The following is a 71,608-nucleotide window of genomic DNA, read 5'->3' as shown; positions in this document are numbered from 1 at the left end:
CGGCCTAGGAACAGTGGGTTAACTGCCTTGTTCAGGGGTAGAATAACAGATTTTGACCTTGTCAGCTCAGGGATTCGATCTAGCAACCTTTCCGTTACTAGTCCAATGCGCTAACCACTAGGCTACCTGCCAACATGGCATCCATATGCCATCCACATGGCATCCATATGCCATCCACATGGCATCCATATGCCATCCACATGGCATCCATATGCCATCCACATGGCATCCATATGCCATCCACATGGCATCCATTTACCCTTCTAAAACTGACTATCCTACTGATCCTCGACTTCGGCGATGTTATTTACAAAATAGCCTCCAATACCCTACTCAGCAAACTGGATGCAGTCTATCACAGTGCCATCCGTTTTGTCACCAAAGCCCCATATACCACCCACCACTGCGACTTGTATGCTCTAGTCGGCTGGCCCTCGCTACATATTCGTCGCCATACCCACTGGCTCCTGGTCATCTATAAGTCTATGCTAGGTAAAGCGCCGCCTTATCTCAGCTCACTGGTCTTGATAACAACACCCACCCATAGCACGCGCTCCAGCAGATATATCTCACTGGTCATCCCCAAAGCCAACACCTCCTTTGGCCGCCTTTCCTTCCAGTTCTCTGCTGCCAATGACTGGAACGAATTGCAAAAATCGCTGAAGCTGGAGGCTTATATTTCCCTCACTAATTTTAAACATCACATATCTGAGCAGCTAACTGTTCGCTGCAGCTGTACATAGCCCATCTAAATAGCCCACCCAATCTACCTACCTCATCCCCATATTGTTTTTATTTACTTTTCTGCTCATTTGCACACCAGTATTTATACTTGCACATCCTCATCTGCTCATCATCTGTCACTCCAGTGTTAATTTGTTAAATTGTAATTACTTTGCTACTATGGCCTATTTATTGCCTTAACTCCTCACGCCATTTGCACACATTGTATAATAGACTTTCTTTTTTCTATTGTGTTATTGGCTGTACACTTCTTTAGTCCATGTGTAACTCTGTTGTGGTTGTTGTGTCGCACTGCTTTGCTTTATCTTGGCCAGGTCCATATGCATCTATATGCCATCTATATACCATCCATATGCCATCTATATACCATTGTAAATGAGAACTTGTTCTCAACTAGCCTACCTGGTTAAATAAAGGTGAAATAAAAATATACCATCCATAAAAAATCCATATCCACATATACCATCTATATGCCATCCATATGCCATCTATATACCATCCATATGCCATCCATATACCATCCATATGCCATCTATATACCATCCATATGCCATCCATATGCCATCTATATGCCATCTATATGCCATCTATATGCCATCCATATACCATCCATATGCCATCTATATACCATCCATATGCCATCCATATGCCATCTATATACCATCCATATGCCATCCATATACCATCCATATACCATCTATATCTATATACCATCCATATGCCATCTATATGCCATCTATATGCCATCTATATGCCATCTATATGCCATCTATATACCATCTATATGCCATCTATATGCCATCCATATGCCATCTATATGCCATCCATATGCCATCTATATACCATCCATATACCATCTATATGCCATCTATATGCCATCTATATGCCATCTATATGCCATCCATATGCCATCTATATGCCATCCATATGCCATCTATATACCATCCATATACCATCTACAGTTGAAGTCGGAAGTTTACATACAGTCGTGGCCAAAAGTTTTGAGAATGACACAAATATTAATTTTCACAAAGTCTGCTTCCTCAGTTTGTATGATGGCAATTTGCATATACTACAGAATGTTATGAAGAGTAATCAGATGAATTTCAATTAATTGCAAAGTCCCTCTTTGTCATGCAAATGAACTGAATCCCCAAAAAACATTTCCACTGCATTTCAGCCCTGCCACAATAGGACAGGCTGACATGTCAGTGATTCTCTCGTTAACACAGGTGTGAGTATTGACGAGGACAAGGCTTGAGATCACTCTGTCATGCTGATTGAGTTCGAATAACAGACTGGAAGCTTCAAAAGGAGGGTGGTGCTTGGAATCATTGTTATTCCTCTGTCAACCATGTACCTGCAAGGAAACATGTGCCATCATCATTGCTTTGCACAAAAAGGGCTTCACAGGCAAGGATATTGCTGCCAGTAAAATTTTGGATCATCAAGAACTTCAAGGAGAGCGGTTCATTGTTGTGAAGAAGGCTTCAGGGCGCCCAAGAAAGTCCAGCAAGCGCCAGGACCGTCTCCTATAGTTGATTCAGCTGCGGGATCGGGGCACCACCAGTATAGAGCTTGCTCAGGAATGGCAGCAGGCAGGTGTGAGTGCATCTGCACGCACAGTGAGGCAAAGACTTTTGGAGGATGGCCTGGTGTCAAGAAGGGCAGCAAAGAAGCCACTTCTCTCCAGGAAAAACATCAGGGACAGACTGATATTCTGCAAAAGGTACAGGGATTGGACTGCTGAGGACTGGGGTAAAGTCATTTTCTCTGATGAATCCCCTTTCCGATTGTTTGGGGCATCCGGAAAAAAGCTTGTCCGGAGAAGACAAGACGAGCGCGACCATCAGTCCTGTGTCATGCCAACAGTAAAGCATACTGAGACCATTCATGTGTGGGGTTGCTTCTCAGCCAAGGGAGTGGGCTCACTCACAATGTTGATTAAGAACACAGCCATGAGAGAGCAACTTCTCCCAACCATCCAGGAACAGTTTGGTGACGAACAATGCCTTTTCCAGCATGATGGAGCAACTTGCCATAAGGCAAAGGTGATAACTAAGTGGCTTGGGGAACAAAACATTGATATTTTGGGTCCATGGCCAGGAAACTCCCCAGACCATAATACCATTGAGAACTTGTGGTCAATCCTCAAGAGGCGGGTGGACAAACAAACCCCACAAATTCTGACAAACTCCAAGCATTGATTATGCAAGAATGGGCTGCCATCAGTCAGGATGTGGCCCAGACGTTAATTGACAGCATGACAGGGCGGATTGTAAAGGTCTTGAAAAAGAAGGGTCAATACTGCAAATATATATATATGTATAATATTGACTCTTTACATCAACGTCATGTAATTGTCAATAAAAGCCTTTGACACTTATGAAATGCTTGTAATTATACTTCAGTATTCCATAGTAACATCTGACAAAAATATCTAAAAACACTGTAGCAGCAAATTTTGTGGAAATTAATATTTGTCATTCTCAAAACTTTTGGCCGCGACTGTACACTTAGGCTGTCATTAACTTGTTTTTCAACCACTCCACAAATTTCTTGTTAACCAACTATAGTTTTGGCAAGTCGGTTAGGACATTTACTTTGTGCATGACGCAAGTAATTTTTCCATCAAATCAAATTTTATTTGTCACATACACATGGTTAGCAGATGTTAATGCGAGTGTAGCGAAATGCTTGTGCTTCTAGTTCCGACAATGAAGTAATAACCAACGAGTAATCTAACCTAACAATTCCACAACTACCTTATACACACAAGTGTAAAGGGATAAAGAATATGTACATAAAGATATATGAATGAGTGATGGTACAGAACGGCATAGGCAAGATGCTGTAGATGGTATCGAGTACAGTATATACATATGAGATGAGTAATGTATGGTATGTAAATATTATATAAAGTGGCATTGTTTAAAGTGGCAAGTGATACATTTTTTACATCAATTTCCATTATTAAAGTGGCTGGAGTTGAGTCAGTATGTTGGCAGCAGCCACTCAATGTTAGTGGTGGCTCAGTCTTTTGGCCTTGAGATGGAAGCAAGCTGTTTTTCAGTCTCTCGGTCCCTGCTTTGATGCACCTGTACTGACCTCGCCTTCTGGATGATAGCAGGGTGAACAGGCAATGGCTCGGGTGGTTGTTGTCCTTGATGATCTTTATGGCCTTCCTGTGACATCGGGTGGTGTAGGTGTCCTGGAGGGCAGGTAGTTTGCCCCCGGTGATGCGTTGTGCAGACATCACTACCCTCTGGAGAGCCTTACGGTTGTGGGCGGAGCAGTTGCCGTACCAGGCGGTGATACAGCCTGACAGGATGCTGTCGATTGTACATCTGTAAAAGTTTGTGTGCTTTTGGTGACAAGACAAATTTCTTCAGCCTCCTGAGGTTGAAGAGGCGCTGCTGCACCTTCTTTTCAACACTGTCTGTGTGAGTGGACCAATTCAGTTTGTTCGTGATGTGTACGCCAAGGAACTTAAAACTTACTACCCTCTCCACTACTGTCCCGTCGATGTGGATAGGGGGCTGCTCCCTCTGCTGTTTCCTGAAGTCCACGATCATCTCCTTTGTTTTGTTGAGTTTGAGGTTATTTTCCTGACACCACACTCCGAGGGCCCTCACCTCTTCCCTTTAGGCCGTCTCGTCGTTGTTGGTAATCAAGCCTACCACTAGTGTCGTCCGCCATGCAGTCGTGGTTGAACAGGGAGTACAGGAGAGGGCTCAGAACACACCCGTGTGGGACCCCAGTGTTGAGGATCAGCGGGGTGGAGGTGTTGTTACCTACCCTCACCACCTGGGGGTGGCCCGTCAAGAAGTCCAGTACCCATTTGCACAGGGCGGGGTCGAGACCCAGGGTCCCGAGCTTGATGACGAGTTTGGAGGGTACTATGGTGTTAAATGCTGAGCTGTAGTCGATGAACAGCATTCTCACATAGGTATTCCTCTTGTCCAGATGGGTTAGGGCAGTGTGCAGTGTGGTTGCGATTGCGTCGTCTGTGGACCTATTGGTGCGGTAAGCAAATTGGAGTCGGTCTCGGGTGTCAGGTAGGGTGGAGGTGATATGGTCCTTGACTAGTCTCTCAAAGCACTTCATGATGACGGAAGTGAGTGTAGTCATTTAGCTCATTTACCTTAGCTTTCTTGGGAACAGGAACAATGGTGACCCTCTTGAAGCATGTGGGGACAGCAGACTGGGATAAGGATTGATTGAATATGTCCGTAAACTCACCAGCCAGCTGGTCTGCGCATGCTCTGAGGACACGGCTGGGAATGCCGTCTGGGCCTGCAGCCTTGCGAGGGTTAACATGTTTAAATGTTTTACTCACGTCGGCTGCAGTGAAGGAAAGTCTGCAGGTTTTGTTTACAGACAGATTATTTCACTTTTAATTCACTGTATCACAATTCCAGTTGGTCAGAAGTTTACATACACTAAGCTGAATGTGCCTTTAAACAGCTAGGAAAATTCCAGAAATTGTGTCATGGCTATTGAAGCTTCTGATAGGCTAATTGACATAATTTGAGTAAATTGGAGGTGTACCTGTGGATGTATTTCAAGTCCTACCTTCAAACTCAGTGCATCTTTGCTTGACATCATGGGAAAATCAAAAGAAAACGAGCAATTTCCAAACGCCTGAAGGTACCACGTTCATCTGTACAAACAATAATACGCAAGTATAAACACCATTGACCACGCAACTGTCATACCGCTCTGGAAGGAGACGAGTTCTGTCTCCTAGAGATCAACGTACTTTGATATAAAAAGTGTAAGTCAATCCCAGTACAACAGCAAAGGACCTTGTGAAGATGCTGGAGGAAACGGGTACAAAAGTATCTATATCCACAGTAAAACGAGTCCTATATCGACATAACCTGAAAGGCCGCTCAGCAAGGAAGAAGCCACTGCTCCAAAACCACCATAAAAAAGCCAGACTACAGTTTGCAACTGCACATGGGGACAAAGATCACACTTTTTGGAGAAATGTTCTCTGGTCTGATGAAACAAAAATAGAACTGTTTGGCCATAATGACCATCGTTATGTTTGGAGGAAAAAGGGGGATGCTTGCAAGCCGATGAATACCATCCCAACCGTGAAGCACGGGTGTGGCAGCATCATGTTGTGGGGGTGCTTTGCTGCAGGAGTGACTGGTGCACTTCACAAAATAGATGGCATCATGAGGAAGGAGAATTATGTGGATATATTGAAGCAACATCTCAAGACATGAGTCAGAAAGTTAAAGCTTGGTTGCAAATGGGTCTTCCAAATGGACAATGACCTCCAGCATACTTCCAAAGTTGAGGCAAAATGGCTTAAGGACAACAAAGTCAAGGTATTGGAGTGGCCATCACAAAGCCCTGACCTCAATCCCATAGAAAATGTGTGGGCAGAACTGAAAAAGGTTTTGTGTGCAAGGAGGCCTACAAACCTGACTCAGTTACACCAGCTCAGTCAGGAGGAATGGGTCAAATTCACCCAACTTATTGTGGAAGGCTACCTGAAACGTTTGACCCAAGTTAAACAATTTAAAGGCATTGCTACCAAATACTAATTGAGTGTATGTGAACTTCTGACCCCCTGGGAATAAATATGAAAGAAATAAAAGCTGAAATAAATCATTCTCTCTACTATTATTTTGACATTTCACATTCTTAAAATTAAGTGGTGATCCTAACTGACCTAAGACAGGGAATATTTACTCGGATTAAATGTCAGGAATTGTGGATAACTGAGTTTAAATGTATTTGGCTCAAGTGTATGTAAACTTCCGACTTCAACTGTATACACCATCCATATGCCATCAATATGCCATCTATACACCATCCATATACCATCAATATACCATGTCTGACTCAGAGAGACATTCTGAGTAGAACCTTTCTAACATGATGGTCAAGTAATGGTCCTTCAACGATATAGTCTATCGATTCAACGATATAGTCTATTGATTCAATGATATAGTCTATTGATTCAAGGATACAGTCTATTGATTTGTATGCAATTGCTGTTCCTTGTGATTTTCATGATCTCTCTTTGTCTTATCAAGTCACCTTGACCAAGGCCATGTACTGGAGATCCCCTTCAGCTTTGTCTTTAACCAAGGGATCATTTTATTTTTCCGTCACTTCAGAGACTGATTGCCTCATCTCTGAGCCTGACCTCTGAACCTGTGTACTTACAGATCATGGAGGGAAGAGACACTAATCTAAATCATCTGAAGATAGAAATATGAGACAGATCACACATGCAGAAAATAGACCTGTGGCCCTTGTCTATCCGGAACATATAGGATGCATTCTAATAGAAGGACTTGCCAAATAGAAGGGAGTATTTGAGGGTCATGGTCATATAAATGTATGTCCATTGTCTATTATGACTAGTGTGTTCAGTAGTCTGGTGTGAGAAACAATTATGGGTGTGTGTTTACTTTCAATGTAATACTTATTTCTATGTTACGTTGAGGAATAAAGGTTTTCATCCATCCATCCATTCATCCATCCATTCATCCATCCATCCATCCATACTGGATCAGAAAGCTAACTTGTGCTTTTTGAAACCAGGACATGAACTGATTACTGAACCTGGTAAGTCTGATATGAGTCATTTCTGGTATACTGAAGTGTGTGTTGTGGTTCTTCTCTCCACAGGCTCACATTGCATCAGTCACGTGGATGAAGTTGAGGGGTGGTTTTGAGAGGAATTAATACACAGTTCTATTGCTGTGCCTTTCAGCTTCCCCACAATGCCTGTGGATTTGACCAAAAACAGCACCAGACAAACAGTGACACGCTTCATGTTAGTGGGCCTCCCGAGTGGCGCAGCAGTCCAAGACACTGCATCGCCGTGCTTGAGGCATCACTACAGAACCTGGTTCAATCCCAGGCAGTGCCACAACCGGGAATCCCATAGAGCGGCGCACAATTCCCATAGGGCGGCGCCCAAGATCGTAATTGGATCGCAATTGAATATCACCAAATTGTGGAGAAAATGGAGGTAAAATACAAAACATTTTTTTTTTTACAAATTATAAACATTTCGGTTTAGTATTTTAATTGCTTGACAATTAAAGGTATACTCTTTCTATAACTCTCTCCTTCTCACAGTCACTCTCTCTTCTCTCTATAACTCTCTCCTCATAGTCACTCTCCCTTTTGAAAGGAGCCGTTATAAAAACAAATGGCCTCTTAGCTCTAATTCATACTATTAGTGTTATTACTGAAACAACCATGTCTAAGATGGACTTTTAGGAAGAGTCCTTAGGAATGTATTTGACTGTAAACTTCAAAAACACACTTACCAACCATAGACCTGTCAGTGTGGAGGAAGTGATGAAAGATAAACACGTAGTTTCCTTTTTCCCCCTCCTCCCCCCACACTCTCTAGTTTGCTTCCCCACTTACTCACTCTCCTCACAGTCACTCTCTCCCTCTCTCTATAACGCTCTCCTTCTCAGTGACTCTCTCCCTCTCTCTATAACGCTCTCCTTCTCAGTCACTCTCTCCCTCTCTATAACACTCTCCTTCTCAGTGACTCTCTCTCTCTCTATAACACTCTCCTTCTCAGTGACTCTCTCCCTCTCTATAACACTCAGTCCTCTCTCTCTCTATAACGCTCTCCTTCTCAGTGACTCTCTCCCTCTCTCTATAACGCTCTCCTTCTCAGTCACTCTCTCCCTCTCTCTATAACGCTCTCCTTCTCAGTCACTCTCTCCCTCTCTCTATAACACTCTCCACAGTCACACTCTCCCTCTCTCTATAACTCTCTCCTTCTCAGTCACTCTCTCCCTCTCTATATAACACTCTCCTTCTCACAGTCACTCTCTCCCTCTCTCTATAACACTCTTCTTCTCACAGTCACTCTCTCCCTCTCTCTATAACGCTCTCCTTCTCACAGTCACTCTCTCCCTCTCTCTATAACGCTCTCCTTCTCAGTCACTCTCTCCCTCTCTCTATAACGCTCTCCTTCTCTCTCCCTCTCTCTATAACACTCTCCTTCTCAGTCACTCTCTCCCTCTCTCTATAACGCTCTCCTTCTCAGTCACTCTCTCCCTCTCTCTATAACGCTCTCCTTCTCAGTCAGTCACTCTCTCTCAGTCACTCTCTCCCTCTCTCTATAACGCTCTCCTTCTCACAGTCACTCTCTCCCTCTCTCTATAACGCTCTCCTTCTCAGTCACTCTCTCCCTCTCTCTATAACACTCTCCTTCTCACAGTCACTCTCTCCCTCTCTCTATAACACTCTCCTCACAGTCACTCTCTCCCTCTCTCTATAACGCTCTCCCTCCTTCTCACAGTCACTCTCTCCCTCTGTCTATAACACTCTCCCCTCTCTCTATAACACTCTCCTTCTCAGTCACTCTCTCCCTATAACACTCTCTCTCATAACGCTCTCCTTCTCAGTCACTCTCTCCCTCTCTCTATAACACTCTCCTTCTCACAGTCACTCTCTCCCTCTCTCTCCTCACAGTCACTCTCTCCCTCTCTCTATAACGCTCTCCTTCTCACAGTCACTCTCTCCCTCTGTCTATAACACTCTCCTTCTCTCTATAACGCTCTCCTTCTCAGTCACTCTCTCCCTCTCTCACTATAACGCTCTCCTTCTCAGTCACTCTCTCCTCTCTCTATAACTCTCTCCTTCTCCTTCTCAGTCACTCTCTCCCTCTCTCTATAACACTCTCTCCCTCTGTCTATAACGCTCTCCTTCTCAGTCACTCTCTCCCTCTCTCTATAACGCTCTCCTTCTGTCACTCTCTCCCTCTCTCTATAACGCTCTCCTTCTGTCACTCTCCCTCTCTCTATAACGCTCTCCTTCTGTCACTCTCCCTCTCTCTATAACGCTCTCCTTCTGTCACTCTCTCCCTCTCTCTATAACGCTCTCCTTCTCAGTCACTCTCTCCCTCTCTCTATAACGCTCTCCTTCTCAGTCACTCTCTCCCTCTCTATAACGCTCTCCTTCTCACAGTCACTCTCTCCCTCTTTAAATAACGCTCTCCTCACAGTCACTATTGCCTCTCTCTATAACGCTCTCCTTTTCAGTCACTCTCTCCCTCTCTCTAACTCTCTCCCTCTCTTTAACTCTCTCCCTCTCTTTAACTCTCTCCCTCTCTTTAACTCTCTCCCTCTCTTTAACTCTCTCCCTCTCTTTAACTCTCTCCCTCTCTTTAACTCTCTCCCTCTCAGTCACTCTCTCCCTCTCTCTAAATCAAATCAAATTTATTTATATAGCCCTTTGTACATCAGCTGATATCTCAAAGTGCTGTACAGAAACCCAGCCTAAAACCCCAAACAGCAAGCAATGCAGGTGTAGAAGCACGGTGGCTAGGAAAAACTCCTGAGAAAGGCCAAAACCTAGGAAGAAACCTAGAGAGGAACCAGGCTATGTGGGGTGGCCAGTCCTCTTCTGGCTGTGCCGGGTGGAGATTATAACAGAACATGGCCAAGATGTTCAAATGTTCATAAATGACCAGCATGGTCGAATAATAATAAGGCAGAACAGTTGAAACTGGAGCAGCAGCACGGCCAGGTGGACTGGGGACAGCAAGGAGTCATCATGTCGGGTAGTCCTGGGGCATGGTCCTAGGGCTCAGGTCCTCCGAGAGAGAGAAAGAAAGAGAGAAGGAGAGAATTAGAGAACGCACACTTAGATTCACACAGGACACCGAATAGGACAGGAGAAGTACTCCAGATATAACAAACTGACCCTAGCCCCCGACACATAAACTACTGCAGCATAAATACTGGAGGCTGAGACAGGAGGGGTCAGGAGACACTGTGGCCCCATCCGAGGACACCCCCGGACAGGGCCAAACAGGAAGGATATAACCCCATCCACTTTGCCAAAGCACAGCCCCCACACCACTAGAGGGATATCTTCAACCACCAACTTACCATCCTGAGACAAGGCTGAGTATAGCCCACAAAGATCTCCGCCATGGCACAACCCAAGGGGGGGCGCCAACCCAGACAGGATGACCACATCAGTGAATCAACCCACTCAGGTGACGCACCCCTTCCAGGGACGGTATGAAAGAGCCCTAGTAAGCCAGTGACTCAGCCCCTGTAATAGGGTTAGAGGCAGAGAATCCCAGTGGAAAGAGGGGAACCGGCCAGGCAGAGACAGCAAGGGCGGTTCGTTGCTCCAGAGCCTTTCCGTTCACCTTCCCACTCCTGGGCCAGACTACACTCAATCATATGAACCACTGAAGAGATGAGTCTTCAGTAAAGACTTAAAGGTTGAGACCGAGTTTGCGTCTCTGACATGGGTAGGCAGACTGTTCCATAAAAATGGAGCTCTATAGGAGAAAGCCCTGCCTCCAGCTGTTTGCTTAGAAATTCTAGGAACAATTAGGAGGCCTGCGTCTTGTGACCGTAGCGTACGTGTAGGCATGTACGGCAGGACCAAATCAGAGAGCTAGGTAGGAGCAAGCCCATGTAATGCTTTGTAGGTTAGCAGTAAAACCTTGAAATCAGCCCTTGCTTTGACAGGAAGCCAGTGTAGAGAGGCTAGCACTGGAGTAATATGATCAATTTTTGGTTCTAGTCAGGATTCTAGCAGCTGTATTTAGCACTAACTGAAGTTTATTTAGTGCTTTATCCGGATAGCCTGAAAGTAGAGCATTGCAGTAGTCTAACCTAGAAGTGACAAAAGCATGGATTCATTTTTCTGCATCATTTTTGGACAGAAAGTCTCTCTCTCTCCCTCTAACTCTCTCCTTGTCTCTAACTTTCTCCTCATAGTCACTCTCCTTCTCAGTCACTCTCTCCCTCTCTATATAACGCTCTCCTTCTCAGTCACTCTCTCCCTCTCTCTATAGCTCTCTCCCTCTACAGCTCTCTCCTTCTCACAGTCACTCTCTCCTTCTCTGTCACTCTCCTTCTCAGCCACTCTCTCTCTTCCCCTCTCTCCTGTACAAAGTACAAGTGCGAAGATCCGTGCGATTGAGGCCAAGCCTCAGATGATGGAGAACCCAGATGGAGAGGAGTACCAGGGCCACTCAACCTACATGTACAACAAGCCCCCAGAGAAGAAACACCTACAGCCCTACAGTAGACCCTTCCGCAAGTTCTGGAGATGACACAAATGAGATGGAGACAGACCATCCAACACCTAGGCTCGAACAATTCCGGTAACTTTCCCAAAATGTCCAGGTTTTGCAGAAATCCCAGTTTGAAGATTTCCAGTATCAGAAGGGAATAAGCAGGAAATCCAGAATCCTTCAACCAGAATTTGTGGAAAATTTGGTAATTTTGGTCAAGTTACTGGAATTTTAGTAAAGTTACTGGAATTGTGAATATTGTCTAACTGTTAAGTTATTATTCCACTTTGGCACTCAGGCTACTTCCACTAGTCTGTTTGGACTATCATGTTTGGCTTGGTAATGACTGCAGTTGGCAAGAGCACAAACAGACCTAGGACCAGGCCACAGTGGGAGAGGTCAGGCCACCAAACCAAAACCTCTGTACTGTATGGCTTCAGATTTGGACAGACAGCACGACAAGCCATTTGACAGGTGAAATCCTCACACTGTCTGCTTTATTTTGAGCTAGTGTGTATTCTGACTTGGGAGAGGAGGGATTTTTTTATTTGAGTTTTTCTAATCTTATTTTCAATAACTTTTAACGGCTATATATTATATGATGTGTACAATATCACACCTTCAATTTATCTTACTGTTGTTTATTTTTGTCATTGTAATGTTTAATTTCTCTCTTTGCTGTTTAGTGTTGGGAGTTTGACATTATTAGCCTTAATAATTACCAATTTTCCAGGGCACGTCATCACAAAGCGTCTCAGAGAAGGAGTGCTGATCTAGGATCAGGTCCCTTCTCTTATTCATTATGATTATGATGAAGAAGGGAAGCCTAGATCAGCACTCCTACTCTGAGATGCTTTGTGAATATGGGCCCTGATTTAGTGGATCATATAATGTTTCCTATACATGCTCAGTCTGAGTCCCTTATTCAGCATGTTATGTTGGTCTGTAGTCACAAAAGGGAAGACATGGCATAAAATTGTGTCTTTTGAAAACTGAGTAGTTGTCACCTTTCTGTGTTTCTTGTGATCAAAAGTCATGAAAATGTATTTAATTCATGTTTGTTTGAGTGTGATTTGATGGCAACTTTGTACAATTGGAACTATTTTTATTCGTGCTATGACACCCAGTAAACCAAGAAACTACATTGTCACTCAACTCATGCATGGTTCATTCATTAAATAGTATTTTTATTTATTTAAATATATATATATTGTTTTGTTGTTTTGTTTGTTCTCCTTTTGATTTCAATGTTATGCCCATATGTTTCTGTATTGTAGCCTACTTGTTGTTTTTTGGAAGTGTTTACAGGGCTGTTTTATTCATCCCATAATTTGTAGATCTGCCAAATGGTTAGAAGAATCTGGTACTACTAGAGTATGAGATTTCCATCGCTATTTACCACTCCTCATCAATGTTGTGCACAGTAGCTCTATCCTCAATGAGGTTTTAATGTAATACCAGTCCTCAGTATAGTCTCGTCAAAAAACGCGAATTTGATTTTCTTCAATCACGAAATGAGTCACTTGATATCCCATTTTTGTGCTGCCTCACTGCACCCCCATTTAAATGTGTTGCGGGCAGCTGAAATGTAGGCGTCTGTTTGATGCCCATGTGAATGGCGCGTGATAACTCTGCCTGCAGCCCGAATGGTAAGAAACGGACATGATTCATTTAGTGATCAAGACCTGTGAGATCATTTCCTTCAAATGTAATGAATTACCAGACTGGATCAGTTATTAGGCTTTGCTTTTAAAAAATACTAAATAAATGTACAGTGAAATTATAGCTAAACCCTGATGATCGAAACAGCTTTGGTAACATCTTAAACTCTTGGTGCTCATTTTGAACGCCTTCATTTCGGTGATGTCCATGACAGTGGCAGATTTACCGCCAATATTCCAGATGCGCGCTGGTCTCAAACTGGTCAATCTTGGTCTGTATATTGTCCTGATTATCGATCATTTCAAGCATGTATACATTAACTATAAGGCTAGTTGGTATTTTTTTATGCTTGATGCTGCAGGGCTGTGTTCCATTGAAGTTGTCTTTTTCATAGCTAAACAAAGCATCTACAGATTCGCCCTCAATATATTATTAGATTAAAAAGCCTATATATTTGGGGTGAGAATGAGATGTCATGTCTATTTATTTTGTGTCAAATTTGCAATAGATCCTCTTGCAGAATCAAACATGTACGTTTACTTTAATCTTTTTCTAATCAGCGATAATAAATGAACCCCTATGATAACAATAATATATTTTTTTAAAGCAACTAATTTAATAATAACAATATATTGACATTAGATTGAGGCCTAATAATAAATGTATGTCTCGTTTGAAATCTTATGTCTATTTAGTCTCACAAACTCCAAAAATGCAATAGAATAAATGTATAACATGAATAATTAAACCTTAACTATTTACGGTGCATAATTGTTGTTTTTAATTTTGCAAAATGAAAAACATTGATTCGATGAAGTGCTATGTTTCTCAAGACTATCCACTTTTAAATAAGTTTACAACAAATATTTAATTAAATCATCTCCAGACAGACATATGGATTACTTGATCTTGTGATCAAGGGTCATACATGTATTTCATTCATATTTGTTGATGTTTGGGTGTGATTTGATGTCAACTTTGTAAAATACTACAAAGTGTATATATAGCCTAACTAATATTAATTAATATATATATATATATATGATTACTTATATATTGTGAAATTCTAACATAATAGGTCGAAATAATAAAAATCAACACCTACATAGTTTTTTCAACTAAATAAAAAAGCCGTGAACCTGAATCAACATTATCCAGTGTCAGACTTACTTTCATTTTTAAATTGGTTATTTCTTACTAACAAAAGTTGACAATTGAGGAAAAAAAGCTCCATCATAGCAGTGCTCTATCAGAAAGTTCGTGTACATGAGCCGTATAGCCTATACCTTTGCATGATACAACAAGTTTACCCTCCCCCTCCAAACAAGGGGCGCAACTAAACTTTCACTTCAGATGAGTTGCGCTTGGAGAGACAGTACCCTGCCTTGCTCTAGTTGTCTCGCGTTCTTGCCGATCTGGCGCAAACCTGCCAACCCATCCACTTCCTGTAGACAGCAAGTCCATCCCTAACGGAGGAAAACAAAGAGGAAGGAAGAATTTTACTAAGTGTTCTAAATAACGCGTTCTGAAGAGCAATCTCCACTTGCCGGTTCGTCCGCAACACCCAAGAGCTCCGTCATATAGGTGGGCTAGAATAACGTCTTGTGCTTTATGTCGCGTGTGTGCTGGGATACTGTTGCGTCGATCGTTGTGTAGAAGGGGAAACACGCTGTGGGGGCAAAATAGAAGTGTTTTAACCCCGAACACCTATGGCACGGATGATACCATTGACGCTCAACGTTTTTGCATGAAAGAGAAATCAGTTCAAAGCGCTGAGCTTGGGAAGCGAACTCAACCTACGTTAAACTATATCACAATACCAAGTGCTTTCATGTATTGGAAAAATGAGGTCTTGGCCCCTCTACCAGAGGGAGATCCGTTTTTATCCGAAGGAATTCCCGCAAAACAGGTAATGTGACGAAAACTATGTGTAAATATATATGCGTAATAAAAAGTATTAGAATATGCACGATTGCTTTCTGGTAAACCACACATTGTTCGTTGATATTGTATAGACTACACTGGGATCTTACTGCTAATCTTCTGTCATCATGTTGCTTTCTTAACTGAAACGGTTTTTTGTGTCTTAAAGTGGAGTCAGGAATCACTGGTTGTGTACAAAGATCAGCTGCGCAAGGAATGGGCACGCGCGTCTATTATGAACAGTGTGATTTGCAGTCCACCCTCTTCAACATGCCAATTCGCCAGAGAAGAATTCGATTTTAATTACTGCCATTACAAATCAAATTTGCAATTATTTGGGTGGCCCGTTGCCTTTTCTGATTGACAGTTGAAATTGACACTTCGGAGTCCCTCTTATCGTGAGCATTTCAAGCTATTTGTAATTGCAGGTCGTTTTTTTCTTCGTTTCTCTGGATTGCGAGGAAAATACGATTACTTTAAGAGGCATGGGTTAAGTGAAATAGCTTCATTAAAACTGGGGCTTTTGTTGCAGGGCCCAAAATAGCCTACAACAGTTGAAATCTGGATTATTGTCTGGACGCTTTATATAGCTGCAGGGCTGCAATGGCTGGAGATTTAAGGAATTTTAGCCGCGAGTTGACGTCGATTTCTTGCTGTTAAACCTGGTCTTGTAGGTAATTTCTCCAGGAATGCAGCAGAGTGCACCGGGTGCCTCGCGCTGTGTGGAAGCCGAACACGTCATGGTAAGAAGTTATTCCTTATTTTCAATTTCTGCAATGCTGTTATTATTATGGCATCTGAAGCTAAGTGTTTTATTGCCATGCGTAAATTGTCATGTTATTGCTAATTGTCCAATTGCCTGTAAAGTATTATCTAAACCATAAAGCATGTGACCTATGTCCGTTTTTGGTGACCCTGATAGCAAGCCTCAAGATGCTAGGCATGTCTCGGGTCATGAAGGCAGCCTGTAGGCTGGAATATTTTAAGTATGATGGCCCAGATGTGTTTACAACCTATCCATGTCCTTATTATTGTCTTGTTTATCGTGCAGTCTCACTCTGACGGGGAATCCCACCGATCGAACATGGAGAATGGGGAATCCCACCGATCGAACACGCGCTCCTCCCCGAGTCCCCCCTCTACTCCATCTATCTGCTCGCCTACCTCCACCGCCTCCTCGGTGCTGTCCACCCGGAAGAACGTGTGCGCGAGCTGCGGTTTGGAGATCCTGGACAGATACCTTCTCAAGGTGAGAGCGCGCATGTTTTTGCCTACGCAAAAGTGTGTGCAAATGTAAACATCTAAAAACCCGTTTAGCGTTGTTTTTTTCTTCACAACTTTCAAATATGTTTGATGTATTTGGCACAAGCGATAGTCTACATCCATGTTGGCTACATTATCTTCCGTAGGAAATGTTTAAATATGAATATATATTTTTTTAAAGCATACTCCAAAATATGAAACGCAAATATAATTTGGGGTTTCTGAATAACCAGTTTGGACATAGGACAGGACAGTAGCCATAGATCTATTGGCCAGTATCATAAATCGTTGTTTTTTTCTGTCTTTTAATTTCACATCAAGACCTCCCAGCCTTGCGTGTGCTCTCGCGTGCTTCCAAGTAAAAACAACTGCTCGGGTGTGTTTTGCAGAGATGCAGAAAGTGTGTTACTAAACTACGAAGATCATTTTGTCAGCTATCTGTCTCAATTTGTCTATATATGGAAACGAGGCATGTGGAAATTATCATATCAGGAATCGACGGGATGAAATGCATCAACCTTAATAATCTTGAAATAGGTTATTTTCTAGGCTATTTATCTTTCAATTATATGAACATGTCTGCTTGCTTCTCTAAAAAAAAAAATACTCAGAAAACCTAGAGCAAAATGATATTTGATGCATGTGATTTTTTTGTCGTAATATTAGCCTATAGCTGATCATAAAGGTAAACAGACCAAATGGTCCACTCTCCACCAAAACTCGCTGTAATTTGTTTGTCTGTTAAATAATCTATTCTAGACCGAGTGCTGCAAGGACATACTCCTTTATTTTGAACATTGCCCATTTTCTTACACGGAGAACGAAGTATAGAATCATTTTTGAATAACATAATGCTAATATTTAACTGATATTTAACTTAACTTAGTTCGGTGACAAACATCGGGGAAAAACACAATTATAATATATTGTATTGTTTATAACATCTGAATTATCCTTCAACAGAATATACGGTTTAGGAATTATTTTAACTTTAACGTCAATAGTGAAATCAAACAATAGTCAACAATTTCGCATAGTCTGCATGTAGCCTGTGTGTGCACAATCTAGCTGAAGTCAAATGGCCAGTTGAACTATGACATGTGTAATCAAATATCGAATTAAATGTTACCGGACAGAGGGACACATCAGAAATGTCATGCTATTTTTGTAGCACCACCAAAATACCAAATAAGATATGGATGTTTTTTTATGGGAACAAAATTCATTCATTGCAATGGGGAGAATAGCCTAAATGAATATATGTTATTTTACTGTTGTTTATTGTGTTATTATTGGCTACAATTGGATTCATTAATTTGAATGCAAATCCATGGCATAATATTTGAGAAATATTATGAAACGGATAGTTTGGATACCGGATAGATACCAACAGAATATTAATGTGTTACTATTACTATTGTTATAATTATTTCAGCGGGTTTTTTTTACCACTGTTTTGTTTTGCAGGTGAATAACTTGATCTGGCACGTGAGGTGTCTGGAGTGTTCTGTCTGCCGGACGTCGTTGCGTCAACACAACAGCTGTTACATCAAAAACAAAGAGATCTTCTGTAAAATGGATTATTTCAGGTAGGGTAAGTTTTTTACTTTGTTTTCCAAATATTATTGAGGTTTGCGGCTGCCTGCCAAATGAAAACCTGACTCCTTTGCGTGTTGCCATGCAATAGTGAGATGCGGGTTGTCTCGTTTAATGGGTCAATGTTTTAAAAGGTGTACAAAGCTTGAGCACAATAGGGGTTGGAGTTAACTGTGGTTAAGTTTTACGAATACCATCGTTGAGGCTACACCGTTGGCCTAAATATTGAGGTGTTACAAAATAACTTTGATTCTGATTATATAGGATTTAAATATGCAGGGTGCAGTGAGATGTGTTTTGAAGGAATTATACATTGCTGGGATATAGAGGCCTACATGCATTCTCAAGATGAAAATTTGATCAATGCAGACTACTTCTTTGCCATATAGTTTTGAATTTAAAATGTATTAAATCATACAATTTATAAAACAACAACAACAAAACAATTGCAAAATGCCTAATATTATTTTTAAGTAATAGACCTATCAACAACAACACCGATGCCTCATCAGTAATAATGATGGTAAGACACTATTATTAAACCACGACTTAATTTGTATAGGTTTACACGTTTTAAATCAAGTGATTGTACGCCAATATATTATTTTTTTAAAATTTTTGATAGGAACATTTATTTAACTAGGCAAGTCAGTTAAGAACAATTTGTTATTGTTTTGAATGTATAGCCCATGGATCGTCAGCTCAGCTCGTCTTTTGATTTAAAAATGAAAGTGAGATCAACTGATTCATCTGATTGTAATATGGGATATTATTTGTTATTCGATTGTTATATAACCTCTTGTTAGTGTCTTTGGGCCAATAAAGGCCAGTAAATAGATTAACATAATAACTCATAACATGTATGAGTTATGACCAAATAGAAATCCAGACAAATCAATGATTTTGAGAGATTGTCTAATTGTAACAAAAGACAATAAAATATTCACAGAAAATTAGAATGATTCTAACTGCTGCTACCTGGAAGACTACCATTTATTTGTCTATTTCTTATGGCATTGGTTCCCAACCATGGGTACGAGGACCCCTGGGGGTACTTGGTCTATCCACAGGCGGTACTTAGGCCTACTGGTAAAATGCACATGAGGGGGGTACTTCAGGGGTACAATGGGCAGAGCAAAATTCAGTTGGTGGTACAGTAACTGAAAAAGATGAGGAACCACTGTCTTATAGCATGCTGCCATACACCCTTTCTACAGTTTCTACACACAAATCAAATCAAATTTTATTTGTCACATACACATGGTTAGCAGATGTTAATGCGAGTGTAGCGAAATGCTTGTGCTTCTAGTTTCGACAATGCAGTAATAACCAACAAGTAATCTAACTAACAATTCCTAAACTACTGTCTCATACACAGTGTAAGGGGATAAAGAATATGTACATAAGGATATATGAATGAGTGATGGTACAGAGCAGCATAGGCAAGATACAGTAGATGGTATCGAGTACAGTATATACATATGAGATGAGTATATAAACAGTATATACGTATGCATATGAGATGAATAATGTATGGTAAGTAACATTATATAAGGTAGCATTGTTTAAAGTGGCTAGTGATATATTTACATCATTTCCCATCAATTCCCATTATTAAAGTGGCTGGAGTTGAGTCAGTGTCAGTGTGTTGGCAGCAGCCACTCAATGTTAGTGGTGGCTGTTTAACAGTCTGATGGCCTTGAGATAGAAGCTGTTTTTCAGTCTCTCGGTCCCAGCTTTGATGCACCTGTACTGACCTCGCCTTCTGTATGATAGCGGGGTGAACAGGCAGTGGCTCGGGTGGTTGATGTCCTTGATGATCTTTATGGCCTTCCTGTAACATCGGGTGGTGTAGGTGTCCTGGAGGGCAGGTAGTTTGCCCCCGGTGATGCGTTGTGCAGACCTCACTACCCTATGGAGAGCCTTACGGTTGAGGGCGGAGCAGTTGCCGTACCAGGCGGTGATACAGCCCGCCAGGATGCTCTCAATTGTGCATCTGTAGAAGTTTGTGAGTGCTTTTGGTGACAAGCCGAATTTCTTCAGCCTCCTGAGGTTGAAGAGGCGCTGCTGCGCCTTCTTCACGATGCTGTCTGTGTGAGTGGACCAATTCAGTTTGTCTGTGATGTGTATGCCGAGGAACTTAAAACTTGCTACTTTCTCCACTACTGTTCCATCGATGTGGATAGGGGGGTGTTCCCTCTGCTGTTTCCTGAAGTCCACAATCATCTCCTTAGTTTTGTTGACGTTGAGTGTGAGGTTATTTTCCTGACGCCACACTCCGAGGGCCCTCACCATTCATCAATGCTTTCAATGCTATTTGTTCAGTTTCATATTTTACCACATTAATTGACACACATACAATATGTAAAAACATAATTGTTTTCATTGCTTTAAATGCTGTTATATTTTCGATGATATGCTACATTTTACCAGCTTCATTCATATAACATATTTTACACAATATTTACAAAGGTCTGTACATGCATACATACATGCATACATGCATACATACATACATGCATACATACATACATGCATGCATACATACATACATACATACATACATACATACATACATACATACATACATACATACATACATACATACATACATGCACTGCAGCGTGAGAATAACACTCTTTGGCTAAAGCTAAGAAGTCAAGTCTCATGTTGTATGTATGATTACAGAGTACTCAACACAGGGCATGAATGGAAGCTGTCAAGGTTTACTTTCAGTGTTAGGCTAATAATGTGAAGTGACGCTTCACAAGATGTTTCATCATCACCCTTCACAGAGTCTGGCTGTAGCACAGTGTAACTATTGAGAACTGAACACCAACCAGACCTGTGTTGTGCCACAGCATGCAGGCATGTAGAGCAGCTATCAAATCAACATCGAGCCTTAAACTACAGAACTAACATAAGTCAATGTCACCCGAGAATGTGTTACTGGAATTTCTAAACAGATTAACATCATGAAGAATAAATCCAGGGATTGTAAACATGAGCATACAGCGGTTTCAGGAAGTATTCTGACCCCTTGTCTTTTTCCACATTTTGTTACATTACAGTCTTATTCTAAAATGGATGAAACAAAACATTTTCCTCATCAATCTACACACAATACCCCATAATGACAAAGCAAAAACAGGCTTTTAGACATTTTAGAAAATGTATTAAAAATAAAAAACAGATACCTTATTTACATAAGTATTCAGACCCTTTGCTATGACAATCAAAATTGAGCTCCGGTGCATCCTGTTTCCATTGATCATCCTTGAGATTTTCTACAACTTGATTGGAGTCCACCTGTTGTAAATTCAATTAATTGGACACGATTTGGAAAGGCACATACCTGTCTATATAAGGTCCCACAGTTGACAGTGCATGTAAGAGCAAAAACTAAGCTATGAGGTTGAAGGAATTGTCCGTAGAGCTCTGAGACAGGATTGTGTCGAGGCACAGATCTGCTGAAGGGTACCAGAAAATGTCTGCAGCATTAAAGGTCCCCAAGAATACACAGTGGCCTCTATCATTCTTCAATGGAAGACGTTTGAAACCACCAAGACTCTTCCTAGAGCTGGCCACCCGGGCAAACTGAGCAATCGGGGGAGAAGGGCCTTGGTCAGGGAGGTGACCAACAACCCAATTGTCACTCTGACAGAGCTCCAGAGTTCCACTGTAGAGATGGGAGAACCTTCCAGAAGGAGAACCATCTCTGCAGCACTCCACCAATCAGACCTTTTATGGTAGAGTGGCCAGACAGAAGCCACTCCTCAGTAAAAGGCACATCGATGGGGCTGTAGTGGCTCAGATGAGAGCTTCAAGTTCCTTGGTGTCCACATCACCAACAAACTAACATGGTCCAAGCACACCACGACAGTCGTGAAGAGGGCACAACAAAACCTATTCCCCCTCAGGAGACTGAAAAGATTTGGCATGGGTCCTTAGATCCTCAAAAGGTTCTACAGCTGCACCATCGAGAGCATCACTGCCTGGTTGCATCACTGCCTGGTTGCATCACTGCCTGGTATGGCAACTGCTCAGCCTCTGACCGCAAGGCACTACAAAGGGTTGTGCGAACGGCCCAGTACATCACTGGGGCCAAGCTTCCTGCCATCCAGGAAGGCCCTAAAAATTGTCAAAGACTCCAGCCACTCCAGACTGTTCTCTCTGCTACCGCACGGCAAGCAGTACCGGAGTGCCAAGTCTAGGTCCAAGAGTCTTCTAAACAGCTTCTACCACCAAGCCATAAGACTCCTGAACAGCTAATCAAATGGTTACCCAGACTATTTGCATTGCCCCCCCCCCCCCCTCCCCTTTTACACCGCTGTGACTTTGTTGTTGCCATCCACATATAGTTGCCTTTGTTATTATGGGGTGTTGTGTGTAGATTGATGAAAAAAACGAACAATTTAATCAATTTTAGAAAAAGGCTGTAACATAACATAATATGGAAAAAGTCAAGAGGTCTGAATACTTTCCGAATGCACTGTTTTTATTTTCAATATGATAGATGTGTAATATGTTTACAAAATACTACTAATATTAATATTGAGTATGTATTTGAATGCATCTCTCATAATGCAGGATCAATGTGAAACACGACCTGACTATAGCTTCTTATTTGATAGAGATAATGTTATTTGGACATATGCTACGGGTTGTTTTTAACCACGCCAGACTCGGTGCAAAACCACACCCATGAGAAACCTAGCAACGTTCAGATTATCACACAGAGTTTATAATTGCTTTACAGCTGAGCACGGCCCTATATATAAAAACATTTGATAATTGCATGATAACATTGCCTGTAGTCTAATAATTAATCAACAATATGTTGAAATATGCATATTTACATATTTTTTCCAATAAATGACAAGTTTTCCAGATACATTTTTTTGTTTATTGCTGCTACCTTTATCTGGTAAAGTTGTATATTTTAAGAAAAACAACCATCTGTTGTAGGAAAAAGGAGTCCACCACTGAATACAATACTACTCACAGAACGTCCAGCATTTCTCCTTCATAATTAGTGGCCAATCACGTGACAGCTGGCTTCGTTTTATGGTGTTCAAAAAGATATTCAAAAACTTTAACAAAAAAGCAGTTGAAGAGAACTGTAGGCAAGTTTGTAAAATGATATTATTGTAAGAGATACGACCATCTGCTGTAGGAAAGAGGAGTCCAACACCAAACACAATGGAACCCACAGAACTCTCCATTTTCCTTCATAAGTCCCCTTATTAACTCTGTAAACGGCTCCTTTCTAGTTGTATTTATTTTCCTCCGGAATAATTCCACATCATACAGATACATTTTTCCTGGAGACTGATGCAAGATATGTGTCCCAAATTGCGTACACTTACTTATATAGTGCACTACTTTAGACCAGAGCACTATTCCTTATATAGTACACTACTTTAGACCAGAGCACTATTCCTTATATAGTACACTACTTTAGACCAGAGCACTGTTTCCTATATAGTGCACTACGTTAGACCAGAGCACTATTCCCTATATAGTGCACTACTTTAGACCAGAGCACTATTCCCTATATATAGTGCACTACTTTAGACCAGAGCCTATAGTGCTCTGGTCAAAAGTAGTGCACTATATTGGGAATAGGGCTCTGGCCAAAAGTAGTGCACTGTATAAGGAATAGGGCTCTTGTCGAAAGTAGTGCACTATATAGGGAATAGGTTTCCATTTGAGAGACAGCCACAGAGTATGGTGGCATGTTGGTAATATAACTAGAGGCAGAATGTGATTGGCTGGCTAATGTATTATTGTGGACATGGTGAAAGGGCTTTAATGGTTCCAAGCCTGAGAGGGAGCCTGGCACTAATGTTGAGGCTAGGGATCAGTTTAGCCACAGTCAGTGGACACATTGGCATATCAGTGTGTGTGTGAACAGTTTGGCCCAACAGGCAGAGCCATATCCAGGGGCACATTGGCATATCAGTGTGTGTGTGAACAGTTTGGCCCAACAGGCAGAGCCATATCCAGGGGCACATTGGCATCTGCCTGCTCTGTACCCACACCTCAGATGATGGCAAAGGACCCTGCAGAAAGAGGTGTGTTTGTATGCGTGTGTGTGTGTCATGGAGAGGTGAAGGGAGTAGGCCTTGTTGGGGGTGTGTGTGTCCTGGGGTGGTGAGGTTTATGCTGTAAGGGTTCAGCAGCTCAGAGCGGTGAGTTGGGTCTGCCTGGTGTTTTGCTAATGGTAACCTTATACAGAGCCACTGGTCTGAGGTTTATAATCACCCGCAATTAAAGCCCCCAGCCGAGCCCGGGTCAATGTGTTTCTGAACGTGATTCCTGTCACACTCCACACACATGCATGCTTGCACATATACTGACACACACACACACGCACACACACACTCCACAGACACTGACCCACACACCACACACATGTGCGCGCACGCAAATACAGACACACACACGCACTCACTATGTGTCTCTGGGCCTCCTGTTCAAACAGGCGCTAAGGGAAAAATGTATGTGGTTCTGATCCGTGTGTGTGTGTGTGTGTGTGTGTGTGTGTGTGTGTGTGTGTGTGTGTGTGTGTGTGTGTATGCGCCATAGGAACCTGCTTATGTAGACTTTTGTTTATTTACTCTAGTCCAGCTGTCAATCATTGAGGTGTCATTTTTTTTACAACGTGGAAATTGTCTGTATTGTGCAACACAATAATAATGTTCTACGTGACCCATGACATCATAACGCCCCATTCCCCATGACATCATAAGGCCCCGTTCCTCATGACATCATAAGGCCCCAATCCCCATGACATCATAAGGCCCCATTGCCCATTTAGCCTCAAACATCTTCTATTCCCTATAGTGGGAGGATTATAAGAAATATGAAATTCAGGATTTTAATATTGCGAAATGCGCCATGGTTCAAAGCCGTACAATACCAGTGAGGTGTGTCATTGTTGTGGTTGTAATCTCGGCATCCAGAACCAAATCAGCTTTCACAAGACACTATTGTGGTTGGGACCAAAAGCATCCCCGAATGTGGGGTTGGTTTGTGTATGAGGATCGTAGTCATTGATTGGTCAGGTGAATCCACAGTGGGTTGATTGAATCCCCTCAACCTTACTGGTTTGAACCAGAAACCAACCAACCTGCTATAGAAAAGATTGATGACTGGTGTGAGTTCTGAGAGGACCAGAGCAAACCAGAGCCGAGGGCCTCCTCCTTACGTTCTGGCCCTGGACAGAAAAACAAGGAGATATTTATCGTTTGTGTCAGTCTCTCATCTGGCTCTGGACTGACAGCTGCTGTAATGGGGTGTAATAGCAGGAAATCAGTGTGGGTTTACTCTGCCTGGGGGGGTGGTGGTAGGAGTGAGCAGGGGGCGGAGGGGGTACAGGACAGAGCACACGCTGTAGTACCTAAACCCTCTCTTTTAACCAGGCCCCGAAACAGAAAAACAGCCAGCCAGCCTGCAAGCCGTGAGCAGTTTGTGAGCCGCAGGCCACACAGGAAGTTGCAAAGCACCGCTAATCAGGGGCACCCTGAGATGCTGACATGGTAACCCGAGTGGCCGTCTGCGCTGCCGTGTTGCAGGGGAGGCAACGGCGAGCATGGGGGTTAGAGGCGACAGTGAGTGTGTGAGGGGCAAGCTGCCGCATGTATCCAACCCTCCTCATCAGCCCGCCCCGCTGCCCGCCCTCTTCCTGCCAGGCCCTGATGAGGTCTCCCTAGAAACCGAGAGGAGCAAGCCATGAGTGAAACCAGACCTGGATAGAGGAACGAAAAGACTAGCGATGTCAGATTGTCTGACAGGAGAAGTCAGGGAGGTAAGTGAACACAGTGAGACTTTCAATGTACCGATTCCATGGCAACAATGGTGTGTGAAGTGATACACTGAAACAACACTTTTTCTATTTTAATTATGAAACAAAATTCTTGCCACCAACAGAATGTTATATATATGGGGCATACAACAATTGCAGCTCTGCAGATTTTGCTGCGAAGAGACAGATTCATGAGATCATTTATTCTGGTATTTGATATTCTGGCCTTATCAAAGATCATTACACAGGTGCACCTTGTGTTGAGGACAATAAAATGTGCAGTTTTGTCACACAACACAATTCCACAGATGTCTCAATTTTTGAGGGAGCATGCAATTGGCATGCTGACTGCCGGAATGTCCACCAGAGTTGTTGCCAGAGAATTTAATGTTAATTTCTCTACCAAAAGCCACCTCCAACTTCGTTTTAGAGAATTTGGCAGTACGTCCAACCGGCCTCACAACCCCAGACCACGTGGAACCACAGCAGCCCAGGACCTCCACATCCGGCTTCTTCACCTACAGGATCGTCTGTGACCAGCCCCCCGGACAGCTGATGAAACTGTGGATTTACACAACCGCCAGAAACCGTCTCAAGGAAGCTCATCTGTGTGCTCGTCGTCCTCACCATAGACTTGACCTGACTGCAGTTCAGCGTTGTAATCGACTTCAGTGGGCAAATGCTCACCTTCGATGGCCACTGGCACACTGGAGAAGTTTGCTCTTCACGGATTCAACCCGGTTTCAATTGTACCAGGCAGATGGCAGACAGCGTGTATGGCATTGTGTGGGTGAGCGGTTTGCTGAGGTCAACGTTGTGAACAGAGTGCCCAATGGTGGCAGTGGGGTTAAGATATCGTGACGAGAACCTGAGGCCCATTGTAAGTGCCATCCATCCTCTGCCATCACCTCATGTTTCGGCATGATAATGTGCAAAAGGGTTGCTTCCGTCCCAACCTGGGCTCGAACCAAGGACCCTCTGAACACATCAACAACTGCCTCCCACTAAGCATTGTTACCTATCGCTCCACAAAAGCCACAGCCCTTGCCGAGCAAGGGATACAACTACTTTAAGGTCTCAGAGCGAGTGATGTCACCGATTGAAATGTTATTAACAAACTAGCTAGCCATCTCCCACCGGTTACAAATGCACGGCCCCATGTTGCACAGATCTGTACATAATTACTGCCTGAAAATGTTCAGGTTCTTCCATTGCCTGCATACTCACTAGACATGTCACCCATTCAGCATGTTTGGGATCCTCTGGCTCGACGTGTACTAGTTGTCCAGTTCCCACCAATTTCCAGCAACTTCGCACAGCCATTGAAGAGGAGTGGGACAACATTCCACAGGCCAAAATCAACAGCCTGATCAACTCTGTCCAAAGGAGATGTGTTGCGATGCATGAGGTAAATGGTGGTCACACCAGATACTGACTGGTTTCCTGATCCACGTCCCTACCTTTTTTTAAAGGTATCTGTGACCAACAGATGCATATCTGTATTCCCAGTCATGTGAAATCCATAGATTAGGACCTAATGAATTTATTTCAATAGACTGATTTCCTTAAATGAACTGTAACTTAGTAAAATCTTTGAAATTGTTGCATGTTGCATTTATATTTTTGTTCAGGTTAACAGGAGGGCTGAGAGGAGGGCTGAGAGGAGGGTTAACAGGAGGGCTGGGAGGAGGGCTGAGAGGAGGGCTGAGAGGAGGGCTGAGAGGAGAGCTGAGAGGAGAGCTGAGAGGAGGCCTGAGAGGAGAGCTGAGAGGAGGGCTGAGAGGAGGCCTGAGAGGAGGGTTAACAGGAGGGCTGGGGGTGCTGAGAGGAGGGCTGAGAGGAGGGCTGAGAGGAGGGCTGAGAGGAGGGCTGAGAGGAGGGCTGAGAGGAGGGCTGAGAGAATGGCTGAGAGGAGAGCTGAGAGGAGGGCTGAGAGGAGGGCTGAGAGGAGGGCTGAGAGGAGGGCTGAGAGGAGGGCTGAGAGAATGGCTGAGAGAATGGCTGAGAGAATAGCTGAGAGGAGGGCTGAGAGGAGGGCTGAGAGGAGGGCTGAGAGAATGGCTGAGAGGAGAGCTGAGAGGAGGGCTGCGAGGAGGGCTGAGAGGTGGGCTGAGAGGAGGGCTGAGAGGAGGGCTGAGAGGAGGGCTGAGAGGAGGGCTGAGAGGAGGGCTGAGAGGAGGGCTGGGGGGTGCTGAGAGGAGGCCTGAGAGAAGGGTTAACAGGAGGGCTGAGAGAATGGCTGAGAGAATGGCTGAGAGGAGAGCTGAGAGGAGGGCTTTGAGGAGGGCTGAGAGGAGAGCTGAGAGGAGGGCTGAGAGGAGGGCTGAGAGGAGGGCTGAGAGGAGAGCTGAGAGGAGGGCTGAGAGGAGGGCTGAGAGGAGGGCTGAGAGGAGAGCTGAGAGAATGGCTGAGAGGAGAGCTGAGAGGAGGGCTGAGAGGAGGGCTGAGAGGAGGGCTGAGAGGAGGGCTGAGAGGAGGGCTGAGAGGAGGGCTGAGAGGAGGGGCTGAGAGGAGGGGCTGAGAGGAGGGGCTGAGAGGTGGGCTGGGGAAAGACTTTCTGAAGAAGATTTTCCTCCTGAAGGTAATACGGACTGGAGGATTGACATACACTACTGTTCAAAAGTTTGGGGTCACTTAGACATGTCCTTGTTTTTGAAAGAAAAGCACATTTTTTGTCCGTTTTCAGCACAGCTGAAAACTGTTGTACTGATTAAAGAAGCAATAAAACTGGCCTTCTTTATTAGACTTGTTGAGTATCTGGAGCTCAGCATTCGTGGGTTCTAATACAGGCTCAAAATGGCCAGAAACAAATAACTTTCTTCTGAAACTCTGAGTACATTGCGTCCCAAATGGCCCCCTGGTCTAAAGTCGTGTACTATATAGGGAACAGGGTGCCATAGGGCTCTGGTCTAAAGTCGTGTACTATATAGGGAATTGGGTGCCATATGGCTCTGGTCTAAAGTAGTGTACCATATAGGGAATAGGGTGCCATAGGGCTCTGGTCTAAAGTAGTGTACCATATAGGGAATAGGGTGCCAGTTGGACTTCAACCTATCCCAGTTACAGGATGATACCATGGAGCTGAATTAGTTGTAATGAGCGTGGCTTCCAAGCTCTACTGGCTCCAGTGCAGAGAGAGATGTCGTCTGGGCTTTGTCCACTAAGAAATGACGTGGTGAGGTCAAGAGAGGGTCTGAGACTGACTCTACAGACCTGCCTGGCTGGCTCTCTGGCTGGCAAGATGTCTCGGCCTTTCCCCTGGGAAAGAATGGTGTTCAACTCCGACACACCTAAATGAATAAGCTATAGTAACAAGCACACACACACACACACACACACACACACACACACACACACACACACACACACACACACACACACACACACACACACACACACACACACACACACACACACACACACACACACACACACACACACACACCCTTCCTTCCTTCCCTGGCCTGATCACTTAAAATGCTTGGTACTCTGTAGCTCATGCATCTCCAGTTTACAGATATTGCTGCTAATGGACGCAACTAAAGTCGATACAACTCATTATGCACAAATACACACATCATGCTTTCAAAAGCCTCTGTGAAACCGTTCCAAAGTGTATTGTGTACTTTAAACTGACTATCTACTGCCCTCTTTGATGACAATACAGTGTTAGAGGACAGCGAAACAAAGCAGTAATCTAAGATGACAGCGTGTCTGTCTCAGACTCTATGACACAACACAGATGAGTGTGTGTGTGTGCGTGTGCGTCGTGTGTGTGTGTGTGTGTGTGTGCATATCATCGTCTTTCTTCTTCTACACTAGCTTTGTATTTAACTATGCCTTTGTACCAAAAACCTGGTATTTATACAGTGTTTACACTACCATTCCAAAATTTGGGGTCACTTAGAAATGTCCTTGTTTTTGAAAGAAAAGCAATTTTTTTTGTCTATTAAAATAACATTAAATTGATCAGAAATACAGTGTAGACATTGTTAATGTGGTAAATGACTATTGTAGCTGGAAACAGTGGATTTTTAATGGAATATCTAGATAGGCGTACAGAGGCCCATTATCAGCAACCATCACTCCTGTGTTCCAATGGCACGTTGTGTTAGCAAATCCAAGTTTATCATTTTAAAGGGATAATTGATCATTAGAAAACCCATTTAGAAAGGGGTTTTCTAATGATCAATTTGTCTTTTAAAACGATAAAAATCTGCAGTTTCCAGCTACAATAGTAATTTAAAGCATTAACAATGTCTACACTGTATTTCTGTTCAATTTGATGTTATTTTAATGGACCAAAAATTTGCTTTTCTTTCAAAAAACAAGGACATTTCTAAGTGACCCCAAACTTTTGAACGGTAGTGTATATATCATTAGTCTGTTTGTATTTTTTAAATATAGGCCTATTGTAAATATGTATTTATTGCAAAAAGAAATAACTTTAAGCTTCATATTCATTTGCCAGGTAATGAACTGTCCATTGTTCAGAACAGCAATCTATAAAACAGAACCATGCTTGAAAAACAAGTAGTTCTGAGCTTATGGCAATATTAACTTTACAGAAATCAGGAATGCAAGCGGGCTCTATTATGAGTGGCTGTGTCGAACACAACCCCTCCTGTTGTTATGTTGGGTATCTATTGACCCCTAAAAATATTTATAAAATATTTTTATTTTTAAATGACATATATTGTTAAGGTTTAAGGAAATACAGGCAGACACCACATTACTACAAGACAAAACAGCTCACTCAATCAAGATGGTATTGTAAGTATAAAAGGAAAGCTGTCGTTCAGTCAGAATGTTGCTTTTAACATTGTACATCCATTTAAATGCATGGATTTTGCTAGTTCAATTCACCTATAAGCATTGTCATATTCTGTATGTAAAGTTGACATATTTAATAACTTCTGAATGCACCTTGACTTTTTTCTGTAGGTTTTTTGTACTTCATAGCAGAGTATTAATGCCACAGCCCTTCTCTCTCTCCTCTCTCTCTCTCTCTCTCGCTTCATCTCACTCTCTTCTCCTCTCACTCTCCTCTCTCTCTCTCACTCCCTCTCTCGCTCCCTCTCACGATCTCTCTCTCTCTGCTCTCGCTCTCTCTCTCTCTCCTCTCGCTCTCGCTCTCGCCTCTCGCTCTCTCTCCTCTTGCTCCCTCTCTCTCTCTCTCGCTCTCTCTCGCTCTCTCTCCTCTCTCTCCTCTCGCTCTCTCTCGCTCCCTCGCTCCCTCTCGCTCTCTCTCTCCCTCTCTCATTCTCCCTCTCTCTCTCTCTCTCTCTCTCCCTCTCTCTCGCCTCCCTCTCTCTCTCTCTCTCTCTCTCTCCCTCTCTCGCTCCCTCTCTCTCGCTCCCTCTCTCTCCTCTCTCCTCTCCTCGCTCGCTCCCTCTCTCTCTCCTCTCTTCTCTCTCTCTCTCCTCTTTTCTCTCTCTCCTTGCTCCCTCTCTCTCTCCTCTCCTCGCTCCCTCTCTCTCTCCTCTCTCTCTCTCGCTCCCTCTCTCTCCTCTCTCCCTCTCTCTCCTCTCTTCTCTCTCTCTCTCTCTCTCTCCTCCTTTCCTCGCTCCCTCTCTCTCACTCTCCTCTCTCTCTCTCTCCTCTCGCTCGCTCCCTCTCGCTCTCTCTCCTCTCTCCTCTCGCTCTCTCTCGCTCTCTCTCGCTCCCTCTCGCTCTCTCTCTCCCTCTCTCTCTCTCTCTCTCTCTCTCTCCTCCCTCTCTCTCGCTCCCTCTCTCTCTCTCTCTCCTGCTCCCTCTCTCTCTCTCTCCCTCTCTCGCTCCCTCTCTCTCGCTCCCTCTCTCTCCTCGCTCCCTCTCTCCTCGCTCGCTCCCTCTCTCTCTCTCCTCTCATCTCTCTCCTCGCTCACTCCCTCTCTCTCTCCCTCTCTCTCTCCTCTCTTCTCTCTCTCTCTCCTCTCATCTCTCTCCTCGCTCACTCCCTCTCTCTCTCTCTCTCCCTCTCTCTCTCCTCTCTTCTCTCTCTCTCTCCTTGCTCCCTCTCTCTCTCCTCTCCTCGCTCCCTCTCTCTCTCTCTCCCTCTCTCTCTCTCTCTCGCTCCCTCTCTCCTCTCTCTCTCTCTCTCTCTCTCCTCCTCTCCTCGCTCCCTCTCTCTCACTCTCCTCTCTCTCACTCTCCTCTCTCTCCTCTTGCTCTCTCCCTCTTCTCTCTCTCTCTTCTCTCTCCCTCTCTCTCTCTCCTCTTCTCTCTCCCTCTCTCTCTCTCCTCTTCTCTCTCCCTCTTCTCTCTCTCTCTCCTCTCTCCCTCTCTCTCTCTCCTCTTCTCTCTCTCTCCTCTTCTCTCTCTCCTCTCCTCTCTGTCTCCTCTCTCTCTCTCCTCTCGCTCTCTATCCTCTCGCTCTCCTCTCTCTCTCTTCTCTCTCTTCTCTCGCTTCCTCTCGCTCTCCCTCTCCTCTCCTCTCTCTCTCTCTCTCTCTCTCTCTCTCTCTCCTCTCACTCCCTCCTCTCCCTCCTATCGCTCTCTCACTCCCTCTCTTTCTCTCACAGTAGGTTCGGTACAAAGTGTGACCAGTGTGGACGCCAGATATATTCCAGCGACTGGGTGCGTCGGGCCAAGGGCAATACCTACCACTTGGCATGCTTCGCCTGCTTCTCCTGCAAGAGGCAGCTGTCCACGGGGGAGGAGTTTGGCCTGGTGGAGGAGAAGGTGCTCTGCAGGATCCACTATGACACCATGGTGGAGAACCTCAAACGGGCTGCCGAGAGTGGTGATTGGGCGCTCTATTACCTAGTCGTATATATTTATATATACTTAAATGTTTTGTCTTGCCCACTCACCCTCTGAATAGAACACATACACAATCCATGTCTCAATGTTCTCAAGGCTTAAAAATCCTTCTTTAACCTGTCTCCTCCCCTTCATCTACACTGATTGAAGCGGATTTAACAAGTGCCATCAATAAGGGATCATAGCTTTCACCTGGATTCACCTGGTCAGTCTATGTCATGTTGTTAAAGTGTTGGATACCCAGTGCATTCAGAAGGTATTCAGATCCCTTCCATTTCTCACATGTTGTTAGGTTACAGCCTTATTCTGAAATGGATTGAATGTGTTTCCCCCCCCCTCATCAATCTACACACAATACCCCATAATGGCAAAGCGAAAACAGGTTTTCAGAAATGTTTGCAAATGTTTAAAAAAATTAAAGAAAGATAAATACCTTATTTATATAAGTATTCAGACCTTTGCTATGACAATCAAAATTGAGCTCAGGTGCATCTTGTTTCCATTGATCATCCTTGAGATGTTTCTGCAACTTGATTGGAGTCCACCTGTGGCAAATTCAATTGATTTGACATGATTTGGTAAGACCCTACAGTTGACAGTGCATGTCAGAGCAAAAACCAAGCCATAAAGTCGAAGGAATTGTCCGTAGAGCTCCGAGACAGGATTGTGTCGAGGCACAGATCTTGGGAATTTTTTGGATTTCTGCAGCATTGAGGGTCCCCAAGAACACAGTGGCCTCCATCATTCTTAAATGGAAGAAGTTTGGAACCACCAAGTCTCTTCCTAGAGTTGGCAACCAAGAACCCAATGGTCACTTAGACAGAGCTCCAGAGTTCCTCTGTGGAGATGGGAGAACCTTTCAGAAGGACAACCACCTCCGCAGCACTCCACCAATCAGATCTTTTTGGTAGAATGGCCAGACGGAAGCCACTCCTCAGTAAAAGGCACATGACAGCCCGCTTGGAGTTTCCAAAAGGCACCTAAAGGACTCTCAGGCCACGAGAAACAATAATTCTCTGGTCTGGAGAAACCAAGATTGAACTATTTGGCCTTAATGCCAAGCGTCACATCCAGAGGAAACCTGGCACCATCCCTAAGGTGAAGCATGGAGGTGGCAGCATCATGCTGTGGGAATGTTTTTCAGCGGCAGGGACTGGGAGACTAGTCAGGATCAAGGGAAAGATTAATGGAGCAAAATACAGAGAGATGCTTGATGAAAACCTGCTCCAGAGTGCTCAGGACCTCAGACTAGGGTGAAGGTTCACCTTCCAACAGGACAACGACCCCAAGCACACAACCAAGACAACACAGGAGTGGCTTCAAGACAAGTCTCTGAATGTCCTTGAGTGGCCCAGCCAGAGCACATACTTGAACCCGATCGAACATGTGCAGCAACACTCCCCATCCAACCTGGCAGAGCTTGAGAGGATCTGCAGAGAAGATATATACAAAAGCAGGTGTGTGCCAAGAAGACTCGAGGCTGTAATCGCTGCCAAAGGTGCTTCAACAAAGTACTGAGTAAAGGGTCTGAATACTTATGAATGTCTAAAACCTGTTTTTGCTTTGTCATTATAGGGTGTTGTGTGTAGATTGATAATGGAGAAAAAAACAATGAAACAATTTTAGAATAAGGCTGTAATGTAACAAAATGTGGAAAAAGTCAAGAGGTCTGAATATTTTCTGAATGCACTGTATATATCTGTATAGAGATATATATCACTGCTAAGAACTAGTCTAGATCCTGCTCTCTGACATAGGACAGTAGTTGTCCCTTTCCAAGATAGTTTCTGTATGGTTATATGTATGTAGCTGTACAATCCCTGTCATATTGTTACATGAACAGTTGAAGTCGGAAGTTTACATACACTTAGGTTGGAGTCATTAAAACTCGTTTTTCAACCACTCCACAAATTTCTTGTTAACATCCTATAGGTTTGGCAAGTCGGTTGTGACATCTACTTTGTGCATGACACAAGTCATTTTTCCAACAATTGTTTACAGACAGAATATTTAACTTATAATTCACTGTATCACAATTCCAGTGGGTCAGAAGTTTACATACACTAAGTTGACTGTGCCTTTAAACAGCTTGGAAAATTCCAGAAAATGATGTAATGGCTTTAGAAGCTTCTGATAGGCTAATTGACATAATTTGAGTCAATTGGAGGTGTACCTGTGGATGTATTTCAAGGCCTACCTTCAAACTCAGTGCCTCTTTGCTTGACATCATGGGAAAATCTAAATAAATCAGCCAAGATCTCAGAAAATGTTTTTGTATACATCCACAAGTCTGGTTCATCCTTGGGAGAAATTTCCAAACACCCGAAGGTACCACGTTCATCTATTAAACAATAGCACGCAAGTATAAACTCCATGGGATCACGCAATCGTCATACCACTCAGGCAGGAGACGCGTTCTGTCTCTTAGAGATCAACGTACTTTGGTGCGAAAAGTGCAAATCAATCCCAGAACAACAGCAAAGGACCTTGTGAAGATGCTGGAGGAAACAGGTACAAAAGTATCTGTATCCACAGTAAAACGAGTCCTATATCGACATAATCTGAAAGAACGTTCAGCAAGGAATAAGGCACTGCTCCAAAACCGCCATAAAAAAGCCAGACTACGGTTTGCAACTGCACATGGGGACAAAGATCGTTCTTTTTGGAGAAATGTCCTCTGGTCTGATGAAACAAAAATAGAACTGTTTGGCCATAATGACCATCGTTATGTTTGGAGGAAAAAGGGGGAGGCTTGCAAGCCGAAGAACACAATCCCAACCGTGAAGCACGGGTGTGGCAGCATCATGTTGTGGGGGTGCTTTGCTGCAGGAGTGACTGGTGCACTTCACAAAATAGATGGTATCATGAGGAAAGAAAATTATGTGGATATATTGAAGCATCATCTCAAGACATGAGTCGGGAAGTTGAAGCGTGGTCCCAAATGGACAATGACCCCAAGCATACTTCAAAAGTTGTGACAAAATGGCTTAAGGACAACAAAGTCAAGGTATTGGAGTGGCCATCACAAAGCCCTGACCTCAATCCTATAGAATATTTGTGGGCTGAATTGAAAAAGCGTATGCGAGCAAGGAGGCCTACAAGCCTGACTCAATTAAACCAGCTCAGTCAGGAGGAATGGGCCAAAATTCACCCAACTTATTGTGGGAAGCTTGTGGAAGGCTACCTGAAACGTTTGACCCAAGTTAAACAATTTAAAGGCAATGCTACCAAATTGAGTGTATGTAAACTTCTGACCCACTGGGAATGTGATGAAAGAAATAAAAGCTGAAAGAAATCCTTCTCTCTACTATTATTCTGACATTTCACATTCTTAAAATAAAGTGGTGATCCTAACTGACCTAAGACAGGGAATTTTGACTAGGATTAAATGTCAGGGATTGTGAAAAACCGAGTTTAAATGTATTTGGCTAAGGTGTATGTAAACTTCCGACTTCAACTGTATGTAGTTTTATAACACTCTGTATAACCCTGTTAACACTGGTTTTAAATGTGGCTTTTGCCTCATGTCCCTTTCTGTTGGTCTCTTTCTTTCTATATTTCTCCCTCTCATTCTCCCCCTCTCTGTGCCGTGGTGTCTCAGGTAGTGGCATCACTCTGGAGGGGGCAGTGCCGTCAGAGCAGGACAGCCAACCCAAGCCTGCCAAGAGAGCACGCACCTCCTTCACTGCTGAGCAGCTGCAGGTCAGTCACAGAGAGGCCCCCTCATGTCCCTGTCTCCTCATTTTTCTTTCAGTATTCAGTAAATCAATAGTGAATGATCATGACTTCACAAAGTGATTTCACTGTCTTATTACCTTTCTAATGGTCGTTGTTGGTTACATTATCAGAGGTGGTTTGGTGTCTCATTCATTCCAATGGGCTCGCTGTCGTATATCTCTGCAGTAATATGAAAAATGGAAGCTGATACGGAACAATTAGCTAATGTAGAATGAAAAATAACAGCGACGGAGGTCATACATTTGTAAAACTGTAAAACTATAATTCCCAGGTGATGCAGACTCAGTTTGCGCAGGACAACAACCCTGATGCACAGACCCTGCAGAAACTGGCAGACATGACTGGTCTAAGCAGGAGAGTCATACAGGTGACTGTCTGTTTACTCCGTCTCTAAGCAATGCTAGCGATTGCACTGTAAAGCAACTGTGAGTTGCTTTGGATAACAGCGTATGCTAGGTGGCATAGTTAGTGCATGAATAATGGTCCTAAAACATTGAGAATATAGCTGCAGACACATCACGGCTGGTAACATTGCATTTTCATAGGTTTGGTTTCAAAACTGCAGAGCAAGACACAAAAAGCATACCCCCCAGCACAGCGGACCCCCACAAGGCCACCCCCAGTCCCGGATGCACCCCTCGCTGCCTGACGACCTGCATTACTCCCCCTTTGGAAGTTCTGAGAGGGCGCGCATGGTGGCCCTGCACGGATACATCGACAGTGAGTGTTACATAGGTTAGTCTGTCTACTACATCATCACAAAGCCCTCGTCTTCCGGCTTTCTTTTCAGTCCTTTCATCCTTACGTCTCCTCTGTTAGAAAAGAAAACGGTCATGATGAAGACATAAAGAGAGATACAGAGGAGGGATCTGGACAGACGAATAACCTGTTTGGAACCCTTTTTTCTAAGACTTGAGCTTTTGACCATGTTTCGCTGTGTCAATGGTTCAAGTCCAAGTTTTCTGTTTATTTGCCATTTGTAATGAACACATTGGAAATCTCACTCGAGCGCTAACAATAAAACAAATACTGTGCTTAAGTATGTCCCTCCACTGCTCCTCCATCTTGATATTTTAAGTGTGTCCCTCCACTGCTCCTCCATCTTGATATTTTAAGTGTGTCCCTCTACTGCTCCTCCATCTTGATATTTTAAGTGTGTCCTCCATCTGATATTTTAAGTGTGTCCCTCTACTGCTCCTCCATCTTGATATTTTAAGTGTGTCCCTCTACTGCTCCTCCATCTTGATATTTTAAGTATGTCCCTCTACTGCTCCTCCATCTTGATATTTTAAGTATGTCCCTCTACTGCTCCTCCATCTTGATATTTTAAGTGTGTCCCTCTACTACTCCTCCATCTTGATATTTTAAATGTGTCCCTCTACTGCTCCTCCATCTTGATATTTTACGTGTGTCCCTCTCTTCTTTTCCACCAGGCCACCCATTCTCTGTCCTAGCGACACAAAACCTGAACCCCCATCAAGCAATGTCGCTGTCCCAGCTACCCCTCAGCCGCTAACTAACGGATGCTGCCGCCATCACCCCTGACCTCCCATCAGCAACCTCCGTTTGCCGACTCGACCCCAGAGGTCAAAGATGAAGACTTACGGAGAGGTTCAAGATTCAAGATGCCTGAGAGACCAAGGCAGAGAGAGACCGAGGCAGAGAGAGACCGAGGCAGAGAGAGACCGAGGCAGAGAGAGACCGAGGCAGAGAGAGACCGAGGCAGAGAGCGACCGAGGCAGAGACACAGACAGACGGAGAGAGAGAGAGAGAGAGAGAACTCTTTTTCTATGAACATGATCATGATTATATATTCCACCTATTGTTGTCATGGAGGACATGAGCCCTTCCTTTTCCTAACTGAGACTTATTCACTGTCAAGATACATTCAACTCGACTATGAGCTCTCTGTGCGTGCAGAAATGGTCTGAAAGGTCTCTTCTCTCCATCCTCTGACGGGAGTGATGGGACCAGACTAACAGGAATACACCCTCATGTGTGATCAGATTTACTCACAAGGAGAAAAAAACGGCAAGGGACACTGAGGTAAGAAACCTCCACTTTCACTCTGTGATGATACCATGAAGGAATGCAAAATAACTGACAGTTTTAGGTGTGGAATCTGCTACGAACTAAAAACGAATGCGAATTTTTAAATCACAGTTGTTAGTATTGATGTTGTATGAAATCATCAGGTAATCAGCTGTTCATTAAAGGGAAATGTAAAAAAAATAAAATGAAACTTCATATTCATCTTCTCCAGCACCATCCCAACATCAATATACAGTTGAAGTCTGAAGTTTACAAACTTAGGTTGGAGTCATTAAAACTTGTTTTTCAACCACTCAACAAATGTCTTCTTAACAAACTATATCCAACAATTGTTTAGACAGACTATTTCTGTTATGAATCACTGTTTCACAATTGTAGTGGGTCAGAAGGTTACATACACTAAGTTGACTGGCCGTTAAACAACTTGGAAAATTCCAGAAAATGTCATAGCTTTAGAAGCTTCTGTTAGGCTAATTGACATCATTTGAGTCAATTGGAGGTGTACCTGTGGATGTATTTCAAGGCCTACCTTCAAACTCAGTGCCTCTTTGCTTGACATCATGGGAAAATCAAAAGAAATCAGCCAAGACCTCAGAAAAATAATTGTAGACCTCCACAAGTCTGGTTCATCCTTGGGAGCAATTTCCAAATGCCTGAAGGTACCATGTTCATCTGTACAAACAATAGTACGCAATTATATGTTTGGAGGAAAAATGGGGAGGCTTGCAAGCCGAAGAACACCATCCCAACCGTGAAGCACAGGGGTGGCAGCATCAAGTTGTGGGGGTGCTTTGCTGCAGGAGAGATTGGTGCACTTCACAAAATAGATGGCATCACGAGGCAGGAAAATTATGTGGATATATTGAAGCAACATCTCAAGACATCAGTCAGGAAGTTAAAGCTTGGTCGCAAATGGGTCTTCCAAATGGGCAATGACCCCAGGCATACTTCCAAAGTTGTGACAAAATGGCTTAAGGACAACAAAGTCAAGGTATTGGAGTGGCCATCACAAAGCCCTGACCTCAATCCTATAAACAATTTGTGGGCAGAACTGAAAAAGCGTGTGCGAGCAAGGAGGCCTACAAGCCTGACTTGGTTACACCAGCTCTGTCAGGAGGAATGGGCCAAAATTCACCTTATTCAACTTATTGTGGCAAGCTTGTGGAAGGCTACCTGAAACGCTTGACCCAAGTTAAACAATTTAAAGGCAATGCTACCAAATACTAATTGAGTGTGTGTAAACTTCTGACTCACTGGGAATGTGATGAAAGAAATAAAAACTGAAAGAAATTATTCTCTCTGCTATTATTCTGACATTTCACATTCTTAATATAAAGTGGTGATCCTAACTGACCTAAGACAGGGAATTTTTACTAGGATTAAATGTCATGAATTGTGAAAAACTGAGTTTAAATGTATTTGGCTCAGGTGTATGTAAAACCTCCGACTTCAATTGTATGTGAAAATTGCGCGTTTCTATGTTTTGTAGTAAAAAATGAGGAATGTAGAGGAAGTGTTTCTAATGACATTATCAACCAATTAGTAGACGATTAGTGGGCAATGCCTACTCATAATTGGTTAAAATTACACAATGCACAGTGATGATGTCATTGGTATCACTTATTTTCCTCTATCTGTTTTTTTTACTACAAAACATAGAAATGTGCAATTTTATCATGTGCTGGAGATGATGGAATATACATTTTAAATGTCCCTTTAATACATTGTCATCAGCAGCCTTCTGTAAGGATATGAGCCTCAGATGAGGATATATTGATTGTGTGCCTTATCTTTTACATGATGAGAAAACCGTCATTTGGTTGTTTTGAATTATCAATCATTTTCAGGCAGCTGAGGTAAAACACTCAAATTCACAGAGAGAGAAAAAAAAACACATTTATTAGGATGATTTTTTTATTACACCTTTTTTTTTGGAAAGGTGTAACTTTCAATCTGTACTGGTGAAAATATTGAAATATGATTTATTTGGTGTGATTTGAATTTCCAATGCTCTTGTGCAAAAACACATTACAATCTATTGTTATGGACATTTCAATCATTTGAAGCTCCAAATTGTAGTTGTCTAAAATCATGATTTACTACTGTAACACCCGTGTGAAACTTTTGAAATGGACATAACTATTTAAAATGTTGAACAATCACATGGTGTATGAGAGAGGTAGATCTGCAACGTATAAACAGATACGTCTTCCCCCAGTGGTTAAGGACTAAAAGAACGCTACATGTCACATTACATGTTTAAACAGCTGTTTTGTTAGCAATTTAGTGTTTATGTCTGTGCAGGATCCATGTCCGTCAGCTTTTATCTTCTACAGTGGTCCAGCCTGTGTGCTTCACTTCTATGGGTTGAAATGGAGATGTGGTACAATGACAGTTAGTGGACTGGGGATATGATATGTATATAGACGTCTGTGGCTGGCCAGCCTGCCTGGCAGGGAAGAGGGAGGTTGTGTGAAACTGTAACTTTGTGTCTTGGCTGTGGAGTGGAGTCAGTGGAGGAATAGGATCCTGTGTTTACGAAGGGACTAAGGGAGACAAGACTTCAATGTTCTTGTATTTATTGAGACAATAGTCTGTAAGCACTTTTTTTTCTCAGAAAATGTCAAAATAGTATTGTTTTATTAAAAATGAAACAAAGGTTTATTTGATTGACTGTGTTTTGTGTACTAAATGCAATAAAATTGACTTTAAAATTCGAAATTTGTATTTTTTTTTATTTTTATAATTTTAGTTGGACCACAACAATTTGATGCAAGAAGCACTTTAACCTCCTTAACCCAAACAATCAATAAAGGACACACGCACGCACACGCAGAGGTGCCAATTTAAAAATAGATCTTGAAATATGAAATCCGTGGTCAAGGTTAAGTGATCCTGCTGGATAACCGTGTCTGCACATGTTACGTTATATACATCATTCATTGTAAAATTGTATAGGCCTCGGAGTTATTCTGGTGTGTTTGAATTTTCCTTAAACCTGGGTTTGCCTGGTTGTGCGCGTGCGGGTGTGCCCGGCGCGGGGTAGGAAGCAATCACAGGTCGATGGCTGTGCTAGTGAGCGCTTCATGGGTCAGTGTGTGCAGTAATAACTACTCTCCTCTACTCTCTTTCTCCACGGCTCTGCTGCTGATTCCTCCTGCGAGCCCAGCGGAGCGCCATCACAGACAGGAAGTCACTGTCAGGCTGCATCATGAGATTGATCCCCTACTCTGGGTTCTGTTTCAACAGGCAGCTCTCGCCGAGGCAGACATAACGTCTCACTCAGAATATAAGCTTGTCTGTTTGTACAAAAACACACACAAATGTAAAACCCTCAAAATCGAACATGCATAAAACTACAGAAATATGCCCCCCCCCCCCCCCAAAAAAAACAGCATTATAGTGGAAAATACAATTATCGGAGCCAAAGCCTTGTATTTAGATTTCTTTGCATATTTCTATAGTTGAATGCATGTTCGATTTCGAGGGTTTTACATTGGTGTGTTTTTGTAGACAGACAAGATATATCTCAATATAAGACTACAACTGGAACAAAGCCTATAGCAACTGCATATATTGCACGTATAACAGGAAGTAATCTCTCATGTTGATTTGCATCCATTAGGCTGCTACCTGCAGAGTCTTTCAGGACACTTGAGAGAACAATCTGACACTGATTACACAGGCAGCACCAAGCACCATGCAGAGAGTTAAGGACAAACATTACACGTAAACAAATGGCTTTACAAGTTACAAATCCAAAATGTTTTTTTCCCTCATTCTGCATGAACATGTTTGAAGCAGTAGCATCTTTTTCGATCTAGACTTTATCACATTTAATTTCAGTATAGGCTGGCTACATTACATGCGTTTCGCTGTGTTTTTGTGCATCTGAAATAAACCTACCGATGTTTTTATGCATCTGTTAAAATCATATTTATAACAACGAAAATGTGTAATATTCCATATTTCACAAAATATGATTCACAGGTAGCCTATACAGTTAAACATTCCATAAAGTAGCTGCCTTTAAATCAGCAGCTGCTCAGGCCCCTCAACTCAATGTCCAGTTCTGAAATTCAGCCTAGTTGTCAGGTGAATGTCCAACGATCTCATCCCAGCTCTTCCGACAAGTGGACACAATCCACTCCCGTTCATAGTCATCTGCAGGAAAATAAATAGATTTTCAGAATAATCAACTAAGACCACGAAGGTCAGAATAAAGCAACAACCTTTTAAAACACGTTTTAAACACACAATTATTCTAACTGAAAGGGTATAAAGAAATAACTTATTCTAGTAGTTCATTAAATAAAATTGTAATGTTAAAATGTGATCGAGGAAGACGAAAAAAGGACACTGGACTGGATGCATATAATTATATCAGAGATTTTGAAATGGACACATTCAACTCAATAACGATTTACATCTCAGTGAAAAATCAGGGTAACAATTAGGAGAAAATAACTTCTTAGTGGTACTTCAACCACCAATAAATCACCAAAAAAATGAACGACAATTTTAACAAGGATGACTCGACTACCAAAACTGCGGATAATATAGTGTTTTTCATAGTTAAAACTGAAATTACTTGATAATTGCAGAGCAAGAGGTAGCATCTCTGCTGGGACTGAATCGGAGCGTCGCAGCTGCACACACTTGAGAGCTCATCTGGGGGAACAGTGTGCGCTGGGCCCATTGTTGGGCACAGGTCTGAAGCTCTAGCCTGATTGTTTGTAATTGCCTGCGATAGCCCCAGCCACTCCAAGTCGCCTCTCTCGCCACTCTACCTGGCGCGCGCGTTCAGAAATAGAAATTACAGTTGCGAACGGGCCACCGTCTGCTCCATGCACCACGGTAACTGCATGCGAGAAACAGCCTATCCACCCTTTTTGTCGCGTTGTGTTGCCTCCCCCTTCTCAACAAACGGAGGTCAGCGTCAAGAAGGTCATTTCATCACTATTTTAAACCAATTAATACCACTGCACCGGTTTCTGCCTGTTGCGAGGTCTTATAGAACTGCAATTAGGCCTCCCGTTTCTCCGAGCGCGTATGGTAATGAGATAGAATTCACACATTTTCATATGCTGTAATTTGCCCTGGATTGTGATCGTTCACAGAGTGTTTAAAAGTCACTCCTACTTTAATACAATTCTATTTGAGGGCACAGGTGGCCACCATGGTTCGGAAGCAATCTGAAATAAAATGTAAATTGTGAACACTTAACATACACTTCATGTGTTTTTAAATTGTTACTGTGGACGTCTTATAGAAAGCCTTCTATAATGAGTGTTTCGGGGCGTTTAGGGACATTCATTTGGAATGTATTAATTATTGGAAAAAATAATTTAGCCGACACATTTTAGTTTAAAAAAAATAATTCCTAAATCTGTTCCAAAAAACATTATCCACCAGATCCAAATAATTGTAGGATGCATGGTTGTATTGTTTGATTCATTTATCTACGCATGACTGTCATGAAATAAAATACGATAAAAGTACAACAACAACAAAAATGATTGGGAACACTGTACACTAGCTGTAGGCTATATTGCCTGTTACATATAACTTGTGGAATAGACTGGAATGCGCTTAACCAATCAGCATTCAGGATTAGACCCACCCTTTGTATAATGCATATCAATTAGCACATCATAAACATGACATTGTTGGTGAACCACTTTTCTCCTACTGACTATGCCTTTCCCTCTAGGCCCCCCCCCGGACATTTGCTGCTGGCCATTAACTGGATATCAACTAATTCCCCAAACTCTCTCACTCTCTCTCCGACTCACCCAGGAGCAGTGGTGTACATGGTGCGGTAGGGAAACGATAATGGCTCCTTGTTAAAACATGTTTATCTTAATCCTTAAAATACACTCAAAGGGAAAAGTGTTTCCTGCCAACTAATGCAGAAGCAACACTTTAAAGTGTTAAATGAACTTAATGGCTGTCAGATCACCTTGACTAATAGACTTAACATTACTTAATGCTGCCAGTCGGTTACTTGGGCTAATACTGGAGCATGGTTGACGTTGGAGTTGTCATGATTCTGGGGGAGACTATTTGTTAAAATTTAAATAATTATTGGGGCAGCAGGGTAGCCTAATGGTTAGAGCGTTGGACTAGTAACCGAAAGGTTGCAAGTTCATATCCCTGAGCTGACAAGGTACAAATCTGTCCTTCTGTCCCTGAACAGGCAGTTAACCCACTGTTCCTAGGCCGTCATTGAAAATAAGAATTTGTTCTTAACTGACTTGCCTAGTTAAATAAAAAAATAAAATTGATTAATGTACTGCATTGTCGAGCGACTGAAGCATTTCGCTGTATGTGATGATTTGAATTTTATTTAGGATTATAGAGGAGATGGTTTCAGGAAAGAACATAATGCAATATTACAGTAAACATGAACACGATGACCTGAACCCAGTGATATTACAGTAAATATGAAGACATTGACCTGAACCCAGTGATATTACAGTGAATATGAAGACATTGACCTGAACCCAGTGATATTACAGTAAATATGAAGACACTGACCTGAACCCAGTGATATTACAGTAAATATGAAGACATTGACCTGAACCCAGTGATATTACAGTAAATATGAAGACACTGACCTGAACCCAGTGATATTACAGTAAATATGAAGACATTGACCTGAACCCAGTGATATTACAGTAAATATGAAGACATTGACCTGAACCCAGTGATATTACAGTAAATATGAAGACACTGACCTGAACCCAGTGATATTACAGTAAATATGAAGACATTGACCTGAACCCAGTGATATTACAGTAAATATGGAGACATTGACCTGAACCCAGTGATATTACAGTGAATATGAAGACACTGACCTGTACCCAGTGATATTACAGTGAATATGAAGACATTGACCTGAACCCAGTGATATTACAGTAAATATGAAGACACTGACCTGTACCCAGTGATATTACAGTGAATATGAAGACACTGACCTGAACCCAGTGATATTACAGTAAATATGAAGACACTGACCTGTACCCAGTGATAATACAGTAAACGTGAATACGCTGATTGTATCTGCTTGAAAAGGCTTCAGCTTGTCTGCGTCCCAAATGGCACAAGCCCCCATCAGGCTCCGGTCAAAAGTAGTGAAACTATATAGCGAATAGGGGTGCCATTTTGGGAACATACCTCGACTCACAACCAAGTGGCAGTAGCTCAAACCAAGGCTGTTTTCCTTGGCAGAGGGATGCTTTGAATGTGAACCCTTACGACTTTCAAAAGAAGTTATTCCAGAAACAGGAAACTGCAACAAACAATGTGGCAATAGGGGTCCTGACCACTTGTAGGGCTGGTCCTGCTCGATGCCAGGGTGAACAACAGAAAATCACAGACAGACAGATAAATACCAGTGGTGGAAAAAGTACCCAATTGTCATACTTAAGTAAAGATAGCTAAATAGAAAATTACTCAGGTAAAAGGGTAGTCACCCAGTAAAATACTACTTGAGTAAAAGTCTAAAAAATATTTGGTTTTAAATATACTTAAGTATCAAAAGTAAATGTAAAATTGCTAAAACATACTTAAGTATTGAAAGTAAAAGTAAAATTATAAATCATTTCAAATGCTCTATATTAAACAAACCAGGCGGTACCATTTAATTTCTTCTATTTATGGATAGCCAGGGGCACACTCCAACACACAATTTATAAACAAAGCATTTGTGTTTAATGAGATCAGAGGCAATTGCGATGACCAGGGATGTTCTCTTGATAAGTGCGTGAATTGGACCATTTTCCTGCGAGCCATGCAAAATGTAACGAGGACTTTTGGGTGTCAGGGAAAATGTATGGATTAAAAAGTTCATGATTTTCTTTAGGGATGTAGAAAAAGTTGTCAAAAATATAAACAGTAAAGTAATGTACCGATACCCCCCAAAACTACTTAAGTAGCACTTTAAAGTATTTTTACTTAAGTACTTTACATTACAGATAGTTCGTTTTGTGCTGATAAGACTGCAGAGATGTAGTGTGTATCAGCTCAATCTGTTCCTGTATTCCACTATTGACTCTGTTCAGTTTGTAGCTTATATTGTGTGATGGATGATGCACTCTATGTATCTCTGGAATTAAAAGGCTGATCCATAAGAGCTCTTGCATAGCTGGAGAAATTCAAGCATGTCAGTTGATCAGGCAGCAGTGGGCTCCATGTGGCGTTGGTTGGCAGGAAGATGGTGGAAGTAAGACACACCTTGCTTCCACCCGCGCCACGACTCCACTCCCCCGACTGGACCGACCTCAGAGGGGTTGGGTCTAGTCCAGATGACCCGTGTCACCTCATCTTTCCTCAGCTGGGCTGCTGCTGTGAAGACTCAGAGATTCTTCCTCAGGGCTTCTTCCTTCCATCTGCTTTTGTGCTTCTTTTCATGTCTTGGCCCAAAGCCTGGGCACTTCCCTGACCCTTCCTGCCTGGCCCAGCATCGCTCTGGTCTGAGGGCCCTGCTCCGCTCCCCCTTCCCCCCGCACACATCCCTTCTTCTGTCCTCTTCCACAGCGGTGACTGCACTCTTTCCTCTCCTCTTCAAAACACATGGTCCCCACAGGGAGAGCAGTTCCTCTCAATGTCCAGTTAGTGCCGGGGCCCTCTGCTCTTCTCCTTCCTGGATGGAAGCCATTGGCATTAAATTCTGTCTTCACACCCATTTTGACAGACACACCTTCAACCTCTCAGAGATTATTAACATAGATCCAGAGGACACAGTGTTCCTCGTCACGTCATGTGACGAGGCCCAATGATCCTTCTTGTGCGTGCGGTTCCTCACACACACTGGCTGTCTATTGAAAGCTTATATGCATATTTCATTTTAAATCCTTCACTATATTAGTTCCTAGGTAAGGGCTAACAGAAATGGAGCATCAAGATAATGGATCTGAGGGGTATATTAAAGCAATAAATATACAGCCAATATGGCCAATATACCACGGTGAAGTGCTGTTATTATGCACGACGCAACGTGGAAAAGGAATGTCTTTCCACAAACCCCTGAGGTGCCTTACTGCTATTATAAACTGGTTACCAACATAATCAGAACAGTAAAAATACATGTTTTGTCATACCCGTGGTATACTAGCATATATCAGCATTCAGGTCTCGAACCACCCAGTTTATAATGGTGGTTTTGAATGGCTGACATTTCATCCCTGATAGTAGCTGTAATACCCAAGGCCATCTACGGTATACTAAATCAATCAAAGATTTCCTGTAGAAAAATGCCCTACCAATACGCAGTACAAACAGCAGACACCAAATGAATCTGAATCCAATGATTGGAACAACTGTATTTTATAGCTCCTCCTCTTTTCTACTTCAACACTATCTTCCTCCCCCCCGTTTCATTGGTCAATACCAGAACTGTTATGAAGGAAAAAATCTGAACATATTTCTTATTGCACATGTTCAGGACATCTGTTCAGGATATGCATCTCTTTGTCTGTTTTTGTCTGTCTGTTGTCTATATACATAAATGAGATTTGCATGCTCCGGATCAAGCAGTGATTAATATGAGGACACTCATCTGTATCATGTTGCGTATAGTTACTCTAGACAGGGTTTACCAAACTATAGTCTAGCTAGTACATCATACACCACTGCCTGTCTGTCATGATCTGGCTGGAACCACTAGTACATCCTAAACCACTGCCTGTCTGTCATAGTCTGGCTGGGACCACTAGTACATCCTAAACCACTGCCTGTCTGTCATAGTCTGACTGGGACCACTAGTACATCCTAAACCACTGCCTGTCTGTCATAGTCTGACTGGGACCACTAGTACATCCTAAACCACTGCCTGTCTGTCATGGTCTGACTGGGACCACTAGTACATCCTAAACCACTGCCTGTCTGTCATGGTCTGGCTGGGACCACTAGTACATCCTAAACCACTGCCTGTCTGTCATAGTCTGGCTGGGACCACTAGTACATCCTAAACCACTGCCTGTCTGTCATGATCTGGCTGGAACCACTAGTACATCCTAAACCACTGCCTGTCTGTCATAGTCTGGCTGGGACCACTAGTACATCCTAAACCACTGCCTGTCTGTCATGGTCTGACTGGGACCACTAGTACATCCTAAACCACTGCCTGTCTGTCATAGTCTGGCTGGGACCACTAGTACATCCTAAACCACTGCCTGTCTGTCATAGTCTGGCTGGGACCACTAGTACATCCTAAACCACTGCCTGTCTGTCATGGTCTGACTGGGACCACTAGTACATCCTAAACCACTGCCTGTCTGTCATAGTCTGACTGGGACCACTAGTACATCCTAAACCACTGCCTGTCTGTCATGGTCTGACTGGGACCACTAGTACATCCTAAACCACTGCCTGTCTGTCATGGTCTGGCTGGGACCACTAGTACATCCTAAACCACTGCCTGTCTGTCATAGTCTGGCTGGGACCACTAGTACATCCTAAACCACTGCCTGTCTGTCATAGTCTGGCTGGGACCACTAGTACATCCTAAACCACTGCCTGTCTGTCATGGTCTGACTGGGACCACTAGTACATCCTAAACCACTGCCTGTCTGTCATGGTCTGGCTGGGACCACTAGTACATCCTAAACCACTGCCTGTCTGTCATAGTCTGGCTGGGACCACTAGTACATCCTAAACCACTGCCTGTCTGTCATGGTCTGACTGGGACCACTAGTACATCCTAAACCACTGCCTGTCTGTCATGGTCTGGCTGGGACCTCTAGTAAATCTGGGACCACTAGTACATCCTAAACCACTGCTTGTCTGTCATGGTCTGACTGGGACCACTAGTACATCCTAAACCACTGCCTGTCTGTCATAGTCTGGCTGGGACCACTAGTACATCCTAAACCACTGCCTGCCTGTCATGGTCTGGCTGGGACCACTAGTACATCCTAAACCACTGCCTGTCTGTCATGGTCTGGCTGAAACTACTAATACATCCTAAACCACTGCCTGTCTGTCATGGTCTGGCTGGGACCTCTAGTAAATCTGGGACCACTAGTACATCCTAAACCACTGCCTGTCTGTCATGGTCTGGCTGGGACCTCTAGTAAATCTGGGACCACTAGTACATCCTAAACCACTGCCTGTCTGTCATGGTCTGTCTGGGACCACTAGTACATCCTAAACCACTGCCTGCCTGTCATGGTCTGGCTGGGACCTCTAGTAAATCTGGGACCACTAGTACATCCTAAACCACTGCCTGTCTGTCATGGTCTGACTGGGACCACTAGTACATCCTAAACCACTGCCTGCCTGTCATGGTCTGGCTGGGACCTCTAGTACGTCCTAAACCACTGCCTGCCTGTCATGGTCTGGCTGGGACCACTAGTACATCCTAAACCACTGCCTGGCTGTCATGGTCTGGCTGGGACCTCTAGTAAGTCCTAAACCACTGAGTCAGTCAGTGATCATCCACATGCACACACCTGTGTTTGTGGCAGGCTGATCAAAGGCAGTCATAAATATACACTTTCATATCATATTTAGTATTTTATGTGTGTATATAGTCTAAGCCTATACACTCACTGTTTCCAAATAATGCCGGCTTAGCTGCAACCTATGGCGAGAGATAGAATATAGTGTGGCTATTATTTCACAAGACAGACGATGACATCACAGCTGGGCTGTCTCCCATAGATACACCCCCATGCATCCCATTCACAAAGAGACGATTAGATCCATAACCGTTCGTAATCCATAACATTGTCTGGTGATGCAAAAACTATGAAAAACTGGCACGGCTATTGGAATTCCTATCTCAAAACCTGACAGACCTCGTTGCCTTCAAATCAAAGATCCCACATCGAGCACTCAATGGGTGGAAAAAATGTGTTTAAAATTTTCCCTTTGACAACAAAACTAAAATGACCGCAGGGGAGAGGCATGCTTGGCTGAGAGGACTACAGATGATGAGTTATAGGGTAATAAGGCTGCCTCAGCAAAGTATCTGGTTGAAATAATCTTACATTAGAGAATATGGGTAATCCGTTTATAGTATTTTATCAGTTTTTAATATCAAATGTTTCCCAGGTGGCCAGAGCTTACTGATGGGATAATAATTGCCCTGAACATTATAATAAAGCAGGGGTGCAACTTTCGCTGGGGACGAAGCGCACCGTTGCCTCGTTTTGTACTACATTCTAAAATTGCATTTTTGTCCCACCCAGTTTTATCATTGGAATGTGATACAAAACAAAGAAACTGTGTGCTTTAGGGCCATGTGGACGCCTCTGAGTGGTCGGGTAACCTGTTTGGGGTGTTTATCCAACTGGATTTAAAATATATATATAAATAAATAAAGTTATGCCTCCCCCCACTTCTAAAACCAAAGTTGCACCCCTGTGATAAAGGAATGAGGCCCAAAAAGATGATAAGTTAAGATAAAAGACAAAGTCAAACTCAGTACTGGAAAATTGGAGGTTACTGCGCATTCAAATGAGCCGGAGGTCAGAAATATATGTGATACAATACGCCTGGATCTGTTTTCACACTCAGTGTAAAAACCTTGAAGTGAGCTCCAACAGTCTCTGCTCACCTGCGTTCCTCAGGAATTGATGCTCATAGTCAGTGATAACCCTGGTGTTGGGGTCGTAGAAGCCGTCCCCACAGTCATAGCAGCCATCTGGGATGACACGCGGCGGGTCCAGGTCTGTCAGCTGAGACTCCCCTGCCAGGACAGATAGACAGAGAGTCAGTGACTGGTCAAGTCCTGAGACAAACAACAACAAACAAGGTGACTGAATTTGACAAAGCATACAGATTGTGGTAAAAACCATTGAGATAATATGTTCTATCCCATTGCTATGGTATTGAGACTGAATAGATTATTATCCTAATACTTTAGGATTTAGTCTGCTTGTAAAAAGGTAGATTTTCATTTAAAAAAACAAGTGCATGTTTTACCTGCAGGTTTGAGTCCATTGCACCTCTCAGTGTAGAACTGTCTGTCATAACCATCACAGAACTCCCAGTCCTTCTCCTGGTACTCCAGCCCATCAGAGAAGGTATACTTTCCCTGTGGATGAAACACTGTAGTATCCTGCAACATAACTGTTGTTATGTTGTTATGTTTAGTCATAAATTTGAAACTTGTATCTAATGGCAAATAAGGGATATTAGGGGGGAAAAAAACAGACAAACTTTTCACCACTTCAATTCTGTTTGGATTGGGGAATTACATTTCACCACAACATAGGCCTAAGTATGTCAATATGGTTGAATAGTCTTTAATCGTGCATCCTTTGTTGAGAGATCTATGTTCCATATCCTGTGGAGTTTTTACCATGAAACAAAGAGAGGTCTGAGCTGGATGGGAGTGAGGTGTGTTTGGTCATGGGCTTGCTAAACCTAGATCATGTCTAATGGACCGCAGTAATCATGATAATAATCGAACTGGTTACTATTATGGCTGAGATACGCATGAATGAACGGTTGACCAAAAAGGAATGTCTTTCCTGTGTGGAACATGCAGAGAGCACATGTTGGAGGAGAGGTATGGAAACGGAATAACTGCGACAATGAATGTGAATGATTGCTAAAGGGGACCAGATGTAATGGCCACTATAACCAATGTGAAACACACACACACACACACACACACACACACACACACACACACACACACACACACACACACACACACACACACACACACACACACACACACACACACAGAAAGTATGCTCCACACCTGTTTGGATATCCCTTTCTCCCAAGTTCCTTCATATTTGCTTCCATTTGGAAAATAGAGAACACCTTTTCCATGGAACATGCCATCCTTCATATCCCCAACATATCTCGTCTCTGTGGGGAATTTATACTCTCCTTCTCCCTCCATCCTGAGGAACAGAGCAAAGGACATAGCTAATTCACCAATGGTGAGATGATAAAAACATTGGACTTCAACTTGTGCCAGAACTGGTGCAAGCTAGCTAGCTACCCACTACTGCTAAAGTAAGCTAGCTAACGTTATGTCACATTACACTTTGACACATAGAAGTTTTGCAAACTGGCCTATGGCAAAAAAATTGTTATTAATTTACCTGCCATTATTGAAGGCTCCAGTGTAACTGCTACCTGTGAACTCCATATTTGCTATGAAGTTACAATGAAAAACAGAGGATAGCTTAGCTGACAGCTGCCTGGATTCTGCAGCAAGCAGGTTGTGTGACAACGTCGCCATGGAAACGGGAAGCTCGTGCCGTGTCTCTTTTTTTCAAATTTCACCGCATATAGTGTATTATGATAAAAGAAGCCTAGCATGTTGTCTCTTGTCTTAGAAAATAATACGTCTTGTAAACACAATACTTGAATCCAATGTTCCCTCTAAACTGCCGGGGCCTGCGCAGCTCCCCATGGACTCCAGCGCAGAAGAAAAACCAACACAGAGAAGCACGAGATTGAAATTTTACTCAACTTTCTTGAGTTTTCCCCATTAGTTAACACTATCAAGTCAACGTTTCCCTTTAATGTGGGAATGGTGATCGAATCAACGTAATATTATACACTTTCAACGCAACATACCCGAAAGAAAACGAACTATGCAAGACTTAGTATACTATGCAAGACTTAGTATACTATGCAAGACTTAGTATGCAAAACGAACTATATGCAAATAGACCATTGCCATATATGGATTTGTGCTGTTCACTTGGAACTGGACTGTTTTGCAGCATGAGTGTCAGGATTATAATGGCTTGTTTTGAAATCAAAGCAAGAGTTGCATGTAGCCAGGTGTGTATATTTGTTCATATTCTTTACTAGTTAGTGAGTTATTAGCCCAGTTAAAACTAATTTGTAGTCAGTAATGTGGGAGTGATTGCTTCCTACAAGAGCACAAACCTTGTACATTTCTAGCCATATTTGAAAAGTGAGTCCATTAAGGAGCTTTTTTCTTTGTCTTAAATGGGCATTGTTGTATTTTGAGAAAGGCTTGAATAAGCTGAGTAGCCAATAGCCTGAGGGTAGCATAATTTGTCTGGTTATCTGTAATAATGGTATGGGAATAATAATGAATTTAATTTTGTAAAGTGATTTCTTGCATCAAATAACACAACAACATTTTTTAACAGGTTAATGTCAAGCCCTGCATGTTTTTTCAAAAGTCTCATGGAATGTAGGCCTACATTGAACACCACACATTGGCTGCTACCGTAGGCTGAATGATAGAACCACTATTTTTATATTAAAATGTAATGTAAAGCATTTTCTCCATATTTTTTTTTATAGTAAGCCACTCTGGTAGGCCTACCTACATTATGATCAAATAGCCACAGTAGCCTAATTGGCCACAGTTAAAACAATACATTAAAGTGGGTACAACCTCAGTGTTCACAGTAAAGTTGTTGCATGGAAATTTCAGCAGACCTGAAATGTGCTCAGTGCTTGAGACAATACAAATATTGGCGTACCACACGCCCACACAACGTAGGGAGCTCTAGGGGTCTGCCTCCCATCAAGTTGTTGTTGTAAATTAATCATTTTGAAAGAAACCCTCCCATGTCCTTCATAAAACTTTTAGAATGTCCACCTGTAGCAAGCCAAGTGTTTATGTTGTCCAATTGACATGGGTAGGTTAGGTCAGACCATATCATTTTTGGTTAGTGTTAGGCTTAGCTAAAATGCTGTACTCCATCTAGCTTCAACTAAAAGCCATCAGTTCCCAGAAACCATCATTTACATTTACATTTAAGTCATTTGGCAGATGCTCTTATCCAGAGCGACTTACAAATTGGTGAATTCACCTTATGATATCATTGTCACTACATCGGGCCTTTAGCCATACCAATTCAGGCTCGGGCCCTACCTTTTGGGGTGGGTCAACATTCTAACAGCCTAATAATAAATAAATTTAATATATGCTATCTCAAAAAGTATTTGGTTGTGTTTATGAAGGTCTTAACATTAATATGAAAGAACATTTATTTCAAAGAACACAATAGGATTGTTTATATATAGTATATATACAGTGTACTATCTATAGTTATATACAGTATTTAGCTGGAATTTATACACTTTCAAATTATACTTACTTTGTTATTGAGTGGCTGACGCATTAAATCTGTTTGTTTTTTTTTAGGTTGGGAGGGGCATGAACTCCGATCTTGCAGGGGGTCCACAGAAACTGCAGTACACCACTGAATACAAATTGCTGTATTTCATGCAAAATCGAGCTGAAATGGCTCATGTTTTCTTTGTTTCATTTAAAACAGTGAGGATTTCTACAATCTTGTAGGAAATGAAGTCATCTAATAAAACAAATGATAAGAGGTTTCTGTTTTGAAACTCGTCCACCATTGTAAAATGAACACACCTCAATGCAGGGGTGTCCAACTCATTCCATGGAGGGCCTAGTGTCTGCTAGTTTTTGTTTTTTCCTTTCAATTAAGACCTAGACAACCAGGTGAGGGGAGTTCCTTATTAATTAGTGACATTAATTTATCAATCAAGTACAAGGGAGGAGAGAAATCCTGAAGACACCCGTGAAATGAGTTTGACAAATGTGCCTTAATGCATACTTTTACATGATATTATGTGAACTTAACACACACAAAATCTTATATATGTATGAAGATTTTCCTTAAAGTATAATTACTAATGTTACTGCCCCCTCTACAACAAATGCTGTACATACTTAATTAAATACATGTAATTTAAACAATTTATTTGAATACTGTAGAATTTCATTTATTCCTATGGAGGACTGCTCCTAGTGGTCAGAAAGGATAAACGTTTTTCCACCATTCATTGTTCCCATAGGGGATTTTTAGGAACTCTTAAAATAAGGGCTGTGTTTCGTGTAAGCTTACACTGGCATGACGTTTCGATAACTATGTAAATCTCTCCCAGACAAGGTGACTTTCATCAATATATTTGCCTGTATTTACCCCCCCCAAAAAAATTAAACACTAGTTAACTGCTAATGTGGCTATCATACACAAATGCCATGATGCTCTGGATGAGACTGAAATGCTAAATTTACTTAAATTGACAATTCTGTGAACTGTCTTGGGCAAGTTTTAAAGTGACACAATACCTGTTAGCAAATGAGTCAGTTAAAGATGAGGTGCAGGAGTTTGCAGTGATTTGTAGTCTTGATGTCTACTTTTATGCTAACTAGCATTTTCAAATCTGAGCATAAATAGAACAAAATACACACTGCTCAAAAAAATAAAGGGAACACTAAAATAACACATCCTAGATCTGAATGAATGAAATATTATTATTAAATACTTTTTTCTTTACATAGTTGAATGTGCTGACAACAAAATCACACAAAAATTATCAATGGAAATCAAATTTATCAACCCATGGAGGTCTGGATTTGGAGTCACACTCAAAATTAAAGTGGAAAACCACACTACAGGCTGATCCAACTTTGATGTAATGTCCAAGTCAAAATGAGGCTCAGTAGTGTGTGTGGCCTCCACCTGCCTGTATGACCTCCCTACAACACCTGGGCATGCTCCTGGATAGTCTGTGGTGCAACATGGCGTTGGTGGATGGAGCGAGACATGATGTCCCAGATGTGCCCCATTGGATTCAGGTCTGTGGAACGGGCGGGCCAGTCCATAGCATCAATGCCTTCCTCTTGCAGGAACTGCTGACACACTCCAGCCACATGAGGTCTAGCATTGTCTTGCATTAGGAGGAACCCAGGGCCAACCACACCAGCATATGGTCTCACAAGGGGTCTGAGGATCTCATCTCGGTACCTAATGGCAGTCAGGCTACCTCTGGCGAGCACATTGAGGGCTGTGCGGCCCCCCAAAGAAATGCCACCCCACACCATGACTGACCCACTGCCAAACCGGTCATGCTGGAGGATGTTGCAGGCAGCAGAACGTTCTCCACGGCGTCTCGAGATTGTCACGCCTGTCACATGTGCTCAGTGTGAACCTGCTTTCATCTGTGAAGAGCACAGGGCACCAGTGGCGAATTTGCCAATCTTGGTGTTCTCTGGCAAATGCCAAAGGTCCTGAATTAAACTGCATTTTCCATCAGCATGCTATGCTAGTGAATGCTAAAGCAGCCTGTTGGATTCCACAACACTTCCGGCAGCTACTCCCCAACGCTATATATCGCATTTTCATTGAATCCAATGGGCTGCTTTAGCATTAGCTAGCTAGCCTGGAACAAACTCCCTCACGACGCCAGGACAGCGGAGTCAATCACCACCTTCCGGAGACACCTGAAACCCCACCTCTTCAAGGAATACCTAGGATAGGATAAGTAATCCTTCTCACCCCCCCCCTCCCCCTTAATGATTTAGATGCACTATTGTAAAGTGGCTGTTCCACTGGATGTCAGAAGGTGAATTCACCGATTTGTAAGTCGCTCTGGATAAGAGCGTCTGCTAAATGACTTAAATGTAATGTAAATGTCCTGCACGGTGTTGGGCTGTAAGCACAACCCCCACCTGTGGACGTCGGGCCCTCATACCACCCTCATGGAGTCTGTTTCTGACCGTTTGAGCAGACACATGTGCATTTGTGGCCTGCTGGAGGTCATTTTGCAGGGCTCTGGCAGTGCTCCTCCTTGCACAAAGGCGGAGGTAAAGGTCCTGCTGCTGGGTTGTTGCCCTCCTGCGGCCTCTTCCACATCTCCTGATGTACTGGCCTGTCTCCTGGTAGCGCCTCCATGCTCTGGACACTACGCTGACAGACACAGGAAACCTTCTTGCCACATCTCGCATTGATGTGCCATCCTGGATGAGCTGCACTACCCAAGCCACTTGTGTGGGTTGTCGACTCCGTCTCATGCTACCACTAGAGTGAAAGCACCGCCAGCATTCAAAAGTGACCAAAACATCAGCCAGGAAGCACAGGAACTGAGAAGTGGTCTGTGGTCCCCACCTGCAGAACCACTCCTTTATTGGGGGTGTCTTGCTAAATGCCTATAATTTCCACCTGTTATCTATTCCATTTGTGTGATTGACTTGGAGTTACATTGTGTTAAGTGTTCTCTTTATTTTTTTGAGCAGCGTATATTGATAAAAAAAAATCACCTTGTCATAGAGATTTACATGGTTATCAAAACATAACAAAAAAATGAATGGTGAAAAAACGATTGGAACCGTTAGGTTTTATACCCATAAAACCTAGCGGTTTCAATTGTTTTTTCACCATTCATTTTATTGTTATGGGTATTGTGACACGTACACTGTGGGGGTCTATATGGCAGCTGGTAGCTTGAAAGCCTCTCATTAGCCAACACACAACATCAGAAAAGCAGGGTTTATATAAACTCAGCAAAAAAAAGAAACATCCCTATATGGAACATTACTGGGATCTTTTATTTCAGCTCATGAAACGTGACACGGAATACTTTACATGTTGCATTTATATTTTTGTTCTGTGTGTGTGTATATTTAATGTTTGTTTTTTTATGTTTCACACATTTCTGGAATTTATACAATTGTAGAAGCTAAAACAAATTTTAAAAAAATCCCAAAGCGTTTGCCTATATGAATATACAATTTGGCCAAGAGAATAAATTAAATTTTATTTTTAGGGAATTACTGCGTTCATGTTAGCGCCAGCCTGGGCTGGGTTGCATTGCCTGCTGGGTAGGCTCCCTGTGCAAGGTTACTAGCAGCTAAAAACTCTCTTCCTTCAAGTCGAAACGGTCTGCTAGTTCTCAATTAAACTGCCTTTGTCATCAACATGCTAGGCTAGCTAATGCTAAAGCAGCCCATTGGATTCAATGAAAATGCGATATATAGCGTTGGGGAGTAGCTGCCGGAAGTGTTGTGGAATCCAACAGGCTGCTTTAGCATTCACTAGCATAGCATGCTGATGGAAAATGCAGTTTAATTCAAAACTAGCAGCATTTCAATCTTCTCGATTTCGTTGCTTGTTGTAAATGAGAACTTGTTCTCAATTCGCTTACCTGGTTAAATAAAGGTGAAATTAAAAATAAATAAATAATGGAATAATTAGGAGTACAGAAAAACCTTCCATCCCTGAATTGAGGTATGTTATCAAGCCATATCCCTTGTCTGTCATCACAGTGAAAACATATTGGCATAGGACCGTTTCAATTTGAAGGAACTAAACTTCAAGTTGAGTTTTAGCTAACGAGCAGCCAGATAAGCTTGAATCCATTGGTCCCAAGTGGCTCTCTCTGAGATTGTCATGTAGTCAAATCCCTGGTAGGCACGCAAGGACCTCACCCCGCCAGCTTCAATAAGCAGCGGAATCCCCAGATAAAACAGGTTAGGCTAAACCGTGTTTCGGTTGTCCCTTTCTGTTGTGTACGGAGACAAAGCACAATCCTACCCAGTGCTCTGCATTATTCCCGTCCAGAGCGTTTCCGACCTCACCATTACCAGTCCAGGCCCGAATCAAGTCTATGGCATTCTGCCATGGGAAATCCTGATATTCCCTCATGGCCCTATTGAGAGAAGTAATCACTGTCAGCATCCTAAACTCTGTTTGATCAAACATAATCCTCAGCTTGATTGAGACTTCAATTGAGCACATCAACCACCCGAGCCACTGCCTGTTCACATCGCTACCATCCAGAAGGCAAGGTCAGTACAGATGCATCAAAGTTGGGACCGAAAGACTGAAAAATGCCATCAGACTGCCAAACAGCAATCACACACTCAGCGAGGCTGCAGCCTACATTGAGACCCAATCACTGGCTACTTTAATAAATGGATCACTAGTCAATTTATGCCACTCTAAATAATGTCACTTTAATAATGTTTACATATATTACATTACTCATATCACATGTATATACTGTAATGACCTGACTAGATCATAAATGAACAATTGTCCAGACAGAGGCTTGAGTTTGCGAATTGACGGTTTATTAAACCAACTTTACACAGGCTACTGTTTGGGCCGTAGCACACGCCAAAAAGATGACAGATAACCCACAAGCCAATCGTGACCTTCTCTTGGGAAGCCCAAGAGCCCAAGTATTTTATACCATCTTATACCATCTTGCCTATGCCGCTCGGCCATCGCTCATCCATATACTTACATGTACATATTCTCATTCACCCCTTTAGATTTGTGTGTATTAGGTAGTTGTTGGGGAATTGTTAGATTACTTGTTAGATATTACTGCACTGTCGGAACTAGAAGCACAAGCATTTCGCTACACTCATTAACATCTGCTAACCATGTGTATGTGACAAATAAAATGTGATTTGACTTGACAGACAGTGGCACCTAAATAGTACAGTTGGTGGAAATCCTGCCAGTCTGTTGGCCTGTCCAAACTCGTGCCAGGAAGTACCACACCTTGAGCACATTGTCTCTGGTAAAGTCTATCTCCTGGCTTGCTTAATGCAGGGTCCTCCTGTCCTGAGTTAATTAAGCAGAAGTGATAGATCCTCCAGACGTCAGGATTGTGATAGCCAACACCATCAGATTGAGGATTGCTTAACATGTTCAAGGCGACCAAACTAAATGGATTAACGCCACCGGGGTGTTCTATCTCCAATGAAGAAGGAAACCAATCGTAAAACAAGTTAACTCGGCGTCTGAATCCGTGCAAACCACAGTATCTTTGGTGTTATTCTTTCGGTTTCAACACGTCACTGAAATGCGTTTCAAACCTGTGGACATGCGCAATGCACTCACTGACCTTCCTTATGCGGCCTCGTCCAGTAGCTAAACGAGGACCTTGAGTGTGTATGACATTGTTCTTTCATTTTGATTAATCTGACAGAAACCGGACCATGCCGGGTTCGGTGGAGGTTCCCACTTTTAATGACTTGAATGTTGAGGAGGTAAGAACGAGGCGTAACGTTAAGAAACAATCTGGTTAGCAATGCTAGCAAAGTTAGCTAAATCAGCAATCCAACTGGAGCTAGCATAGCAGGCTGTTGTTAGCTAGCAAGCTTGTTAAATACTGGCTTTCCAACAAGGTTACTGGCTTTCGTTTTCTAGGTGTCGTGTTGATTGCAAAGTATTGCATCGATTGTGATACCGTCAGCTAACGTTACTTGCTGTGATCTGGAAGTGAAAGATTAATGCTAGCAACCGTTAGTTAGGTACTATACTATATATAGCTAGCGTTTAATTTATGTACAGCAGTCCCTGTTTGGGACAACTACAGCTGTTACCATAATAGTATGTTGTGAAACCGTACAATGCAAGATACCTAGCAAGCTTGCTAACTCTATTATCATGGAAGTGATTTTATGCGTTCTGGCTAGCTAGCTACTTGGTTTAATTTAATTCTCCTCCCTCAAGTTGTCTTACATCAAAATGTATTTTTGGCTAGCTGTCAATCGGTTATGATATTTAGCCTGTCCTTGAGTGCATTTACAGGGCAACTTCAGTTGGCCTAGAACAAGAATACAGTTGATGTTTGGGGCGCATCTAAAGACATCGATATAATGTCGTGATTTGTATTCTGAGCAATACGCTTTGAACGGAATAAAATGAGACCTGTAAGAAATAGGAGCTCGTGCCCCTCTGATTGCCATGATCAAAAACACTGATGTACATCTCCCCACTCCAAATACTAGTATGCCAGATTTATGCTCTCAAAGTAATGTTTTTTTTCAAAGATGGCATATCTGACAATGTTCACCTTTGGCTTTTGTCATTATATTCGGCTGTTTAGGGTTTGAAATTGAAGTAAGCTATATACTTGTCTATATACAGTATGTGTCCGTGTTGAGAAGTGTCTTTAGAGTCTCATTCTGCCCACTGTGTAGATCAGTGTGTCATCTGCGGTGCTGAAGGGAGCTGCCCACCACTATGGCTCACAGTGTGACAAGGCCAACAAGGAGTTCATGCTCTGTCGCTGGGAGGAGAAGGACCCTAGGAAGTGTCTGAAAGAAGGGAGGAAAGTCAATGAGTGTGCACTTAACTTCTTCAGGTAGGTAATCATAGTGTTGACTGACTATTAAACACCCACATGAAAAATGTTGGTCTGTTTCACCTGAGCCACTTTAAGGCTGTTTTAGCATGATTAAGGACCAGTAATAGTTGTGATGACATGATATAAGATCTCAAGCCTGCATGTGTTTTTACAACAGGAATTGAAAAGATGTGACCCCTTGCCAGGACTCTGCTGTATGTTTACTGTATGAAACGGCTGATCCACATCCAGCAGCTTTTGCTGAACTTCGCTGTCTGCCGTTTTAGGTTCATGGTTCTGTCAACAGTTTTCAGCCGAATAAAGCCTCAACCTGGGTGTTTTCATATGGCCATTACAACAGGGTGAATAGATTTCAACTTAAAGCGTACAGTTTCCATTTCACTTCTGTTCTGCAACTGACCAATAAGATTCAAGAGAGTGGTAACTGACAAAATAAAGGAAACACCAACCTAGTGTCTTAATATGGCGTTGGGCCACAACGAGCCAGAACAGCTTTGATGGAACTCTTGGAGGGATGCGAGGGATTCTTGCACAAGAAATTACACCATTTGGTGTTTTGTTGATGGTGGTGGAAAAAGTTCTCATGCACCGCTTCTGAATCTTCCATAAGTATTCAAGTGGGTTGATATCTGGTGACTGAGATGGCCACGGCTTATGGTCTTCATGGGTTGTCTCACCGTGGGGGTTGACTGGCGGCTTTGTTTACAGAAGGCCGCTGTGCACTAATAACACCTATTAATGCCGGACACACAGGCACATACCTCTGCAGTGACTGTTATCTGTCTGTGAATTGGGCTGGGTTTGACATGCAGGCTTGCTCTGTGTAAGGTCCACAAATAAAACCCCACTTCCAAAGCAGGAACACATAAACAGTTCTGCTCCCAGATGTAAACAGGCTGAGTGGTAAAAGATGGCATTATTGTAATGGTACAAGGTTTTGTCAAACTTGTAATTACAACTGGTTGTTTATTCTTTTGGAGGTCCTACACCTACCATGAAGTGGTACCTTGCCCACATTTAAAAAAGGCCAATTAACATAGGGCTAGCTAGATAGTAAAAACAAGTTTTATCCAGGATCATAATAGTATGTACTCAAGTGTTAATTCTAGCATAAGAAAGCCAACTCTTGTCCAGCATGTAGGGAAAGTGATACATTTAGAACTCAATTCAGTTGCCTGTGTGAGATGGGGGACATTTGTCAACAGCCTATGCTCCTTAAAAGAACCGAGGGCTTAAATAAGTAAATAGATGCCTGGGGAAGGGATTTTGTCTGAATTGTCACCTGAGTGGCGCAGCGGTCTAAGACGCATCGTCTCAGTGCTAGAGGTGTCACTACAGACTCTGGTTCGATTCCAGGCTCTATCACAACCGGCTGTGATCGGGAGTCCCATAGGGCTATTTACACCTTTATAACCCTAACCCTTTATAATATAAAAATACTTCAGGAATCAGTAAACAAACAAAGGCCTTATGCTTGTTAACATTTTAGTGAAGAGTACACTACAGGGTCAGAGTAATATGGTGATTTCTCTGTAGGGACAATCAAGTTTCATTGAGAACCTTGGAGGCCAGTTCCAATACTCATTAGACAGTTTCTTTGTCAGACAGTGTGTGGATGTCAACAGCCATATCAACAGCTATACGACACTTTGGCTTCGTCCCAAATGGCACTCCAGGGATCTGGTCAAAAGTAGTGTCAAGTAGGCGAGGGTTTGGCCGGGGTAGGCGAGGGTTTGGCTGGAGTAGGAGAGGGTTTGTCCGGGGTAGGCAGTCATTGTAAAATAAGAATTTGTTCTTAGTTAAATTAAACAACAACGGTGTGCTAATCAGATGTTTCCTTAATGTTTCCTCCAGGCAGATAAAGGGGAGCTGTGCTGAGTCCTTCACAGAGTACTGGACCTGCCTGGACTACTCCAACCTGGCAGAGCTGCGTCAGTGCCGCAAGCATCAGCAGGCCTTTGACAGTTGTGTGCAGGACAAGCTGGGCTGGGAGAGACCCAACCTGGGAGAACTGTCCAAGGTGAGGCCCTTTAAACTATTACCAGAAGGAGAAGTCAGCTCATTTAGTAGACGCAGAGTGACTTAACAGTAGTTAAGCGGTGGTCCTGACCTGGGTGATGTGCAGTGGGATGGAGGGGAGGAAGGGGTTTGAGAGGTGACGGCGTGGCACAAGGCAGTGCCTGCCTGCGTGTGGTGGGCAGAGGAGTTGAGGGTGGAGTCCACACATTTTTCATGCGTGTTTTTCTTTTACTGGTCCCTTGTGAGAATTGAACCCACAACCCTGGTGTTATAAGCGACATGCTCTACCAACTGAGCCACACGGGACCTCTCTGCTGCTCCCAGACATCATCTTTCAATAAAGCTTTGGGTGATTCAATTGAAAGATCACATTTGGGAACAACAAAAGAATGATTGAACATTCTCTATGTATTGGACCTTCATTTTGTCCAACTCCTGTTATTATGGATGTTTAAAACCCTCTCCCATTCTCTTACCTATACTACCAGCGGGTTGGTACTTTCCATTTGCCTCTGTCCTCCATCAGCGGTGCAAATGCTGGGTAAACAGTACTCCCTCACATTTGAAAACAGCTCTAAGCCTGTTGACACAGATCTTCATTGAACCAATATGCTTTCTCTTTTACCAGCAAAACATTCACTTGTGTTCTTAGTACAGGCCTACAAACCAGCCTGCCTGCTCCCCGTCTCCTCTCCTCTTTGCTGTGGATTTATTTAACGTTTCGGCTCCTGTGTTTCTCTTCAGGTGACAAAGGTGGACACCTCTCGTCCCCTTCCTGAGAATGCTTACCACTCGAGACCCCGGCCAGAGCCCAACCCTGTGATCGAGGGCCAGCTGCAGCCAGCCGAGCACGGCAGCAGACTCTTCTTCTGGAGCTGGTAAAGGGTAATCTTCCCAGCCTCCGCACCAATCCTCACCTTAACCATTAGTGAGGGGGGGGGGGGTGCAAAACTAGGGGCAACTTCACCCTACACCGGAAGGCAGTCCCCCAGAGCCTATCCCATCATGCCTGCTGTCTTGTCCAGTACAGCCACCATCATCAGACCTGGTTGGACCGGAAGGGACGTCTGCGTGCACCGGCCATCGTCACATCTCCTCCTATGTTGTAGAAATGATCATGAATGAACAAAAACTACTTGTGTTTATTGTTGTGAAATAAATACTAAATGTTGAAGTTGTTTTAGAAATCTCCTGTCTGGTAGTTAGGATGTTACATCGGTTTTAAAGGGAATGTTCAGCTGAAATGTCTTGTATTTTTGCGTTTGGTTCAAAAGACTCAAGGGAATGTATTCTCTACAAACTGTAGGAGATCATTGATTTAAGTTATGTTGCAGACAGGAACAGTGTCTGTCTCACCCCCCCCCCCCCTTGAAATCCTGCAGTGTAGTCATCATCAACTGTATTGTTGGGTTCAGGGTCGGTACCCATGAGCACCGTCCAGTTTCCTCCTGTTCTCCCTGCTCACTTCCTCCCTGAGACCCGGAGGATGGTCCTGGGAAGACAGACGGGGTCAGTTCAAAGACAGGGTGAAATTTGGGAAGCAGACTTTCTTATATAGTGCACTACTTTTGACCAGATCCCTGGAGTGCCATTTGGGACGAAGCCTCAGTGTCGTATAGCTGTTGATATGGCTGTTGATATCCACACACTGTCTGACAAAGAAACTGTCTAATGAGTATTGGAACTGGCCTCAAAGGTTCTCAATGAAACTTGATTGTCCCTACAGAGAAATCACCATATTACTCTGACCCTGTAGTGTACTCTTCACTAAAATGTTAACAAGCAATAGGCCTTTGTTTGTTTAGTGATTCCTGATGTATTTTTACATTATAAAGGGTTAGGGTTGTAAAGGTGTAAATATGTAAATCTGAAACAAATCAAATTGTATTTGTCACATGCGCCAAATACAACAGGTGTAGGTAGACCTTACAGTGAAATGCTGACTTACAAGCCCTTAACCAACAGGTGTAGACCTTACTGTGAAATGCTGACTTACAAGCCCTTAACCAACAGGTGTAGACCTTACAGTGAAATGCTGACTTACAAGCCCTTAACCAACAGGTAGACCTTACAGTGAAATGCTGACTTACAAGCCCTTAACCAACAGGTGTAGACCTTACTGTGAAATGCTTACTTACAAGCCCTTAACCAACAGGTGTAGACCTTACTGTGAAATGCTGACTTACAAGCCCTTAACCAACAGGTGTAGACCTTACTGTGAAATGCTTACTTACAAGCCCTTAACCAACAGGTGTAGACCTTACTGTGAAATGCTTACTTACAAGCCCTTAACCAACAGGTGTAGACCTTACTGTGAAATGCTTAACCTTAACCAACAATGCAGTTTTAAGAAAAAGCGTTACGTAAAAAATAAAAAACAATTCCAAACAGGAATGGAGTCTGAGGTCTGTCAGTGCAGTGTATAGTCTTGAGGTCTGATGTCAGTGCAGTGTATAGTCAGGTCTGTCAGTGCAGTGTATAGTCTTGAGGTCTGATGTCAGTGCAGTGTATTGTCTGAGGTCTGATGTCAGTGCAGTGTATAGTCAGGTCTGTCAGTGCAGTGTATAGTCTTGAGGTCTGATGTCAGTGCAGTGTATTGTCTGAGGTCTGATGTCAGTGCAGTGTATAGTCTTGAGGTCTGATGTCAGTGCAGTGTATTGTCTGAGGTCTGATGTCAGTGCAGTGTATAGTCTTGAGGTCTGGTGTCAGTGCAGTGTATAGTCAGGTCTGTCAGTGCAGTGTATAGTCTTGAGGTCTGATGTCAGTGCAGTGTATTGTCTGAGGTCTGATGTCAGTGCAGTGTATAGTCTTGAGGTCTGGTGTCAGTGCAGTGTATAGTCAGGTCTGTCAGTGCAGTGTATAATCTGAGGTCTGATGTCAGTGCAGTGTATAGTCTTGAGGTCTGATGTCAGTGCAGTGTATAGTCTTGAGGTCTGGTGTCAGTGCAGTGTATAGTCAGGTCTGTCAGTGCAGTGTATAGTCTTGAGGTCTGATGTCAGTGCAGTGTATAGTCTGAGGTCTGTCAGTGCAGTGTATAATCTGAGGTCTGATGTCAGTGCAGTGTATAGTCTTGAGGTCTGATGTCAGTGCAGTGTATCTGATGTCAGTGCAGTGTATAGTCTTGAGGTCTGATGTCAGTGCAGTGTATAGTCTTGAGGTCTGATGTCAGTGCAGTGTATAGTCTTGAGGTCTGATGTCAGTGCAGTGTATAATCTGAGGTCTGATGTCAGGTGTCTGATGTCAGTGCAGTGTATAGTCAGGTCTGTCAGTGCAGTGTATAGTCCTGAGGTCTGATGTCAGTGCAGTGTATAATCTGAGGTCTGATGTCAGTGCAGTGTATAGTCTTGAGGTCTGATGTCAGTGCAGTGTATAGTCTTGAGGTCTGATGTCAGTGCAGTGTATAGTCAGGTCTGTCAGTGCAGTGTATAGTCCTGAGGTCTGATATCAGTGCAGTGTATAGTCCTGAGGTCTGATCAGTGCAGTGTATAGTCTGAGGTCTGTCAGTGCAGTGTATAGTCCTGAGGTCTGATGTCAGTGCAGTGTATGGTCAGGTCTGTCAGTGCAGTGTATAGTCTTGAGGTCTGATGTCAGTGCAGTGTATAGTCTTGAGGTTGGATGTCAGGGCAGTGTATAGTCTTGAGGTCTGATGTCAGTGCAGTGTATAGTCTGAGGTCTGTCAGTGCAGTGTATAATCTGAGGTCTGATGTCAGTGCAGTGTATAGTCAGGTCTGTCAGTGCAGTGTATAGTCTTGAGGTCTGATGTCAGTGCAGTGTATAGTCTTGAGGTCTGATGTCAGTGCAGTGTATAGTCTTGAGGTCTGATGTCAGTGCAGTATATGGTCAGGTCTGTCAGTGCAGTGTATAGTCTTGAGGTCTGATGTCAGTGCAGTGTATAGTCTTGAGGTCTGATGTCAGTGCAGTATATAATCTGAGGTCTGATGTCAGTGCAGTATATAGTCTTGAGGTCTGATGTCAGTGCAGTGTATAGTCAGGTCTGTCAGTGCAGTGTATTGTCAGAGGTCCTTGGCAGGGGGAGAAGCAGGGCTGCTTGTTGCTGCCAGGAATACAGAAGCTGCATCCCAAATAGCAACCTATTTCCTCGGTAGTGCACTACTGTTTCTTTTGTATTTGATCATCAGTCTTAAGTAGTGAGGACATCCAGTCACTGGACATTTTGAATATTTTTCTCACAGCCTCTTCATCCTCTAGAAAACAGCCTCTTTGTCCTCTAGAAAACAGTCTCTTTGTCCTCTAGAAAACAGCTTCTTCATCCTCTAGAAAACAGCCTCGCTGTCCTCTATAAAATAGCCTCTCTGTCCTCTATAAAAACAGCCTCTTCATCCTCTAGAAAACAGGCTCTTCATCCTCTAGAAAACAGCCTACCCATCATCTATAAAACCTCTCTGTCCTCTATAAAACAGCCTCTCTGTCCTCTATAAAACAGCCTCCCCGTCCTCTGTAAAACAGCCTCTCTATCCTCTATAAAACAGCCTCTCTATCCTCTATAAAACAGCCTCCCCGTCCTCTATAAAACAGCATCCCTGTCCTCTATAAAACAGCCTCTTTGTCCTCTATAAAACAGCCTACCCGTCCTCTATAAAACAGCATCCCTGTCCTCTATAAAACAGCCTCTCTATCCTCTATAAAACAGCCTCCCCGTCCTCTATAAAACAGCATCCCTGTCCTCTATAAAACAGCCTCCCCGTCCTCTATAAAACAGCATCCCTGTCCTCTATAAAACAGCCTCTTTGTCCTCTATAAAACAGCCTACCCGTCCTCTATAAAACAGCCTCTTTGTCCTCTATAAAACAGCCTCTTTGTCCTCTATAAAACAGCCTACCCGTCCTCTATAAAACAGCCTCTTTGTCCTCTATAAAACAGCCTACCCGTCCTCTATAAAACAGACTCTCTGTCCTCTATAAAACAGCCTCTCTGTCCTCTATAAAACAGCCTCCCCGTCCCCTATAAAACAGCCTCTCCGTCCTCTATAAAACAGCCTCTTTGTCCTCTATAAAACAGCCTCTTTGTCCTCTATAAAACAGCCTACCCGTCCTCTATAAAACAGCCTCTTTGTCCTCTATAAAACAGCCTCTTTGTCCTCTATAAAACAGCCTACCCGTCCTCTATAAAACAGCCTCTCTGTCCTCTATAAAACAGCCTCTTTGTCCTCTATAAAACAGCCTACCCGTCCTCTATAAAACAGCCTCTTTGTCCTCTATAAAACAGCCTCTTTGTCCTCTATAAAACAGCCTCTCCGTCCTCTATAAAACAGACTCTTTGTCCTCTATAAAACAGCCTCTCTGTCCTCTATAAAACAGCCTCCCCGTCCCCTATAAAACAGTCTCACTGTCCTCTATAAAACAGCCTCTCCGTCCTCTATAAAACAGCCTCTTTGTCCTCTATAAAACAGCCTCTCTGTCCTCTATAAAACAGCCTCTCTGTCCTCTATAAAACAGCCTCTTTGTCCTCTATAAAACAGCCTCTCTGTCCTCTATAAAACAGCCTCTCTGTCCTCTATAAAACAGCCTCTCTGTCCTCTATAAAACAGCCTCTCTGTCCTCTATAAAACAGCCTCTCTGTCCTCTATAAAACAGCCTCTCCGTCCTCTATAAAACAGCCTCTCCGTCCTCTATAAAACAGCCTACCCGTCCTCTATAAAACAGACTCTCTGTCCTCTATAAAACAGACTCTCTGTCCTCTATAAAACAGCCTCTCTGTCCTCTATAAAACAGACTCTCTGTCCTCTATAAAACAGCCTCTCTGTCCTCTATAAAACAGACTCTCTGTCCTCTATAAAACAGCCTCTGTCCTCTATAAAACAGGCTCTGTCCTCTATAAAACAGCCTCTCTGTCCACTATAAAACAGCCTCTCTGTCCTCTATAAAATAGCCTCTTTGTCCTCTATAAAACAGACTCTCTGTCCTCTATAAAATAGCCTCTTTGTCCTCTATAAAACAGACTCTCTGTCCTCTATAAAATAGCCTCTTTGTCCTCTATAAAACAGGCTCTGTCCTCTATAAAACAGCCTCTGTCCTCTATAAAACAGGCTCTGTCCTCTATAAAACAGACTCTCTGTCCTCTAAAACCAAATCACAGATGAGATTGATCCCATTGAATTTAGAAGACTTCAACAAAGGAGACATTACTGTGATAGCTACATTCCTATCCTCTCCTAATAAGAGAAACTCAATTGTCAGAGGGCTGATTGTCTTCTGTAGAAATCCCCTGAAGATCCCCTGAGATGTGGTCTCTGGTCTGTACCGGTGGCTCATGCAGGAAGCGTCTGACAGCGGTGGTCCTGACCTGGGTGATGTGCAGTGGGATGGAGGGGAAGGGGTTTGAGAGGTGATGGAGTGGCACAAGGCAGGGCCTGCCTGCGTGTGGTGGGCAGAGGAGTTGAGGGTGGAGTCCAGTGTCTCTTGTAGAGGGGGGTGGGTCTAGTGGCTCGTGGCAGGCCCGGTTCAGAGCCCCTCAGGAAAGGGGGAGGCCACCAACAGTTGAATTTGACCTGCTGCAGGAAGCCTACTCTGGCAGAGGAAAGAAATTCAACACAGGATTTTCTCGAAGCAACAGCCCGCTCGGGACAGTAAACCGCAGTGCTAAAACACAAACTAATTAACCTTCCCCAACTGTCAATATTCCCACTGTTCAGCCCACCACTTTGACAGAATCAAATTAAGTATTTGAAGTGGCGGTGGCTCGTGGGTACAAACAGTCAGTTGCTGCCCAAATGTTTTAATCTCACAGTCATCAGGTCCTCTTGTGTTGGAGAATAGGGATGGAATACTATGAGGTGTCAAAGGAAGTATTTCCATAAGCACTGTGTCTTTTCCCTATTTAGTGTTTGGTATAGCTGAATATCCTTCATTGTTAGTTGTAGTAATGCTCCCTCAAAACCCTTCTTCCGTCAAGGCAATCACCTAGATTTTTTGGCAGTTCTTGATTGCTTTTGCTATGAGGGTGTTGAATCAATCAAAATGCAAATGAGTTTGTCTTAGAAATCTGTCTTGTCTCGCAAATATGCCAAAAAAGTATCAATGCCATTATGAACCTCGTCAAGCAGACCTGTTTGATTTGTTTATCCTCTCGTCCTCTGTAGAGCTCTCTGTTCCGTACATGGCTTGGCTTCTGCTTTAATGTTTCTTCTCAACATGTACTTGCCTGCTTTCAACTCCCATGCAGGTTGTACTTAATAGCCTGTCGGACTCTGCCACTCATGGGAATTGTCATTTTGTAGAGTACAAAGAGATCTGGGACTGGAAGTCACTCCCCAGGTCCCCACCAGTCTAGTCTAAATAATCCCCGGACTAGTCTTCTCTCTCTCGCTTGTTAAACCCAGACCTGGGCTCAAATAATATTTGAAATCATTTCATATACCTACACTGTACTTGATTAAGCTTGTCTGTTGTAATGAAGCCAATAGAAAGTTCCAAAAGGGCAACTCCTGCCAACCAGGCACTCCAGTAAGGCAAACTCTCCGTATTTCAAATAGTATTTGAACCCAGGTCTAGGTTAGCCAAACAGAGAGTTGCATTGCTCCCCGAATGTCTTTCAACTGAAGTTGGAAAAATCCTGGCACATTTCTGGAGTAACGCAAAACATGTTCCATAACATGAACATGATTAGCAGAGGAAGAATTATTGCATTTTAATGGGATTACTGTCGTGTGTTTGACATGAGGGACCTATTCTACAAACCCCACACAACCACCACAACCTCTGGTGTCCTGCCTGAGCAATTACAGAAATCAGGGCACCAAGGAACAGTTTAGGCCAACATGTTTCTTTCCCCAGTTCCCCTGCCACCTTCTCTAATGTCGACCCAGAGGCCTCTTGGAATGAATTCATTTGGCAAGTTAATGCTTTTCAGCCAGATATCAACATTTCAAAGTATTGTCATTTCAGGGTCCTTTTAAAGGTGGCTGATTATGCAGATTCATATTGTGTGTCTAAATGCGGCATAAATTAAATAATTACTCAGAAAATTCATATTCTAATGTTATCACAAAGGGGGATACCTAGTCAGTCACACAACTGAATGACTTCAACTGAAATGTGTTTTCCACATTTAACCCAACCTCTCTGAATCAGAGAGGTGAGGAGGGCTGCCTTAATCGACATCCATGGCGCCCA

At 43.0% G+C, this 71,608-nt stretch overlaps 4 protein-coding genes across 10 annotated transcripts in view; 3 read left to right on the top strand and 1 right to left on the bottom strand.

Moving 5' to 3' along the window:
• The window catches only part of LOC135548150 (probable RNA-binding protein 18), a 37,490-nt gene extending 29,164 nt beyond the window's left edge, over positions 1–8,326 (top strand). For 2 of the 5 annotated variants that reach the window (XR_010456781.1, XR_010456780.1), the window contains exons 4-5: positions 7,487–7,747; positions 8,138–8,326. Coding sequence is in view for 3 of the 5 variants with exons in the window: in XM_064977460.1 (XP_064833532.1) it covers positions 7,225–7,308 (84 nt within the window). In the remaining 2 variants the exon portion in view is untranslated. Of the gene's footprint in view, positions 1–7,224; positions 7,339–7,401; positions 7,748–8,137 lie in introns of those variants that run through there. The other 3 variants (XM_064977462.1, XM_064977461.1, XM_064977460.1) reach the window with 2 other exon arrangements.
• A 6,565-nt stretch (positions 8,327–14,891) lies between these two features.
• LOC135548149 (LIM/homeobox protein Lhx6-like) lies at positions 14,892–41,289 on the top strand. 3 transcript variants are annotated; one of them, XM_064977459.1, is made up of 9 exons: positions 14,892–15,359; positions 16,048–16,116; positions 16,425–16,622; positions 18,104–18,225; positions 32,546–32,766; positions 36,388–36,488; positions 36,796–36,891; positions 37,070–37,244; positions 37,958–41,289. In XM_064977459.1, the coding sequence occupies exons 1-9, from the start codon at positions 15,198–15,200 to the stop codon at positions 38,038–38,040; spliced, it is 1,227 nt and encodes a 408-aa protein (XP_064833531.1). In that variant the 5' UTR covers positions 14,892–15,197; the 3' UTR covers positions 38,041–41,289. The 3 variants fall into 3 exon arrangements, with proteins under 3 accessions (XP_064833531.1, XP_064833530.1, XP_064833528.1); XM_064977458.1 differs by lacking the exon at positions 14,892–15,359 and having other exon boundaries at positions 16,052–16,116; XM_064977456.1 differs by lacking the exon at positions 14,892–15,359 and having other exon boundaries at positions 16,052–16,116; positions 37,070–37,259.
• Positions 41,290–42,355: 1,066 nt separating this feature from the next.
• LOC135547907 (MORN repeat-containing protein 5-like) lies at positions 42,356–52,745 on the bottom strand. The gene is made up of 5 exons (XM_064977116.1): positions 52,649–52,745; positions 52,297–52,444; positions 51,510–51,621; positions 51,142–51,273; positions 42,356–42,740 (listed from the first exon to the last, which is right to left on the bottom strand). Exons 1-5 carry the CDS (start codon positions 52,693–52,695, stop codon positions 42,661–42,663), a joined length of 519 nt encoding a protein of 172 aa, XP_064833188.1. The 5' UTR covers positions 52,696–52,745; the 3' UTR covers positions 42,356–42,660.
• Positions 52,746–60,185: 7,440 nt separating this feature from the next.
• LOC135548148 (NADH dehydrogenase [ubiquinone] 1 alpha subcomplex subunit 8-like) lies at positions 60,186–64,650 on the top strand. Its single transcript, XM_064977455.1, has 4 exons — positions 60,186–60,354; positions 61,291–61,454; positions 63,312–63,477; positions 64,221–64,650. Exons 1-4 carry the CDS (start codon positions 60,304–60,306, stop codon positions 64,356–64,358), a joined length of 519 nt encoding a protein of 172 aa, XP_064833527.1. The 5' UTR covers positions 60,186–60,303; the 3' UTR covers positions 64,359–64,650.
• Positions 64,651–71,608: the final 6,958 nt, after the last annotated feature.

This window comes from Oncorhynchus masou, chromosome 11, assembly GCF_036934945.1.
Source record: "Oncorhynchus masou masou isolate Uvic2021 chromosome 11, UVic_Omas_1.1, whole genome shotgun sequence".
Lineage (NCBI taxonomy): Eukaryota > Metazoa > Chordata > Actinopteri > Salmoniformes > Salmonidae > Oncorhynchus > Oncorhynchus masou.
This window is presented reverse-complemented; position numbering and strand designations above follow the sequence as displayed.

Excerpts from the sequence above, each read along its gene's own strand:
- LOC135548149 (XM_064977459.1), top strand. The coding sequence starts at position 15,198 with ATGAAAGAGAAATCAGTTCAAAGCGCTGAGCTTGGGAAGCGAACTCAA. Across the intron at positions 15,360-16,047 it reads AAGGAATTCCCGCAAAACAG|GTAATTTCTCCAGGAATGCA; the intron begins GTAATGTGACGA and ends CTGGTCTTGTAG. Across the intron at positions 36,489-36,795 it reads TCACTGCTGAGCAGCTGCAG|GTGATGCAGACTCAGTTTGC; the intron begins GTCAGTCACAGA and ends TATAATTCCCAG.
- LOC135547907 (XM_064977116.1), bottom strand. The coding sequence starts at position 52,695 with ATGGAGTTCACAGGTAGCAGTTACACTGGAGCCTTCAATAATGGCAG. Across the intron at positions 52,445-52,648 it reads GGAGCCTTCAATAATGGCAG|GATGGAGGGAGAAGGAGAGT; the intron begins GTAAATTAATAA and ends TCTGTTCCTCAG. Across the intron at positions 51,622-52,296 it reads AGAAAGGGATATCCAAACAG|GGAAAGTATACCTTCTCTGA; the intron begins GTGTGGAGCATA and ends TTTCATCCACAG.
- LOC135548148 (XM_064977455.1), top strand. The coding sequence starts at position 60,304 with ATGCCGGGTTCGGTGGAGGTTCCCACTTTTAATGACTTGAATGTTGAG. Across the intron at positions 60,355-61,290 it reads ATGACTTGAATGTTGAGGAG|ATCAGTGTGTCATCTGCGGT; the intron begins GTAAGAACGAGG and ends CCCACTGTGTAG. Across the intron at positions 63,478-64,220 it reads ACCTGGGAGAACTGTCCAAG|GTGACAAAGGTGGACACCTC; the intron begins GTGAGGCCCTTT and ends GTTTCTCTTCAG.